The following is a 68,690-nucleotide window of genomic DNA, read 5'->3' as shown; positions in this document are numbered from 1 at the left end:
ATCCTGTAGTCCCATCACACACATTCAGTACCAGGTTGAGAGAGAATACATGTGTTCACACACACATAGCTCCCATAAATACATTTTTCCTCCACAAAACATTGCCTTCTTTTAGCTACGGAAGGTTTCAGATGCTTAGTCCCACAACTTATTCCTCTCTTTTCCCCTGCTAGGCTCAGAGAAATGAAGTTCTTTCGTCCAGGCGATTTTACATCTCCTCCAGCACTGGATGAAAACACGTCTGGACAGTGGCCAAGCTCTGACAGCATTCAAAGGCCTGGGACTTCTCACAGCTGGAGGTTAAGGAGTCGCTCACAAAGCCAGCCTTCCTACTGCCGCTCACACAAGTGCACCAGCGGGCCCCTCTCACGCTGGCAGATGGAGCGCTTTGCACCGCGCTTGAAAATGAGCAGAAAGAGTGACATCCTTCAGATGAAAAGAGAGTGGGAGAATCTAAACATAATTAGAATATGTCCTAAAGTCCTTGAAGAAACATTTGCACTGGCTGTCAGCCCAGAGCCCACGTGATGCACATGGCACTGGAATAGGCTGGAACACGTCGCAGCATTACAAAACAGCAGGTCTTCATTAGTGAGGAATCTTCCCTGTCTCCATAACCGTATACGTTGCACCCAAACATCTTAAATCAAGCAGAATTACACTGATGCATAAAGGGAGTGCCACGGAGGTCATTTACTTGGATATTAGTAATTGATACATCACCTCTCACTATCTTACTCTCAAAATTATTTAAGTTGCCTTGGATACAGACAGAATCTTGGCAACAGAAACCGGGTAAGAGACACTACTGAAATAACAATGTAAAATGAAAACAAGGAGTAGCATGAGAGGAGTTTCTAACAAAGAAAGATGGGAATCATTACTAGGGTTGGTTTGATTCAAAATATTCTTTGATGAAGTGGCAGGAATTAAAAACATGCTCATGAAAATTGCAGCAGGAGAATGATGCTAAAAATCACGAGAGCTACAGAAATACAGCTATGAGACTCTAAAGTGAACTGCAGTTTGTTACCTTTAGTCAATGGTGGACTCTACTCTTGCAGAAGAACTGAAGGCAGAGGCAAACACCAACAAGAGTGAATTCATCTGGGAAAAATGGAGAACAGCATACCTGAGAAAAACAATTCAAACCACAAGAATTCAGTGCACAAGGACACACAGCAAACAGCAGTGTTAGGAGTGTCAAGGAAATAGCATGTTAGGCAGAAATTTATGGCACAACATAGCGGTAGGCTGTATTACACAGAGACACTGCACCATAGGGGTATCAAGTACCTTCAGCTTCTCCCTCCCTCCTTCCACCCCACTGGAGGTGAAATGTAATGTTTCGTTCTGGACATCTTGTTATAAAGAGGCTGAAAAAAAGTTTGAAACTTAGGCAAGCATCCAGAGAAGATGCTGATTTCAAAAAACGCAGACTCTAGGAACCAGGCTTAGGAAGAAGGATTGAAAACTGCATGGCAAGATATTTCTAGGACTGTTTTGCTGTCATGCCTAGGTCCTCTGCACATTCTAGGGAACACAGCTCATCTGGAAGAACACTTCTGTAATTGTTAAGGGCCTGAATGTGCAATCATCATTTTGAAAACAGCAGTGATTTCTATGCACTCAGCCAAATGGTGCCTGCCTGGTCATTTCATAGCCATATTAAATGAGGAAAACTTGGTGTTAAACCTCTCACTACAGTAGGCACTAGACTGACAGGCACCATTGGTAAATCTGTCAGCCTTCTCCTGCATGATCTTCCTCTATTCCACTTTTCCCTCATGCACATGGATTTGAGATACATGAAAGCAGGAAAGGCAGAGCTAATCGAGAACAAAACAGGGGAGCAACCACTGGGAACACCCTCTCCTGCTTTTGGGGATGGCAGGAAAATTCTAGAAAGCAGCACAGGTGGAAGTGAAACTTCTGGTGCTTTCCTGTAAGGAGCCACCACATCTGACTGCAATGCCATTCTCAACTGTGCTGGTTTTAGCACTAGAAGCAAATGACAGGATGAGGCTGCCAAACTGGGGATGGTTCCTGTGAGACATACTTGTGTCTTCTTCACAGGTCTCTGAGCCAAAGAGAACCGACCGTTCCTCTCACCCAGAGGCACACACAAGCCAGAAATGCAGGTTTCCTCTCATGTGCAGGAGGAGTCGCAAAATCATACTCTTTAAGTATCTGTGTGAAAGCAGACCTCAGGCATTCCAGTTTCTAACTTATTTCAAAGGGGTCCTGGGAACATTTGTGGAATAAATCTGTAAGGTACCTCACTCTCTCTCTCTGGGGTTTTCCTAGCAACACAAGAGGGACGATTCACTAGCCTAGGTTTTTAAATGGGAATAAAAAACCCCAACAAGAATGGCTTTTAAGTAACTGCTCAGGCTGAAAAGAAAACCACTTGATATAAACTCTGCGGAATAAGAAGTAAAGATACAAACCACATGCCTCACCTTCTCAGGCACATACTTATATTGCAGTATCTATTTCTAGTTTCATCAGCTACAGACATGAATGCCCAATGCAACGTTCACAGAACGGCAGCGGGAGACAGCACTTCACTGTCTCATAGTAACTCATTTAAGGTTATCACCCCCAGCAAGCAATGGTCACTATTTTAACAATTGATTATTTTTTTTTAATACATACAGTGTGTCACTAACTCCAGCAATAGTCAGAGCTCTCCACACTGTTTTTTCTTGCAGCGATTTCACTTATCCCTGGTTTATCCCCAGCGGCATGTCTAGCAGCCAGAGCGTGCGCAAGCTCTGTGCCTCACCATCTAGGAAGTCCACTTGGGTAAATGCATTACGCAAACGAACTCATTACAAGATTAAGCATAAAGAGCTCTCATCTCTATAATTATAGTAAAACCATCTGAAAAAAAAACCACACTAAAGACCAAGCAGCACCTGGAGACACCGACCATTCCTGTAACACAGAGTGGGAGACATTTGTACCCAGCTGTTCAATTTGCTTCTAATAAAAGAAAAACACCATTACGATGCGTGTCAAAACACTCAGCACTGTGTAAGACATTGACATAATGATGATCTCACCCTGCAGAGCTTAAGAGACTATTGATAAAATCTGCTTTCTTATTAAAACATGAAATTTAATTTTAGCTACTATCATAAATATTAATCATACGTTAGGCAATTTGGCAGAATGTGAGTTGAGCTGGACATAAAACTACACAATTTACAGGTTTTTATCTAAGATACCGCACCAAAAGGATACCCACCCAAAATTACGTTCAAAATCCTTAACAAAAATTAAAATAACGTGCCTCAATATTTTAAGTGGTATTAATTGATACAGAGGGACGTTTTTCCATTCAGCCTCCATCTACTTACCAGTCAGATCAAAATATTTAAGAACTACTGTAGCATAATAGAGATCAATAAAGAAAAATTGATACCTTTAATAGAGTTGTCCCCAAACTGGGTTGATTTCTTGCTAAGACTATATAACTAACTAACTGATTTCTTGCTAAGAAATCAACTGGGTAGCGTAAATAGCAGTGACTGGTTGCTGATATAAACTGGAAAAAAACCCCTCTACTACCATTTTTACCATGGGACAAAGTGTTGAAACCTTCAGAATTAATAAAACAGTGAAAAATCTGAATTACTATTTTTAAATGTTAAGAACGTTTCAAAACAGAAGCTGCTTTAAGACATTAACTTTGTTTTTGTTCAGGGTGTCAAACTGGAAAGTTTCCAAAGCCCATCCAAACACTAACACAAACAGTTCTGCCAGGAAGACATCCTCCATCCCATCTAACCAGTCTTCTGGTAAGGACCCCATGCTGGACACCTCCTAGGGAGCACATGGGACAGGCTGAGGGGATTTCATCACCACACCAAGCTCCTTGGCTTGTGCTCCATCTGGGGGATGTTCACTGCCCCCTCCCCACAGTATCTGAAGCCCACACTGTGAAAAGGAAGGAGAAAGAGGAAGGAACCACCTTCTCCCATCCCTCAGTGCGGGTCGGGGTCAGCCAGCATCTCCAAAGCCTGCAAAGTCAAATGCACAGGACTTAAAACGATGGTCCAGGTAACTCAGCGAGCAAGGCACCCTGATGAAAAGGTTTAGTGGTTGCACCAGGCATCAACTAAAAGTCACCAAAGGGGTAGGTAGTTATTCAAAACTCCTAAAACTGCTACAGCATTTCAGTCAAGACAGTGTTGCAGAATTTTTGCAGTAACTGGCCAGTTTCCTTCTAATACCAAGAACTTATCCACAGACAGAGGAACAGAATAATAATCATGGTTTCTCTAACACATCTTTCCATGCCATGTTGAACTAAGGGCTGCTGGAAAGGAGGGAAAGGAACAAAAAAACAATTACCCCGATCTAAACTTTACAGAGGGGCAATCAAATATATATATTAAAATTTTGCAAATAAATAACTAACCTTGGAAACATTCTTTCATTTACTCTGTTGTGTGATTTGTCCTAAAGACTGAGCGTCCATCTAGCCAAAACACACAGACTTCAGGAAAACAAACAAATAAAAATCCCCAAACTGTTGCTATTATTCAGTACATATGAATCGAAATAGCAGTTCAAAGAAAAGACGCACATTGCTTATTTGCAGGACGTGGGGTTATGTAATCCAGTTCTGTAACTGGACTACACCAAATAAACTGGCAATGGCACAGATGTCAGTAATTACTGAGAAATTTGATCTGGTGAGAAGGAGGGTTTCTTTTAGTTCTAGAATGACTCTCACATCATTTTTGGTTCAGGATGCCAAATTCTATTATAATGATTATTTTGACATGACATTCAAAATTCTCCCTGCCTAGCAAAACTGATCTCCAAAAAAACAGTTGAAGAACCTGACAGTTTTCTGTGGATTTCTCTTGACTACCTATTGTACATTTAAGAAAAAGTCACCCTGCATTATCCAGATACTTCAAGGAATTCTTAATGGCATTAAGTTTTCAGGGACTACAGACTTTACAGCAATATATAAATAGGATTTAAGGCTGTTTGAGAAGCCTCAGAGACTCTTAAGGAATGGAAGCACTGCGGATGAAAGGACCTCCTCACAAAGGATGCTTTTAAACTACAGGAGGTCCATGATAGTGGCAAGTTCTTGCCCAGAACTACCCACAAACAGTTTCATTTAACTACAACGACAAGCTGTCAATGCCAAAACACTGGTATAAATGAAGAGCACCTTCCCTCCCACTAGCTTGTCTGTCTCAGCAAATCCCAATTAAACATTGTCAAAGTAGACAAAAAGCACTAAACTTTCTGGGGGCTACAAGTAGCATCCTTCTCAGTGCTGTATCCCTCGTTCCCTGTCACATAAACAGCCGTGATGATCTTTAAGCAGATTAAGTACACAACAGCTTCATCTCCACAGGAAGTGGGATTAAAAGGTTTATTGCTACTATGACAACAGCCAGGTTCTGCTGTTCTTAAAATAGTTTCAAAACCTTAGCAGTGACTGGAACTGCATACACGCCTCCCCTACAGGATTCATCATGTACTAAATACAGTCCTTCAAAAGGAAATCATATTTTATAACAGTCTACCTTTTTTAAGCGCATATTTTTGTCATGCTCTTTAATCCCTTGTTACGAGCACTAAGAATAGAAAGCAGTAAAAGAGGCACAGTGCTGCCATGTGGCTGCGATTACAGCTTTGAGAAGTGATTATTGCCTGGAGCTGGCTGCAGCCAGCGGGACAGACATTGCTTTTGCTCCTGCTCCGAGGCAGGGCTTGTTTCTTGCCCACAGACAGTAATCAACCCCTCGCTGAAACGGGGCACACCGGGACTAACCAGCCCTGGGGCTGCTCTGCGCTGCCAGACACCAGCCATTTTTGGTCCTACAAACCTCCCCCTTGACACCCACAAGTATTCTGATCCATCTAAGTCTGAATTAATTCCTTCCTCCTAGGTAACAAACAGAAGTAGAATTTGTCACACAGTTCATTACCAATCAGTACCACTTAAATTTGTAGCCAGGGCATAAGTCTGCCAATAAATAAATGGTAGCAGGACATTCTTCATTTGAGTACGCTTTTGTATCAGTGCCTAGCATTTTATTGTTGAGGATGGCTAAATAAACCATTGACTCAATCAAATATGTAGCTACTACATTCGATGAACATCCAGCTGTGCTCTGAGGCATTTTCCAAGTACATTCATGCTGACTTGTACAACAAAACCAGTAAGAAGTACAATGCCTAATTCTGACAGGAGCACTACTCAGATCAAAGTAGATAACCCTCATCTAAAACTACTGAAATCAGAAAATGAATGCGAACACAGAAGTCTATTCGTTACTCCAGTCAGGTTAGATTAAAAGCATATTTCAAAACAAAGAAAAAGCCAATCTAATCCAATTACATTGGCACTATCCATCAGCATCTCTTGATCCCAAGCTGAAATCACCTTCCTGCAGCAAATGGAGCTTTGAAAAGAAGAGAACCAAATTCAGATTGTAAAACTCAGGAAGCAATTGATTGTTTCCTTATTCAAACCCCAGTTCTGTTAGCTCCTGTCAATGAAGGCTGGTTCTTTCCTCTATAGAGTTCACAAATTCCTAACTTTTACAGACCAGAATTTGACTTTAAACATACGTATAGTTGAGATTTCTCAGTAATTTAAAAATCCCTAGCAGTTCCTGCTATAGACCAAGCCGAATTCTCCATGAAAGCTGATGCTGTCAATAAAAGAAACTTATTTACCTATCCCCAAAAGATTACATAAAAACCGGAACGAAGTAAGAAAACAAACAGGCAATTAAATTAGCATATTAGAATGCTATCTCCTAGTCCAGTATTTAACACCAATAAGATAAAATACTACTAAGATGGAAGTCAAATTAGGTCTCAATTACCACTTTTAGAGGAGGTTTCCAAAAACTATTTCTATTCCTAAAACACTCCATCATATCACACCTCAGAACCACATCAGAATTAAGAAATCCACATATTCTGGTACCGTTTTGTGGCCCTGCACTGGACTCGCTCCAGTCATCCCATCTTGCTTATACTGAGCAGCCCAGAATTGGAGACAGCACTCCAGATGTGGCCTCACCAGTGCTAAGCAGAGAGGAAGGATCACCTCCCTTGACCTTCTGGGAACACTCCAGCTGATACAGCCCATGATGCTGCTGACCTTCTTTGCTGTAAGGGTGCACCGCTGGCCCATGGTCAGCTTGCTGTCCCCCAGGATCCAAAAGTCCTTCTCTACAGAGCTACTTTCCAGCTGGTCAGACCCCAACATGTATTGATGCCTGGGGTTACTCCTCCCCAGGTGCAGGGCTTTGTGTTTCCTTTTGTTAAATTTCACAAGTTTCCCTTCTGCTCAGTTCTCCAGCCTGTTGAGGTTCCTCTAAATGGCTGCAGTCATCTGGTCTATCAGCCACTCCTTCCATTTTTGTATCATCTGCAAACTTGCTGAGGGTGCACTCCATTCCATCATCCAGACCATTAAAGAAGTTGTTGAAGAGTACTGACCCCAGTATTGAGCCCTGTGGTACACTACCAGTGACTGGCCTCCAATTGGATTTTGTGCTGCTGGTCACAACCCTCTGGGCCTGAGCATTGTGCCAGTTTTCAGTCCATCTCACTATCCGCTTACTTAACGCATACTTTGTCTGCTTGTCTATGACGATGTTATGGGAGATGATGTGAAAAACTACAGAAGTCAAAGCAAACAACATCAACTGCTCTCTCCTCATCCAGCAACCCAGTCACCTCATTGTAGAAGGCAATAAGGTTGGTCAAGCATGACTTCTCCTTCGTAAATCCATGCTAACTACTCCAAATCACTCTCTTGTCCTTCATGTATTTGGAAGTGCTTTCCCAGATGATTTTCTGTGCCAGCTTCCCAGGGACTGAGGTAAGGCTGACCACCCTGTAGCTCACCACTTCTTCTTTCCTGCTCCTCTTGAGGATAGGAGTGAAATTTGCTCTCTTCCAGTCTTCAGGAACCTCTCTCAGCTGCCATGACCATTCAAAGACAACTGAGAGTGGCCTCACAATGACATCAGCAAGATTCCTCAGCTCTCATGGGTGCAACCTGTCAGGCCTCATAGACCTAAGTACATCCAGCTGGTTTACACGCTCCCTAACCCAGCCTCTTCCACCAAGGTTAAGTCTACCTTGTTCCAGACTTTCCCTCTGGTCTCAGGATTCCTTAAGGCCAGTCTTATCAATAAAGACTGAGGCAAGGACAGTAACATGTACCTCAGCCTTCTACATATCATTTGTCACACTTGCCTGCCTAATTCAGCAGGGCGGGCCTACCTGTTTTCCCTTCGTTCTTGCCCTTCACGTCCCTTGCCAGATTTAACTCCAGAGGGGCCTTACCTTTCCTAACCCTATCCCTACAAGATCAGAAAGCAACTTTATGCTTCTTTTGGATCATCTGCCCCTGCTTCCACCTCTTCTGCACTTCCTGTTTGGGTTCAGTTAGGAGCTCCTTGCTCATCCATGCAGGCCTCCTATCACCTGTGCTTGACTTCCTACTTGTCAGGATGGACCTCTCTTTACGTCTTTCATGCAGGCCTTCCATGCAGAGACCAGACAAATTCCCCAAAGAAACATCTTCAACAGCAGTCAATCAACTCAGACAAAATTTGAACTTTGCAGTGAATACTTCTCCAAAACAACAACAAAAAAATGCTGCCAGGGAAAAGCTCTTTTTCAATTTTTTGATAGGAAATCAACACCAAAATAACAAAACATACCACTGTTCATGATGTGTTCTCTTTCTGAGCAACCTATGTATTTCTTGCGTAAAACTGATCTTCATTGTGCCAGCTGGTGCTTCAGTATGATCTCATACAGTTTTTTCATGCCTTAATTATACCTTATGGGTGCTTTTGCAACTGGCTTTGACTGACTCTTTAACACAAAATGAACACAAAATGTAGCTTTAGGAAGAAAGTACTCTACAGAAATCAGTTTGAAGCTTTTCTACTGGGAAATAAAGCAACTACTGAAGTGTCTTAAGACAAGAACCTTACTCATTAAATGCTGAATAAAATTACAGTGTCTAGCCCTACAACAGCTCTAACTAATCACTTTCAAATAATATAGTAAAGGCAAGATAACACAGGATTCATGCAACTTTTATTTTAATAATTAGACAAATACAGGAAAATTTGCAATAATCTATCAAAAAACGTATCTTATCAAGAACCGGAAAGGTGTTTAAAAAACATTCACATTCAATTCAGATTATGTACAAACCAGTGTTTGTAAAAAAGAAAACAGCAAATGCTTTGAGTGTAAAAGAACTCCATTCTAGTTTATGTTTCAGCGTTCCCAATGACCAAGTTACCACTGAGATGCAATCACAGTGCAGACACGTTCCACAGTCTATTAAACTTGTTTCAACAGCATCATTGCCAAAAGTAATTTTTTTTTTTAAATAAAGCATTTTGAGAAGTTTCATCATACAGTACCGTCCACCCAAAACGTACTTCTGCATATTGAATTCTTGACTGCACTAATGGCAGAACAGTTGTCATCTACAGGCCCAGAGTACATATAATATATATCTACATCTCTACAGGTACAGACATATATCTATATATCCAAGAAGCACCAGTCTCCTATGCCTGAAATAGTCAGGGTCTGCTTTGTACGTTGAGGAGATTAGCCATTTTTAGCAGAGTACAGCCCTTGATTATTTAGCTCAAAGAAGTCATCATCTGCCCACTCAGAACTATTCTCAATGTGTTGTATCACATGTGTACCTTCAAGACTCACCTCACACAGAAGACATTTCGATTTGAGTGCCACCATAACAGCCATACATAGATACAACAGCATCATACACCTCTGCTGTAAGACCAGCTTCCACGGATCTTTCTTTTTTGCTCTGAATTAAATCCCCAACAGATGGAAAAAAAAAAAAAAAAGGAGAAATGAAAGTGGCTTGGTTTTAGGCAAATCTGTAACTCAGTATTACGTTCAGTATTACATTTTCTTATTTATTTAAAACTTAGCCAAAGAAGGAGGCTAATTATTGATGTAAGCTGAAAGGGGAGAGAAAGCTGTCATGATGCCCAGTTTCAAAATATGACTATTGAAACAGTCACACAACAGTTTCCAGTCAGTTTGCTTGGGCACAAAAGAGATGAATCTTGCTACTAGGGTTACAAAATAGCTCTTTCAGAGCTACAGTCTAATGTGCTGTCATTAATATATTATTTTCATATTAACGAAAACTCTCTCAAAAATGCAGTCCTCTTTCAGTTATACCAAGCTGAATGGTTCACAACCTCAAATTAGATTGGTGTTTTAAGACAAAAGAGAGAAGAGTTACACAACCTTCATGCTTATGTAGTAACAACCCAAATGCAAACAAAAACTACTCTCAACTGAACCTTATGTACCCAAGTACTGAGACAATCTTCAGTTGCAAGATCTCATTTGGAACATAAGATACCATGACTTGGCGTAAGAGGGCAATCTAGAAATTTTCACCTGGTTTTTGAAGGTGTACACAAGACTTGGCAATAAGCAGTGTACTTTAACATACCTTGGCCTGGGCCTGAAAAGCAATTTCCCTTCTGAATTTATTTTGAGATTCAAATACATAAACCTGAACAGTCTCTGTGAATATAAATGTTATACTCTCCACCACTGTAACTCCATACCAGCTCAGAAATTACAAGTTCAGGACAGCAGAAGCAGCTCTGGGGAGTGGAAGACCGGCAATGTAGTGTTTGAAGATTCTGAGCTCTTCCTTGGGTTGTACATCTAATACCCGTTCAAGTATGTGGAAAGGCTTTTGTGCATTTCTATAGATTCTAAAGCAACTCTTATGGAGCTAGTGCTCCCATGGTGCATATTTAAGCCAAAAAAACCCCAATAAAGATGACTGCTGCATTTAAGCAACAACTCTTAACTGAGAGTCGGCTCAGATACGCAAACAGATGCTGCTGATGCCAACTCTTAGCAAACCTGTTCTATACAGTGAAACAATAGTTAGGATGCACAATAAAACACACGAGGGAATTTTCTCAGATATAATGCTCAGGAAAGAGACAAGTTACAATAGTATAAAAACAACTCAAAGTCTTGTTAAAAAAACCACAAAACACCAACACAACCAACCTGTTTTAAGTCAGGCTTCATTGCAGCAAAATATGGAACAGTAATTTAAGCCAGAAAACACAAGCACGTTTGACTTGGAAAGTCAGTGTAAGCAATTTTGATATGGTTAGTTTATTAATGCGATCCACGATGAATCAGCACACAAATGAGATGAATAGAAGTACTTTAGAGGAGACAAGACAATATATTTTACGAAAATGTAAATGCTAACACTTCAGTTAGCAAGTTGTACTGGAAAAGAGAAAGATGTTTCCAATGACAATCGAAGTAAGCCTTTCTTGGTTTTAAAGCAGATTTATAACATCACAGCCTTTCTTCCCTTATTTGGGCAATGGTTGGTGAGCATTTGCGATGTCTCATTCTTTTGAATCTATAGGCACTGAAACAAAGCCCCAGAAAAAAGGTAAAAGGAGCTTGCATCAGGATTTTGACAGTTGTTCTACTTGGCAAGGACTCCAACACCAAGATGCAAGTAAAATGGAATGCCCGTCAATAGTACCCACTCCCTATGCTTCCCTCACAAAAAACATCAGACTTGTACAGAGTAAGAGCCTGCGGCAAAAGCAACTTTATCTCACACAAGTCCCATTTCCAAACAATTATTCATAAATGAGTTCTTTCAAATGAAGAAGAAAACAGAGTTTAGCAGTTTTAAGGTTTGAATCAATTCTTTTTCTTGCAAGAAGTTCAAGATCTTGTATCTTCTTTACAGTGATTTTGAGTTGTCTTTCATTTCTCCAGTCTTCGGTTCCTCACAGGAGAGGTAATTAAAGTGAAGAGGGCCACAAGTTTTGCTCCTTGGTAACGCCAAGTAACGTTTCGCCTAACTGAAGTATCCTCACCAATAAACATACTGCATGAAAAAAAAAAAATCCCTGCCCAACCTGAGGTGTTAGATGGTTGAGTGACCAATACTTCAGGTCAACAGAACTGTAAACCACATTTTTGAAGAAGAAAAATTTGAGTGATGCATTAGAAGTGCTACTAAATAGCACTTTGGCCTCTAGATCTGGCAAGCTTTACTCCATTTGGGATTGCTGCAAATGTCTACTTGTTTCATAAGAATTTCAATCGAAGGAACATATACCAACAATGCAGTCTCTGCTGTTAGTGACTATTCTCAAACACAGGGTTTGAAATGGTGTTCTAGCAAAATGATTTGCAAGAGCACGAAGAGTAAGTCCTGAAATTGCTTTTTTAATGTAGTTTATTAACGTTTTAGAATCTAAGATCCAAATTAGGACCTTATGATCCACTAATGCCAAATAATTCGGTCCAAGCGTAAGTAGCTACATCAACTGGAGCAGGTGTACAGAAGGCGCACTCCATGCTTGAGGATACAAAGTTATTAAAATTGAGAAGAGGCTCTAGTTCCAGTGTGGGGAAAAAAAGAAGCTTTTAAATTTACTAAACCAAGCGCACTCAGGCACAGAGGCTATGAAGTGGTGGAGCACTCTTAGAGTGACAGTACTTTCTCCCTTTGTCGAATTGCTACAAAGTCCTGTCTCATTACACAAAGCAGAGTCAGGACTCCACTGTCAAAAAACATCACTTCTGAAGAAGTCTGAATTGGGTTCTCTCTCTTCAAGCAGTTACAGGGGCAAGTTCCATGTGATTTGTCAGCTTCCTTTGTTAACATCAAGGAAGTCCTGAGCACCCTTAACGCTGTGAAAATAATCAACCTGTGGTAAGAGATCACATTGCTGGTGGAAGCATTAGCACTTTTCTCACAGGTGGTCCTTACCAGAGATATGTTTATCAGATCACCTCTGATATAACAGCACCCGGCTTAGACCGGCCATCAGGAAGGAGCCACTTTTCACACAGGAAAATTCATTCGGTGCCCAGTGCAGCAGTTGTTGCAGGAAAAAAACAACCAACAAACCACCATCGGAGGAAGTTGCAATGATTCAGGCTTGGAATCTTGAGTATTAAACTTCAGTCTCACTTGAGAACTGAGGGAAAAACATTTTTCCTCCTCCCAGATTTGCTACAAATATCCGTAGAATACCAGCATCAAGTGTGCTAGATATAAAACTGATGGAATGCTAACTGGTCCATAAAGGGTTGCACCAAGTTATCTGTAGCAAAGTAAAAAACTAGCCCAAAGGTTATGGAGATTGGAAGAGCTGGTAAGGCCTTCTTAAAGATCGCAAGAAGCAGAAGTGTAAGGCACAAACCCTGGGGGGAAGAAAAAAAAAAACAACAAAAAACAGAGGGAGAAATTAGGGAACTCTGGCAAGCAAAAGATTTATATATATAAACATGAATCCCACAGAAATACAAGATACAGTTTGTGCCTTTAAAAGCTAAAGGCTTAAGGTGACAGATGTACAGCCAATGAAGATCACAGCTAGAGCCCTCATCAGTTTTCAGTCTGGCCACCAAATAAATGAATTCCAAAGAAAAAAAAAATGTTATGACTTTGTCCCTGATGAACAATAGAAACTATAGCTATTATATTATTATTTTATACTCACAATTAATATGGCTACAAAACACGCTAAAGTTGTATTCCAGTCCCCGCTTGCTGTTGCAGAGGCTTTGCCAACAAGGACACTGTAGAAAATGAAGTCTCCTAAACCTAGTTTTACTCCTCCTGCAAAAGTGAATATATGGCAACATTAAGTATCAGACAGTCTACTAATATTACATATCAGTTATTGTCAGAGAATAATACAGATTTACATTTAGTATCAACAAGACCTGCTCATAAGAACATTTTATTTTCCTGAATCAAGTGATAAACTCTTGTGAAGTAAGATGGCTTTGGAACATTGAACCACTCAATTAATTCATCCTATAACTAGAATTTTTCTATATTCCTAGTCTCCTGTACACACAAGTGCAATACATACAAACTCAGATATTTGCAATTATATTTGCTGAGGGGATGTCCACTTTTGATTGTCATCTCATATTCAATAGAATACTGAAGTACAGTTCCTTTAAGCTGGGCAAGAGGGGGAAAGCCAGTAAGTCCCTGGTGGACGATGTTTTATTTGACACTGTCCAAACCTATGTTGAGCAAAGTATTTCACTGCCCTCCCAATTTTCTTGCAGAATTCTTACTGAGGTAGTTATAAAAAGCAATTGTGCATAGTTATAGAGCATATCACAGAGACATAAAACCAGCATATATTTAGTCCAAGATGTGAGGTTTAGGAAAACTCATGAATTTATGTCTTATTCTTTTAAATAGTAATTACCACCTTAGCAACAACTCTGGGAGCACAATACACAATTATTTCTGTAAACAAAATAATGAGTATTTCTTGAACACCAGTTCACTTTCTGAGCTTTTAGTCCAAGATATTAAGTCAGAGAGGCCAACATCAGGTCCCCAGCTGTTTTCATTTGGCCTACTGTTTACTTTGTCACCTTATTACAGTCCAGCCTAAAACTCACTTTTGAGTTCTAAGAGGACCTGAGAGCATCAAAATAGAGGTGAATGCCTGGTTGATCACTGGGAAGGAAAAACAAAACAAAACAAAACAAAAACAAAAGAAAAAGGAGAAAAGAAAAAAGAAAAAAAAAGGCAACCCTACTCTCTTTCAGCAGGCCTCCAATATATGGTTTAGAGCAGTGCAGTCATGAAAAGCTTTTAAGCACTAAGACACTCTTTAACTGCTGAAACAAAACTTGGATGCTTGCTTTCAGTGTGACAGAACAATAAGCAAAGGCAAATGCTAGATAACTCCTTCCACACAAGCGAACTCTCCAAATTTCTAATACACTACTCCAAAATTCTAGTAAGCTAATGCTGGCTGACAAGTCTGACTGGATCACTGCACATCTGTCACTACTATTCACTGGAGGAATATAGGAAGGAGAAAATTACTCATCTGTCCAGACAAGAGTTTTAGTTAACCAATTAACTAACTAAAATAGCCCAGTTGCTAAAATTTTTGCATCTTAATGTTATTTTTCTAAGCTCTAGAAATGAAAATGGATTTACAACACCCTGAATTTGGAATTTTTGGGACAAAGTAAATTCTAAAATTGTTCTTAAAGTGGAAGTCTCTGTATGTTTAAATGGAGGAGCACCTGAGAATCAGGGGAAACAGTTGCACCTGCTAAATATGGCAGCATAACTGGGGGAGAGCAGTTTATTAGACAGACAGACCCTAATTTACTTAGAGCTTTGCAAATCTAATAGCAGCTTAAACTCCAACTGGAAATGACGAGTCTGCTAAAACAGATATCTAAGTATTGATGTCACGTGCTCTCCAAAGATAATGCACCTCAGCAAGATGCTGGAGAAAAAATAAGCAAGCCCATGGCATTCTGCATTCATTTCAGCCTCCAATTAAGTTTTAAACAGTGCTTTCTACAGAATGGATTACAGTAGTTTAATCTTGAGGCAAAAATGTTAATGACTGCATTTACAGGGCCTAAAATCCAAAAGAGGTGATATACAGCAGAACACTGCATGAAAAAGACAGAAGAGCTAAGCAACTGACTGTACAACGGTCTGAAAGTAGCTTGTGCTATTCAAGTTCTGAGTCTGTGTATCAAACTGAAGATCAATTTGGTCAATATTATTCACTCCTGCAGCAAAATCAAAAGCTACCAAAAAGCAACTCCATCTATTTCAATGAAGCATGTCAGCATTGATCATCAGCAAAAGCAGCTCTTCAGCTTGCTATTAGCTCACAGCATACTATATCCCCACAGTCAGGATGACTAAGAGGCTTCAGATGTACTAAGTCTTTCAGACACAGTACTCCATACTCACGTTCTTCGGGGTCTTCGCTTGTTTGAGAGTTACTGGGTAGAGCCTGTACAGCAGCACGTGATTCAGGTGTTGATTGGATAGGTCCTATTCTATTGTCCCTTTGTTGCTGCCATTCCTGACTAAAGCCACCATCATCTGCTTCGGCATCTTCATTCCGAGTCTGGTTTGCCGGAGCTCAAAGGAAGAAAGGCATTTAAGACCTCCTTCAAAAACGTGCCTTCTAAAACATGACAATCTCTCCATGTGTAAGATCATAAAAACAACGAGGAAAAAAAGAAAAAAAGGTATTCCATAATACCATAATATTTAGCAACATCTAACATGGGCACATACCATTACAAGACATTCTCACTTAGGATTTTAATACTTATTTAAACAATCAGGAGTCAATGTGCACTCTGCAGGCACAGCATCTACATGTTGCAGTCGAGTCCTAGTATTCAGGAGTAATTCGACATAACAGAGTGGAAGTTCTGTGATGACCTAATTTAAAGATCACAGTTTAAGGAAAAATCTCTTATCTAATATTTCATTAGCTTCTTTAGTCAACATTGATAGCTTAATTTTGCGGTAAAATAGAAAATCTACTGAAAGTTACATATACATACACCCCTTCAAGCATGTTTTACTAATACATGTAAACAAACAAACCGCGTTTTTAAACACTAGCTGCATAGCCAAGAGGGCTAGACACACTTCTATTTAATACAAATATAAATGAGTTAGTATTACGCTATATGATCCCATTTTGACAAGTAATTGAGCTCAGTCAATAGTTGTCTGTTGAGTTATTTCACCACCAACATCCTGGATGCCAGGAAAATGAATGCAAGAACATTAACTGCATAACAAGAGCAGTTTTGAAGTCCTGACAGATTCATCATTTCTAATAAGGCCTACATGCTTTCACTTTTCTACAGCAACCAGGACACTTAAAAAGCTAAAAAACAACTATCCATAAACATCTATTCCAATACAATGACAACTATAAAGGTTTGTCAAAGAAAAACTCACCTTGTTTATCGTAAGTGGAATTTTTGGATGCTTTCCGTTGGGCTTCTGGATCTTCCTCAGCCATGTTCACTAGCCATATCATTGTTGCTATTTAAAACAAAAAACAACAATCAAAACAGCATAGCTAATGATATCCTCAGATGTATGCATTTCTGAGATAGTTGCATCAAAAAAAAAGAAAAAAGAATGGATCGATGCCAACACTATCTGTAGCAACAGACAATTTTGCTCTCATAAAAGCACAGTAATATCTGGAACACAGCCAATACCAGATACAATGTGCATTTACAGAATTTGGTTTTATTCTTACTAGATGTTGGAGGAAAAAAAAAAGACAACAGCTGTTGCCAGATAAATTACTTCTTTATATGAGGCCCGCTCTGAAAATCTGAAACAATGATTTCTTTACTTTTTTCCATTAATCAGTTCTTTTATCTGCAAGTAAAAAGGTCTATTAAGACTATTTGATATTAAGACTATAACCTAAAAAGGTCTATTAAGACTAATCAATAGAGCACAATTCAGAGGCAGTATCTGCATCAAAGTTCATAGCATCATAGAATGGTTTGAGTTGGGAGGGACCTTAAGGACCATCGAGTTCCAACGCCCCTGCCATGGGCAGGGACACCTCCCACTAGACCAGGTTGCTCAAAGCCCCATCCAGCCTGGCCTTCAAGTGAGGCCCAACTGAACAGACTAAGAATTCCAGCCAAAAAGCACCATGTTGAAACACAGAAAAATGAGAAAAATCACTTCAGCTGGGCTGGTGATTGTAAGTTTAAAGTATTCAAAAAACCATGTACTTACAGGAATAAATAAGTGCTGGGAAGAGAGTTTCATTTCTCTCTTGAGCTGTTTCAACCAGCATACGAAGAGGACCTTTAGGACATAGGACAGCAACCAGATCTGAAAGGAAGTGGGAACAGATCTTACATCACGGCAGACATACAAGAAGGTTTTTCTATAACACTTGCAGAGACTTGGCAGGAAGACAAAATGCTTCCCTGAACACAGACTTCTGAGAAAGCCACTGGTCAGAAGTCAGTATCCTACAGGAATACTTTTTAATATTCTCAGTTATATGACCTATTTTACATATTGCTGTGATATGTATACAAATTTTTAAAATGTGATGTTCCTCACTTAACACACCGTGCAACTGCTAATGTATCTGTGTCTGTAGACTCACAAGTTGAAAGCACACAATTCACAAAAACTACTATTCAACTGACATCTTGGAAATACCCCAGCTTGCTTTCTATTATCAAAGCTTTTCTTAACCCAAGTTTAATGCTTAAAAAAATTTTAAGACAACATGCAAGTGAGGCTTAGATAACTTCTATGAAGTAGACATGACTACATTGCGTTGTGGAAAAATGCCGTGTTTGCATAGATTTGAGAGGTGTTCAAAACATATTTAGCATAAGAACAGAACAGCAGCTTTTTCTTGCTTCCCTCAATTCTTGTTCATGGGACAGTATAGGAAACTGGGTGAACAAGTAAAAAATAACCGAAAAGCAATAACTTACAAAATAGGATGACTGTACAAGTTACTCATACAAATCAAAGCACAGCATTAAGAAAAAACTGATCAGATGCTCCATTTGCTTTCTCACCCAAATATTGACGGTTTGTTAATGAAATTTGCAACTCCACAAACAACCTCAGCTACTTTTCCCTTGTTTTGCATATTAGGACAGAAAGCTGTAACATCTACATATTAACCTTGCAGTTGTTCACTCACTGTATGTCTTTAAATTCATTTGACACAAGATCTGACACGGAAATGAACAGCTCACTTGTCAGGAGCTGGATGTTGCACAGAGCAGGCTTCCTGCACCTGAGCTAAATGCGCTGTTGCTGGTGCCACTCGAGTAAAGAATTCTTAGCGTGGGGTCAGAGACTTTGAAACTTACCTCCCCTTCACTCAGAATAGCCAGGTTATGGTCTTGGAATATGACCTGAAGAGTAAATTCCTTTTGCAGTCACTGAATGAAGGCTGAATGCTTGGAATACTCGGATTTGATCCTGTCATATGAAGGGTGGAAGTGGGGAGGGGGGATGGGAAGGTTTTCTTAATGTACCTTATGATCCATAAGCATACATACAAGGGACATTTTTCCTCCCTCTGAAGGAAGAGGACCCCTAAGGAGTGCACTGACCTACCAGAGCTAATCAGATCTTATTAACTCTGCACTTCTACAGCTAGACAGATTCTCAGTCTTTATCATTATCAGTGAATTTCAGACTACTTTCATGCTTTGAAAAAAAATTCAAATTATGAGCACATCTTCATAGATACACTTAGCTGTAATGTTTTAACTATCTAATTAACTGGATTTTAGTCTTGCCTGGAAAGTAAATCAGCATCTGGGATACGGAGTAATCTTCTTACCAAAAGTGCCCAGTGCCCTCTAAAGCTTCATGAAAAGACTACAACTAGGCATCTCTCAGTCATCATTCTGAAAAAGTGTAATATGCAATAATTCAAATGAATTTTATTTTCATTTTAGAAAATCGAGGAATCCTCCTAAATGTAAAATGACTTTGAGCAATGAAAACTGCCTTTAATCCTTCCTTGCTTCCTTCTCATTGTATTATCAGGCATGGATCAGGGTGCCGTTTCTGTATTTGTCCACAAATTTGAGCAGTTTGTAGGTTGGGGACCTGTATGGGACCACACCCAAACAAGCAGCTCCTAAATTCTGAACATACAATAGTTTCCAAGGATTCTTGGGCAAAATGAGAAACCAAAAGCTCTCCATCGTCACAGAAGTGACCAAAATGGCAACATAGACCTCTTATCTCCTCCTCTCTTGAACTACTTCAATTCTTGTCCCCAAAGCATCTAGAAAGTAATCACCTTATCCACTACTTTGGATGATACACAACCCCCCAACACTTCTTTTTTTAAGGTCTTGTCAGGCAAATGGGAAAGTCAGGGAATAGAAGAAATTCCCACTGTGTTTCTGTGCATTGTCCCAAACCTTACCATACACTGAAATGACAGCCAGGATAAGCCACGCAGTCCACTCAGGAAGGTACTTAATGAACACCAAGGCCATGAGAGCGCTTATCATGATGAGATACGCCTGCTGGAGCCGGAGCGGACCCTTCCAATGAATACAAATCATTCCCACAACACCAAAGTTCCAGATCATGAGTGCCACCGTAATGTAGTCCATGGCAACGTTATATGTCTTAAAAACCTCACTAAAAAACAAAAAAATATGGAAAAGAATACTGCTTTGACACAATGGAAATAAGTTACAGATGCCAGCTTAAGAATATTTCATATTCAATGTAGTGTGCACAAACATCAAATTCTATTTCCAACTAGTACTTAACTATACTTCACAAAGGGGGAAGTTCTACTGGTGTTTGTTTCGCATCCCAGCTCTTCCACTTCTCTGTAATTTTTCGTTAAGTTTTATTCCCTTCAAAGTCAAAGCAGACATTGATGGGAAAAGACATTACTGCAAAACCTGTCATTTTGATTATGCTTATGATTTTTAATAATCAGAAGACTAAGAACTTGTGAAGTTACAATGGATTTGCCTTTAAAGGCAAGCAAACAGATCTCTCTCTACTTACCTGCCACATGTGGAATGGAAACACTTTGCTAACTTCAAAGTAAGATATACGTGGTTATTCTATTTTATTCTTTGCCACAAACACTAAATGAAAAAGCTTTCTTTTTGGATGCACCATGTCACTGTCATACCAAATACTATAAACCAATTAAGACCCTCAATAAGTAAAACCAAAATAAAACAAATATGTTGTCAACAAGTCACAGATGGTACTATAAACCCATAAATACCTCTCTCTTCTATGTGTACTCTATGAACCTATGTAAAACTAAAAATTTTATTGCAATAGCTTACTATCATTCTTCTTAAGATTCAAGGGCTAGTTCTAAAATAAATACATACAGAACTGATATGTGGAAAATTAATGCTTTAGTTCACTTACCCCAGGTAGATGAATGAGAAAAAGAAAAGCAGCAAAAGAGAAGAAATGATAAGCCAGCCATGAATCACCTGGAAAAAAAAAAAAAGATATCAATATCAATATTTTTTTACATTTGTTATTTTTAAGTTAATATCTACTTAAAAATGCTTTAAAGTTTATTTTCCCTTTTGATTAAAGCAAGAAAATGATATTCAGATATCTCTATCTCTCACTTCGGTTGTTGCTAAATTCATATTTAGTCTATACACCTTATTGTATTTCAATTTACACTTGTGAATTTTAAGTGCTTTGTGGTATTTCAATAGAGGTTCTATACAATGAAAACTACTGTTTGTATGTTTTTAGGGCATTTTGATAACAGTGGCAGTATAAGATAGCAAAAGTATCCAGCATTAACATAGATAGAAAAGATGATTGATTTCTGCGTATTAAATAGCCTGCTCTGATTCCAAATAATTTTCAAAATACAGTTATCAAATTGAAGTTGGAATACAGGAAAATCTTCAGTGCTTATTTGTTGGAATTCAGAATTAGCAAGTCATTGATGAATGACTATATAACGATTTCTATATTCTCTACCAATCATCTGTAGGCATAATCCTTAATTTTGATATGAGAGCCCAACAATTTAATAAAAACCAGTTCAGGGTTGTACTCAGTGCGGGCACACTTAGATTTAAACCTGGAAATGACAGGTGTTCACACTTTGCACTGCTGAAACCGTGTACCACTCTTGTATATTACTACACAAAATTAAAAATTAAGATCAAGAGCCCTGTAGCTCTGGTAATCTCTGAACTGAGAATGAAAAATATTTTTGTCAAATTCCCAGCACAGAATCCTACATATAAAACCAGACCAAACGTTCCAAGTAGATAACCAGTCAGAAGCAATAATCTAGAAATTCAAGCTGCATAAGAAATATTGCTTTGAATAGACACGCTTAGTGGAAAATTAACTGGTTAAATTAGCTATATGTGTACACCAGATCAAAGTATTCAGCAACTGCTTAAAAATCACGTTACATATTTCTCTTAAAGTGACCAAAATGGCAACATAGACCTCTTATCTCCTCCTCTCTTGAACTACTTCAATTCTTGTCCCCAAAGCATCTAGAAAGTAATCACCTTATCCACTACTTTGGATGATACACAACCCCCCAACACTTCTTTTTTTGAGGTCTTGTCAGGCAAATGGGAAAGTCAGGGAATAGAAGAAATTCCCACTGTGTTTCTGTGCATTGTCCCAAACCTTACCATACACTGAAATGACAGCCAGGATAAGCCACGCAGTCCACTCAGGAAGGTACTTAATGAACACCAAGGCCATGAGAGCGCTTATCATGATGAGATACGCCTGCTGGAGCCGGAGCGGACCCTTCCAATGAATACAAATCATTCCCACAACACCAAAGTTCCAGATCATGAGTGCCACCGTAATGTAGTCCATGGCAACGTTATACGTCTTAAAAACCTCACTAAAAAACAAAAAAATATGGAAAAGAATACTGCTTTGACACAATGGAAATAAGTTACAGATGCCAGCTTAAGAATATTTCATATTCAATGTAGTGTGCACAAACATCAAATTCTATTTCCAACTAGTACTTAACTATACTTCACAAAGGGGCAAGTTCTACTGGTGTTTGTTTCGCATACCAACTCTTCCACTTCTCTGTAATTTTTTGTTAAGTTTTATTCCCTTCACAGTCAAAGCAGACATTGATGGGAAAAGACATTACTGCAAAACCTGTCATTTTGATTATGCTTATGATTTTTAAAAATCAGAAGACTAAGAACTTGTGAAGTTACAATGGATTTGCCTTTAAAGGCAAGCAAACAGATCTCTCTCTACTTACCTGCCACATGTGGAATGGAAACACTTTGCTAACTTCAAAGTAAGATATACATGGTTATTCTATTTTATTCTTTGCCACAAACACTAAATGAAAAAGCTTTCTTTTTGGATGCACCATGTCACTGTCATACCAAATACTATAAACCAATTAAGACCCTCAATAAGTAAAACCAAAATAAAACAAATATGTTGTCAACAAGTCACAGATGGTACTATAAACCCATAAATACCTCTCTCTTCTATGTGTACTCTGTGAACCTATGTAAAACTAAAAATTTTATTGCAATAGCTTACTATCATTCTTCTTAAGATTCAAGGGCTAGTTCTAAAATAAATACATACAGAACTGATATGTGGAAAATTAATGCTTTAGTTCACTTACCCCAGGTAGATGAATGAGAAAAAGAAAAGCAGCAAAAGAGAAGAAATGATAAGCCAGCCATGAATCACCTGGGGAAAAAAAAAAAGAAGATATCAATACTTGATATTTTTTTACATTTGTTATTTTAAAGTTAATATCTACTTTAAAATGCTTTAAAGTTTCAGAAATGATAAGCCAGCCATGAATCACCTGGAAAAAAAAAAAAAGATATCAATATCAATATTTTTTTACATTTGTTATTTTTAAGTTAATATCTACTTAAAAATGCTTTAAAGTTTATTTTCCCTTTTGATTAAAGCAAGAAAATGATATTCAGATATCTCTATCTCTCACTTCGGTTGTTGCTAAATTCATATTTAGTCTATACACCTTACTGTATTTCAATTTACACTTGTGAATTTTAAGTGCTTTGTGGTATTTCAATAGAGGTTCTATACAATGAAAACTATTGTTTGTATGTTTTTAGGGCATTTTGATAACAGTGGCAGTATAAGATAGCAAAAGTATCCAGCATTAACATAGATAGAAAAGATGATTGATTTCTGCTTTTCCCTTTTGATTAAAGCAAGAAAATGAATTCAGATCTCTCTATCTCTCACTTTGGTTGTTACTAAATTCATATTTAGTCTATACACCTTATTTTTTCCCTTTTGATTAAAGCAAGAAAATGATATTCAGATATCTCTATCTCTCACTTCGGTTGTTGCTAAATTCATATTTAGTCTATACACCTTACTGTATTTCAATTTACACTTGTGAATTTTAAGTGCTTTGTGGTATTTCAATAGAGGTTCTATACAATGAAAACTATTGTTTGTATGTTTTTAGGGCATTTTGATAACAGTGGCAGTATAAGATAGCAAAAGTATCCAGCATTAACATAGATAGAAAAGATGATTGATTTCTGCGTATTAAATAGCCTGCTCTGATTCCAAACAATTTTCAAAATACAGTTATCTAATTAAAGTTGGAATACAGGAAAACCTTCAGTGCTTATTTGTTGGAATTCAGAATTAGCAAGTCATTGATGAATGACTATATAACGATTTCTATATTCTCTACCAATCATCTGTAGGCATAATCCTTAATTTTGATATGAGAGCCCAACAATTTAATAAAAACCAGTTCAGGGTTGTACTCAGTGCGGGCACAATAGATTTAAACCTGGAAATGACAGGTGTTCACACTTTGCACCGCTGAAAGTGTGTACCACTCTTGTATATTACTACACAAAATTAAGATTGAAGAGCCCTGTAGCTCTGGTAATCTCTGAACTGAGAATGAAACAACCGTGTACCACTCTTGTATATTACTACACAAAATTAAAAATTAAGATCAAGAGCCCTGTAGCTCTGGTAATCTCTGAACTGAGAATGAAACATATTTTTGTCAAATTCCCAGCACAGAATCTTACCTATAAAACCAGACCAATCGTTCCAAGTAGATAACCAGTCAAAAGCAATAATCTAGAAATTCAAGCTGCATAAGAAATATTGCTTTGAATAGACACGCTTAGTGGAAAATTAACTGGTTAAATTAGCTATATATGTACACCAGATCAAAGTATTCAGCAACTGCTTAAAAATCACGTTACATATTTCTCTTCTTCTGAAAGATGTGTAGTAGAATACATATTATGGTATAGTTTTAAAAATATTTTGCAAAAGGTAAAGCCCATATGCACACAGATTAAAGGAATTATGCTTATATGAGGCAACAAGGACTTCCTAACAAAATAGGAATCTAGCTATTAGTTAGTAATTTGGTACATTTAGTCTAATGCTAAATTTTTCATAAGCATTTTTTAAATTCTCAGCAGTTTTTGAAACATTCATTCTCCTCCTCCACACTGTCTTTCAAAACAGATTCAAATTTAACTTTCAACCTAATAAAACCTGTCATTTTAACTTGCTAATCTAACAGATTGGCTTTCCATATTTGCTGATGTTCTCTCAAAAAGACTTAAGAATTTCCCACATGTAATAAGCATGGGGCCTGTAAAGATGCTGCAGGAAAAGTGCCAAAGTTATCTGTCTCAGTCCATCAAACTGTCACCACTCATAGTAAGTGGGGGGGTGAGAGGGAAGAAACATACCAAAGCTGAAGACTGATAGGTACCTGAAACAGAATCCAACTTTCAAACAACTTGTAAAGCTACCTATATATCTAAGTGGTGAGCTAACAAGAGCAATTTTATTTCCCTGTAAAACTAGTTGAAACCATTTGAAGAAAATGGCAAAGAAAGATGTGTCATTTCATTTAATAACATGACTTCTATCTGTAGTTCTTCTATTGGTAATACAAGCTCTTAAGCTGACCACTTTAGAAAATAATGTGAATACTGATGTTTTATTCTAGTAAAGAGCAAAATGCGAACAATGTAAAACGCCAAGGCCTTAATCCAGCAAATGTTTACACTTTGTATAACTGCTGTCAGCAGCACTAAAGGAGGCAGCTTCAAGAGCTAACATTAAATTGGTATTTTACACACAGATGTTTGTTTTATTCTCAGTGTGTATCTCGTTTGCTAGAGCATTTTCCACATCACCAGCCTCTTTTCACACAAGTCATTTTTCCAAAATATTTTTTATAAGCTTTGACCAGTGTTTTCCTAGCAGGATACCATAACAGGTTTGTTGCCTTCTAATTAAAGAATTTTCATTTTTCATTTGACAACAGCTTCAACACTAATTCATTGCTGGTGCAGAGTTGGCTTTGCCTCTACAACTTGAATGAAAACTAAGGATTGCAGAATGCAGAGAATTAAAATGAGCTACAGCAGCCAGATTTTGGTTAGGCAGATTGAAACAATGAAGAATGCAGAGAATAATAAAATACATTAACAAGAAAAGCTAGTCAAATACAATCACCTTGGAAGATGCTGTTTCTGGTAAGATTTAGGAGCTAGAATTGGGACCAGGCTTAACTTACCACGTACAGGAGAAACACAGCAAACTAACAGCAGTAAAGCTAAAATAGCATTCCCCTTCTTCAAAGGAGTTTTCAGATAAAAATCTTGTGAATATAAGCAAATTATCACTACCAGCTGGAGGCCTACCATTCTTTCATTATAAGTTCCATTCCCCATAATCTAGACTACATTCTACATATAGAACTGCAAGTAAAATAGAGTTCAATGGACAGGTAACTACATTTTACAGCATTCTGGTATAGCAGCATAGAAATACTCTGTTAGCAATTCTAAAAATAAGTTAATTATTTCTTTTAATTAGCATAAATATAACTACAGGAAATGTCTGTTGTCTAATCATTCTAATTTTTTAGTACAACAATTGTTTTTGTAAGGTGTAAGTGCAATGCTTTGAAAGCTCAAGAAGGAAGCCAGGAAGGTGAAAAGCTTAATGAAAACCAGTTGATGCCTTCAGCACCAGAGGGGAACCAACTGGCTGCCAAGGAACCTAGATGAAGTACATCAGTTGTTTGACTTCATTAGAATAAACAGAATTGAAAGTTGAAAAAGAAAACTTTGTTGGTTCAGATTTAACACCACATTGAGATAAAAGAGAAGGTCCGTACTTTAAAAAACACTATTCCAAAGCTGTATACAGATTCAGGCAAAAATAATTTCCCCAGTCACTCCACAGATGCTTTGTAAAGCATCTTCCCACAGCCATGAAGACCAAAATAATTTTTCTCTCTTGAAAACAAAATAAAGTGGAGCAAAGCTTTGGACCAGTGCACGGATCCCTCTGCCTGTTTTACAACTATGAAAAAGATTCAACAGGAATTTCCATGAGTAACTCCTCCCAGGCAGGTGACATTGCAATTACTTATGCTAAACTTGGACTTGCCTAGATTAAATCATTACATGTCTGAAGTCCTTCACAAAAGAGCCTTAAAGTCTCTGTGTTTGCTGTAAGGATATCCCCTGGCACATGCAGTCATGCAAACATCACACTGTTGGGAGACCTCAGTCCTGGGACAGGGTGGGAAGCGGAGAGCCCTTGCAAAGCCCCTGAAATCCTGAATAGATTTCAAATTGTAGAACTACGTCAGTACTTTGTAGTTTTTGACCGACCGCAGGAAGATTTCAGTACCTGGTACATTTCAGAAGAATAGGAAGCAATGCCACCCTAATTCAAACTGACAAAACAGCTAGCAGTGTGAGCACCGGGCCTCTCCCTCCCTGTTGTGTCAAAGCCACAAAATTGAAACAATGAACTGAATCACCAATTCTGCTACTTTTACTCGCTCATCTTCGGTGACCCTTCATTTTGTTCCATTATCAATAATCTGTATTAATAAATAAAGCTAGCACAATTACACAAGTCAATTATATTCATACTCACCTTGTAGCACCTGTATTTGTAAAGCACAACCAGGAGTATGGTCATGACAATGATAACGCTGATCATGATAGCCGCGTTGAGAATGGAATTCAGGGCTCTCTGTCCTACTGTCTCTGTCTCTTCTGTGAAAGGAGTGTAGATGCTACAACAACAAAGAGTCAACTGAAATACCACTGAATGCACAGATGTTTCTGATATGCAAGGCCAACATCAAATGAAATTGCAGTAATCTTTCAATTCAGAGCTGCAAAAGCAACTGCTATTTTCTACTTTGGCAAAATTTAAAAGGCAGTATTTTAGTATCATATTAGGCATACTTTAATAATAAAAAAAATCTTAGAAAACTTGCCTTTCCTATATTCTTAGATTACTACTGTTTTCTATTTTGTTCAACAAACAAAAAACCAGAACTCCACCTCATTTGCTACAATTACTCACAGGCTATGAATCATTTGACTGTTCCTGCAGCTAGCCCTGTATAAGCACACCATCTAGCGGAGTTACTGTGAAAGGTTCCCCAGTGACTTCGACAAAAGAACGTATGGGCTCAATTCTCTTTTTCTTAAAGAAATACAACAACGTGGGGAGGGAGAAAACTCCATAAATAAAATCTCAAGAAAAAGAATTCCTTGATCAACAACTTTGATAGTGAAAAAGGACTTTGCATTTTATTGAAACATTTTATGACATGCTTACATTATGCAAATATTTCAAAGCCAAATGCACTTTGAATAATTTTGTCCAAATGTTTTTACAGTGGAACGTTTAGACTGATTTGCTGCAGGTTCTGACAGGCTCAGTGTTCTTCCTTTGTCTCCTTTCTCTCAAATCACCTTTCATTGAAATTGGTTTTTTTTTTGCAACATTAATATTTTGGCAAAAAAAATAATTCTATACAGGAAACCTGCCAGGAAAGTTTCTGTAACTGCAACAGAAGTGAATCACATAAAGCTATCTTTCTCTTGCATTTGAATTTCTTTATCAAACAGGATACACAAACCAGAACTTGGCATATATGTTACTTCATTTAAATGAATAGGGGTTGTTTTGTTTTTTTTCCAAAATATTTGTATGCTAGCAGAGTACAAATGAAATGGCTTTGGCTCAGGATTGAGTTTATTTTATAAATAGCAAAGGGCACAACAAAGTATTAAAATGAGGACTAGGATTTGAATGAAGTAGTAACAACCAAGATACTATCCCAACTGGTCAACAGACAGACAACAAATGTCACTAGTACCACGGATATAGGAGTCTGGTTTCTGGAAGGAATAAAACAAAACTATCTTCAGGCTGCTAGAGGCAAAAAAGAAAGGCAAGGAGGAGTTCACTGCTTGAATTAGGCTCTTGAAGAGATAAAGATTAAATAAAATTATCTAAGTGAGTCCATTTAAAAGATAAAGGCAAAAAAATTGATACATACAGCTGTCCATCCTTGCGTGTATAGAAGCTGACAGACTTGATAGTTGCAACAACGACCACCATGCAAAGTGTGACAGGTACAAACAACATAATCACATGTTTGGCCCCATATTTCAGTGTCAGCTCCTCATCTTCTTCTTCATCTTGTTCCACCACTTGCTGAATGTTGTTTTGTGGCTGCCCATTGGTCTCAGACTCAGGATTGTCATTTCTTCTGCGCTCACTATTGTCATGGCGACGTCTTTCACTGTTGTCATTCTGCAACACATTAAAAAAAAAGTTTCCTCAGCAACTATCCACAATCATCTTCTTGTACACTAAGCTAAGGATTATCCTGAGGGGGAAACTTGTAAGGTAATATTTACTGTCAAAAACACTTGCCACAGCAAGGTCTTAACAGAAGCGATTAATTGCATCACATAATTATCAAAAGAATGGGAGCACAGGCTTGTGTTAGAAGCATTTCTATTAAAAACAGCAGTAGCTGAAAGTGGGGCTGATTGCATCTAACAGTCTACGTCACCTTTCCTTTAAACAGAATTTACAAGGCCGGATAAAGACAGACAGCTTTTTCCCTTGGTCCAAACTACAGTTGACACAAGGGTGCATGACAGTAGATTACTGACAGCTTGACGAGAATTAACTATATCTGTTCCTGGAAATAATGCCAAACAGACATTTATGAACCTAACTCCATGAAAGTCTCAAGAAAATTTCTACGTCCCCTGCCACATTACTCCCACTACAGCGCACTAGCTAGAATATATATTAAAATGGAGTTTGTTTCATGAGGTATTGTGTTCCCACATTTTTAGCGAGAGGAATGACACTGAAATGGTGATCACACTCAGGTAATTCTCACTCCTTACACTGAGATTTGATCCCAGAGTTTTAGCATGATGAGCAGAGCCTGCAGATTCTGTCTCTCCTTTCCCAGGGATGGTACTGCCAGATCCTGCCACTGACACTGAAGAAATTCCACCACGCTAGTTGACAAATCCAAAAGAGCCTTCTACGCTTCCTGATACTGTTACAGGAAACATCAAGGGTATACTCCAAAGGCAAGGACAGAGGTATACTTTCAATGGAATGAAGATAAACCACAAGCAAAAACACAAGCTGGGAACACCACCTACAAATAAATGATGAGGCCTGCACTCCTCCTGCTGTCACAAACCTTTTGCCCCCTCTCCAAGAAGCCCAATCAGCAGGGGGGCATTCAACCTTTTATATATTGTAGGCACATGCAGAGAACACGACAGCAGAGTGAGCTGCCTTTCACCTGTTCTGGACTACAAAGAAATGTAACCATTTTATGTTCACCAGTCGTGCTAAACAAGCCCTAAAATGCAACATTTTCTATAGTCTACTCTTTCTTTCTTTTTTTTTTAAAACGGTATTACCATGTTCAAAGTCAATGCTGTACTGTTCCCAAACCCTCCACTCAAGAGGTTTAACATAAAAGAGTTTTGATTCCTTACAAAATGTACCTCGTTTCTTCAGAATTGCTTCATTTACAAACAGCTCAGTTTAGGTGGACTAAAGCAGCTTTAGATTAAAATGGACAATAAAACGAAGGAAGATACCTTTTGCAATACCTTTAAAATATCACTCAGTTTTAGTAAAATTGCTCTAGACACAAGATAGAGCACTGAAAATAACCTAATGTATTTCCGCCTAAGTACTCTTACACAGGTAATTTTTCCCTGAGATATGCAATGTTAAAGTCTCATTACCGGTTCTTAATAGCATTTCCAAACATAACTGCTGACTTCGATCTCATCAGTTCACTGCAGTTTTTTGATAAATCAATAGTAATTTAGTAGATTCTTTATAGAGAATTTTCCCAGCCCCACCCTCGGAAAAGATAAGGCGTGAAGTACACACTCAAGAACTCATAGTGGGGTTTTCAAAAGCACTTAAGTGATTAAAGAGTACCAGTTCCTGGACTTTGAACTGCAAACACTGACACTGCTAAAACTTTGGTTGAAGCTTTACAACTTCCCCAACTCATGAAAAGTTTGCTTTTACAAAACATTTCAAAGTAACAATATAAAAAAGTAGCAAATGCTTTGCCTGTACACTCTTCTTTGTGGTATCCTCAGGACCAAGTTCAGCACGACTTCAAGAACTGTCTAAGAAAATTCCCTTTATTTTTCAAAAACGAAACTGAATATAAGGGGAGGGAAAAAAATAATCTAAAGTTGTCTTAATTAAGCAATTAAAACTAGTAGGCAACCAGATTTGTAGAACTAAGATTTAAACCTTAAATTGAATTTAGTATCATTAACTTAAAGCATGTCCTGAAAAAGAATTTGGGTTCAATAGAATTTCTTACTAAATGAAAGATTTATTATAAACCACATGGCATTTTGTGTAAAGTCCACACATACAATTATGGAAAGTCAGAAATGTGGGAGAATGCAAATAAAGATACTATGCTTAATTGTTCTGAAATGCTGGCTGCAACTGAACCTCTTTCTGTACACATTGTAACTCAAATGTCGCATTTTTCACTCTGATAGTGATAGTGAAAATACTCTGTTTCACTCAGTCTACAGCAAGACAACAATAACCTTACCTGTCTAAATAAACCACCTAAGATGATCAGAGGGTCGGAACACTTCACAAGTAAAGCAGACCTAGTACTTAAGTTTCTGCCACCTACAGAACAAGTTACTCCGTCTCTGCAGTAACAGCAGTCCTGCATGAGGGAGAGTTTACCCCTACCTTAGGCACAGAAACATAAAAAGTAAAATAAAAATCTACAGCTTCGCGAAGCAAACACAAAACAGCCAAAGGAAAAGCCTGATTAACTAGCACACCACTACAAAAATTGCAAAACCAAACAGAAAGAGAAAAAATTCAAGAAATTAGACCAATATACACTATTTTATTCCCTCCGCTAGTTAGGAACAAAGACACAATCACAAAATGCCTTTACATATTAAAACACAGTGCACAAAAACCAGGTAAGAATCAAAAGAGTCATTCTCTCATTTGCTGTTAAAACTAGAAAAAAAGTTGTCCTTTCAGGCTACTGAAGTGTAGCTAAACGTGACATGCGCGTTCCCCACTGTTGTTAAAAGAACAAAGTGCACTCATATCCTACCTGATCAGTATTAAACAGAGCAGAGGCCATGGACTCTTGCTGAAGTGGAAGCAAAGGAACAGACTCTTCACTTTCCTCAGACATAGTTAAAAGTGAAAATTCTGAAGCTAAAAAGTCAGTAACACCTGTTGTAACACCGTAAGCAAACGTAAGTTACGAACTACGCGCTTTCAGCTGAATAAACAATATCAAAAGCAAATGATAGGTTTTTTTTCCCCTATCGGGAAAATAGTTAATAGCAAACCCAGAGCAATGCCCCTGAATCAAGAGATAAAGAACCAGCGTATTTGATATAACGTTTTTATTTATGAAATCCAGATTTATATATCAGGAGCAGACCCCCTTGCCTGACAGTGGGCACAGACTGCGTTAGTTGTCACATAAATCACTGATGTTTAAAGGTCGTTATTCAGGGACAGATACTGAAAACTGGGCTGAACTCTTGGTGTGTGACTGGAAGAAGAGACGGCAAATTCTAGCATTCAGTGATGTCCCATGCTGACTGTTAGCCACAGAAGCCAGATACGCTTATGCAGGAAAGGATTTTTGTACATATGTACAAAAAACAAAGCAGACGTGTGCAAGAGAGAAAAATCACTACAACTAAGTATTGAAACTACACGTAGAGTTACACTTTAACATGACAAGAAAAAGCACAGGTACTAGTTATTCGTCAGTACAGTCTGTCAGCGGGAAATCCATCCCCCATTGCTGGGAAGGAGCATCACCAAGTAATCTGTAAAGATGGTGAGCCCTTTATCATTGGGCTCTGCCTTTTTAATCTGGCACAAGTGTTTAATAGAAGTTAATCTCACACCTGCCCAAGATGAAAAGAAACCTTTTTCATTCCTTCTGAAGTAAAAGCACAAAGGATGTAGTAGGAAAGTGGAAACTTTCCACTTTTCCATTTTTATTAACAGTTTCTTTAATGAGTAAGTCTTAAGTCAGACTGACTTCTTAATTTAAAAATGAATTTTCAAATGTTTTGATTTTTTACTGATATAGCAGGATGCTGATCTGAGATAAAAACAAGGATTTTTCAAAATTCTACTTAAAATGTTGAATTGTATGGAAGAGTCAGAGTGTAGATCAAAACATTCTCTTGAATCTCTGCCATAAACATGGCTACAAGTGGCCCAACCTCACAAGAGCGTTTCTGTGTCACAAGGAAACCAGATATTCCAGAGCTACAGCAGGAACAAAGAACTGAGCATGACAAATCCAAGAGCCTGAGCACCACACCCAAGCAGATCATCTAAACTTAGTTTTACCAAAACACGCACAGTACAGCCAGTGCAGTTTTAGCAACAACTATAAGCTTAGGTCTTGCAAAGCAATCACATAAAACTTTATGGTTTGAGTTCTCCCTCCCCTCCAAAACCTGAAGAACTCTGAGAACCCCTTGACAATTATTCACAAGTCAGACAGCATTGCTCTTCCTGCATAGGAGTAGCCCTCCTGCAACCCCTGCTGCAATTGCAACAACAAACCCGAAACTTCAAGCTCTACCTCGACTAAAATTAACTCTGTGACTGAGAGACCTGTGAACCAAGCAGACAACAGCCAGGGTAGATCAAGAGAGGTCACTAAACCCTCTAAAGGTCAACATTTGATGTGGGAGTGTCCCACCCCATTTTTTTTATTTTTCTTGACGGCTTCCGTCACTCCAACAGCACTTTAAACTGGGAGAAGTTATCTGTATATAAAAATGAGTTTAGAGCATCAGATATTTTACAGAATGTTTCTTTCAACACAGCTTATTACCACAACAGTCCAGACAGAGAAAACTACTCCCAACAAACAGATTTCTAGGGTTCTGAACTGTCTTTTCATCCACACTCATCATTCATCCTGATTTAACTGCTACCAGGTAATAAATTGTTTGTTACATACGGTGTTGCTGAGGTGGTTATCAGGGAAGTTTTCTGTCAGCTGCCCATGCTGAAACTGGGGCAAATGCGCAGATAGTTCTGTCATTGGGGCTGTCCTCTGGAAATCGCTTATTTCTACACAAAACGGATCTTTCCTCTTGAGATGCTGAAAGGAAAAAGACGTGTAAAAAGCCTTTGTTCTTATATGACCAAGTTCTCCATCCCCTCCCTACCCCAATTTTCAGAGTTCACGCAGACCAAAGATAATATTTTCTATCTACACCATAATACTGAGCTGTATCATAATAGGGATTTTCCAGCATAAAAATAAGAGTGTCTAGGCGTTATATCAAATTAGTTCATCAGCCACGGAAGTAAGCCAGCAACAAACTAATCATTCAAAACAGTTCTTCATTCCCTCATGTGCAATAAATAAGAAGCGCTGCACACTTGCTCAGAGCACAACTTACATGTTTTTATCTCAGCAGAGTACAATTGCTCCAAGTTGTTCAGTTTTGGATTGCTGATAAACTCAAGGAGAATCTTCAAGCAAAAACAACTGAATTACACTTGATTGGATATATCTGGATATATCTTTAATACTGTAATGCCCTAAGACCTAGAGCTACACAAAAGACTATTTCAGCTGAGCCTCAAGAACTAATGTGCATTCATTTCCCCTTGTAGTAAGTTTTATGTATCAGCTAAACATAGATAAACATGCCATATGCTTGTAACAGCTTTACATATTCTTCCATAGAAAGTCACATGCTAACATCTTCCTACGCAAACACGAATAAACCATGTGCTCCATAAAAAAAGGAGGATAAAGCAATACAGGGGAAAGAGGAAGGAGGGTGACGTAACTATGTAAGTTTCTGAAAAAACATAATTTCAAGAAACAATGAGTAGGTCTAAATAAATCACTGGCTTGGTTACACAAAACATAGGGAAGTGAACAAACCACCACCTGAAGGGTGGAGCGCCAGTCCTCACTTCCATCCCAAGTGCCTCCTACCTTGTACCAGCTCCAGCACTCATCAGTCCTCTAAAGAGTATATTTTACTTACTAAAATGGAAAAAAAAAACCATCCAGGAGAAGAAAACAAGAAATTTTTTTTTACTGCTTTAGTACACTCAACTGATGTAAGGAGGGATCTGGAAAAACCTGTACAAGGGAGGACATCACAAAGCAAAGCCTCTCACTGCTGGTAGCACTGCAAGTACTGCAAGACAGCATCTTGCTTAAAGGGGGAATTAAGCCTATTTTCATACATGCTAAAATGCAGAAGCTGTTTCTCTACTTACAAATAAATATGTATCTTACAAGACTAGTGCACAGTGCTTACTAGCTTTAGTGAGGATGTAGTTAACACTAAAGAGCCATGAGGAAGCAACACCAATTTAACAAGTCTAGTGGGAGCATGCAAACTGTTTGGGAGAAAAAAGACAATGTAGCATTCACCAGAATGGCTCTCTTCCACGTTTGTAATTAAAAATAAAGCACATCTCATTCAAAACATAATGAAAAGTAACATCAGATTAAAATAAATAGGCATTACATTGCTTTTACTTTTGAAGCTTTTGCTTCAGTTGGGCTACAGAATATAAGCAATGTTGTTTTAAGGCTGCTATTGGTAAAAATTTCCAGCGACAGGGCCGCCACAGAGGAAAAAGGTGAATATTTTTATCCAGATGTAGAGAATCAGAATGAGACCTTTCACATTGCGGTATGTCAAAATTCTAACTAAACTAGAGAAAGGAAAAAAAAAACCCCAACAACAAACCCCACCCCAAAACACCAACCCACAAAATCCTATTTAAAGAATCCTATTTAAAGGCTAGTAAAGAAAAACCACCACAAACTCACCAAACAAAAATACCAGCTAATGAGAAGTAAAGAGAACCTGAAGATGGTGAGGAGTAACTGACAGCAGAGATGCACCAAAGCTTGAATGACAGAGTCTAACAGGCCTCAAAACTCACAGTTTGCTAAAACAATCCCTTTTGAAAACTCAAGAGCTCATAAAATGGATTCAGGGCATCTTCCCAAACAACTTTATTTTCTATTTTTAAGTAAACGCACACTCCCAAGTTTGAAATTTAACTATGAATGAATGAAATCTAGAAGTGAGCTGCACATAAACAGCCACACGTTAAATTGTTACTCGCTTTACCTGAAAAGCGACTCACCAGAACATTTTTTTCTAGTGAAGCTGTTAATGCTAAAATAGCCTGTCTAAAAGAGTTCTTCCTTGCTTCCTCTGGCTGTCATTAGTGTGAACAACAGGAGTTACAACTGTACTTTTCACGCATTTACATTTAGCCTAATAAGCGGAGGCAAGGCACAAGCCAGCTTTGTAATGTTTTCTCAACTTGGAAGGGAAAGAGAAGCGAGTATCCACCAGCCGCAGCAATCACGGCGCGGCCCGGCCTTTCTCCCTCCGAGGAGCAGCACCCACCGCTTTCCTGAGGGACCACCAGAGGCCCCGCGGCGCTCGCCCCCAGCCCTGTCCCGGGCCGCAGCCAGGCGGCCGGCGAGCCCCCACGGGGTCCCAGGCCCCACGGAAAGGCCGCGGCCCTGGGGGCGAGGGTCGGGCCACCAGCTCCCCGCGCCCGCCGCAGCCCAACTCGCCGCTACCCCGCCCACCTCAGCCCCGCTCCTCCCGGTCGGAGGAGCGGACGGGGGCGGCGCAGGGCTGGCACAGACACCGGACAAGGCAGCCCCCAAGGCCGCCCGCCCCGCCGGCTCCCCCCAGTCCGGCCTGCGGGGCGCCCCCGGCCCAGCTCCGGGTGGCGAAGCCCGCCCTCCCCGCGCCCCACACGCTGCCCGGCCCGGCCGGAGGAGCCTCGCGACACGCGCTCGTGCCCCCCTCACGCGCGGCCGCTGACAGACCCACCTGCCCGGCGCCCCCTCCGCGGGCTCCGCCAACGGCTCCTCGCCGCCCCGCAGCCCGGCCCCGCTCGCTTCCGGCTCGCGCCCCGCCCCTCCCCGCGACATCACTTCCGCCCGTGGCGGCTGAGGAGAGGGCCCGCCGGCCCGCGGGTTTAATCCGAATTGAAAACAAAGAAACGTTGGCACAGGGGAAAGGGGGCTCCTCCGGTTTAACCCCGGGACAGACGTTCCGAGAAAACGCACTTCTGGTTTTGTTTTGAATTCAGACCGTATATAAGCATATATATAAGACCCTGTTTTTAAGTGGTCCCACAAAAAGGCGTTACTAACATCACTTGAAGGGATCTTTGCATTTCACAATAAAAACAATGGTAAAAATTAATTTAAAGTCAACGTGGCGTCTTTTCAAGCTCTAGTAGAGTCACGACTCGGCTGTGGAAGGAAGGAAGGAACTTACCTTGCTCTCTGTGATAGATTTGAGGAGTAATCCACAATTCCCTTTCAAAAATGGGAATATTTTAAATTTTAAAATTACCTAATCAGGTTACTTGCATATAGGAAATGCCATGATTCTTTTATATTTAGAATTAGAACATGTAAGTAAAAATCTATCATAGACACTATGTAATTCTGCATATTTAAGCAATGTTGTATATAGAATCAATCATAGAATGATTCAGGTTGGAAGGGACCTTAAAAATCATCCAGTTCCAACCCCCTGCCATGGGCAGGGACACCTCCCACCAGACCAGGTTGCTCAATGCCCCATCCAGCCTGACCTTGAACACTTCCAGGGATGGGGCATCCACAGCTTCTCTGGGCAACCCCTTCCAGAGTCTCACCACCCTCACAGTAAAGAATTTCTTTTTGGTATCTAACCTAAATCTCCCCTCTTCCAATTTAAAACCGTTACCCCTTGTCCTGTTGCTATACTTCCTGACAAAGAGTCCCTCCCCATCTCTCCTGTAGCCCCTTCAGATATTGGAAGGCTGCTATGAGGTCTCCCCAGAGCCTGCTCTTCTCAACAACCCCAAGCTTCCTCAGCCTGTCGGCTCCTATTTCACTACTCGACTACACTACAGGAAGATCTATGGGAAAACGAAGCAGCACAGAAGTATTGCACACAAAAGTTCCGTTTTACACGAGCATTTTGATACAAATACTGAGTGCTGGCAAGTCATATGCATACAAAGCGCATTTAAAAGTAGCTGTTTTTCACCAAAAGTGATGGCTAACCATTAATAAAACATTTTTTGTCATTTTAAGGAGAAAAAACCCAAACATGGACATAGAGCTGTACCAGCCTATTCTCTATTTATATTATTGGTACGGGTTTGATCTATGATGAAAGGCCTGTTAACAATACCTTACACTGCCCACGCTGCACGGCTGTGCACGTACCACATCCCATGCTCCTACACAGGAAAACGGATAGAGTACAACAAAGTGTGACCCTATTGTGGGGAATTCAGTAAGAAACTAAACTTACTGTTTACTTTACTGTTCCCCCTGCCCAGATTTAGAGCCACCATCATCTAATTAGATGGCTGTTTTCTGTTCAGGCTCCTGTTTAAAGGAAGGGAGGAAGGAAATGTCCAAAATGACAGAATCATAGAATCATTTATGTTTGAAAAGACCTTTAAGATAATCAAGTCCAAGCATTTTATTAAATTAGAAAGACCAAATAAATCAGTATGTGAACAAGTTAAATATTCAAAGTCCAAAAAAACCCTCTCCTATAAAATTAATGGTAATATAAAAATACATAATTCTTGGTAATGGATCTCACCCATTCATGGTTTCCCATTTTTTTTCAGTGCACGCTAATGAAAAAAACCGACTCTTTATATTTTGTACTCACATATTCCAAATAACAGTAAACAGCAGTCATGCAGAATGATTATCAGGAAACTAAAGGGCATGTGTTAGGTTAAGGTGTAAAACCTTGACCCACGGTAAAATCCAGATCAACAACTAGTATTTCCAGTTCTGTTGCATAGATACTGATATTTTTTCCCCTTCTATGCACAATGTGTAAGTACCTTTCCATTCCAGAAGGGATCATACTGTGGCACGTTGTACTTAACACCCAGTGGCAACACACACGTGTCGCTAATGGATCTCATTCTCAGTATACTCTTAATCTGTGCATTCATTAACATAACACACACAGAGTTTATTAAATTGTATATTCAGGGAGTAAAATGTTGTAATGTTGGCCAAAAAGGCTTTCTCTACCCCAAAATTTTCCAAGTTTATCGTGAAATAATTCTGTTGCTGTGTGTTGAAAGAAAAAGTTAAAGGAAAGTAACTTTCCTTTGTTAAAAACCCCTCCTCAGTACCTAATTTGTGTTCTACCTCCCAGCATCAGACACAAAATATATTGTTGGCACTGAGAAGTAGTAACACTAATTTGAATAAGAGGTAAACACTGGAAGGGACTTTATAAAGCAACATTTTGTATTCTGAAAGGGGAAAATTTGTTTAAGTACTTGCATAAGCCAGAAATGCTCTAGCGAACATTCCTTCCTCCTTCCACTACTGAAGAAAACCTCCACTTCCCCAAAATTATTATTTTTTTTTTAATATGTCACAACTGCTTCTAATACTTCTTTACCTGGATATTTAACACTCCAGCTTAAATTTTAGATGTCTTCCTCACCCAGATGCCTTCATTCTTCTTAGGAAAGGAAGAGAGCAAAGCTTACATCCAATGCATAAATAACAGCTCTACTTCAGGGCAAAGAAAATAAGCTGAAGTTTCACAACTCGAGCTTTCACTGAAGAATCTCAACAAGGAGGCCAGGCAACCTGTCACATAGTGCCATTACAATGCATTTGTTGCATTTGACTTGTTTAACTACTACTACTGACAGTCAGAATGCTGTATCAGCAGGACAAAAGAGCACTCATGAAGTTCACTCTTCCTCTTCTTTGTGCTTACTACAAACAGAGCAAGTTTTGAATTTATTTAGAATTTGGAGAATTTTTGGTAAATGCTGATGCAAAACTGTATAGGGAGAATGGGGAAGTATTTTTAGGGTAACATCAAGTTGCAGGAAAAAAAAAGAGGAAGATTGCAGCATGTAAGTATGTAAAACAAAATATTCTCACACAAACTCAACTGCAACATAAAAGTAACACCTTCAAGTTAAAAAAGAACATTTTGTGGTGTGTATTACAGGGATGCGAAAGAACATATTGGGATCACATCTGTGTTTGCAGGCTTCTGCTCACCTGACAGAGCAGGAGGTAGTTTAAAAAAAAAAAAACCAAAACCCCACCCCTGATTTGTGAAAACTTGCTGATTCAGAAATCAGTGTTAAATATAATTGCATGCTGCACAAGACTCCAAAAGAATGTCAGCCCTTAAATCAAATATATACATTTTTAATATCTGAAATATTTACATGGTGGAACCTTTACACGATCCCGTTTGTTAAGAACAGTGTTTTCAAGTGTCCTCTCCAGATACAAAGAACTAGTAACTCAAGGTCACAGTTATGTTTTCTGAACAGGTCAACCTGTATCCTTCAGTTAAATACAATATAGAGATACTGGAACACCTTTAATTAATTTGTTTGCTATTAAGAATTGTGTTTAAAAATTAAAAATGTTTTTGAGACAGTTTGCTCCCTGGAACACAGTCCTCCTGCAATCAAAACAGCTCATAGCACATTATCGATTTGTCATCTTACCCAGGTATGAGATAAAAAATGCAGTTTACAGTACATCTCATCATTTATACCATATCAGCCTATTTATAAAAACCCATACAAATATGGCAGGAAAATATCACCCTCTTTTTGTGGACAACAGACTGCTTACAGTAGAAAACAAAAGTCAGGGCTTGTTTAACAGTATGGATAAAAATAAGACTTCAGCTTTGTTTGAAAACTTATGATATAGTTTTTGTTAACTGCTATGGTTGGTTACATCCAAACAGGTATTTTTTTCCCTAAATACTAAAAAAAAAAATAATTTAAAAAATAATTTCTTTTTAAAAAAAATCCATCTGATTATTTTGAAGACAGAAGGAATAACGGGGAAGGGCTAAAACGAAATTGAGCAGAAGATATCCCACATTTAAAAAAAAAAAAAATCATTAATAGCACTTACTGAATTGAGGTCCTGTTCTTGTTTTAACTGAGCAAAGAATAAAAAAAATCCTGCAATTTGCACTTTCGAGGAAAGCAGCAGAGATTAAGTTCCCAGCTTCATTAACAACTCTAAACGGGCAACAAAGTACCAAGACTACTGCCCACTCACATCAGAATGAAAAGTCTGGGGGAACTCGTTTCCAGAGTCAGATGAGGGGACCAAATGAACACACAAGGCTGTTCTGTGAAAGCAGCTCAAGCCACCTATTCCTTAAATAAAAAGAGGGAGAGTATGCAAAAAAAAAAGCGCTCATAAATTTGCAGTAAAATCATGTCTTCATCTGTAACTGATATAGTTCCATATTAAGTGCAAATGTTTTGCAAAACAGGGGCTTTTTTTCTTAATATTTACAAGAATCAGAGTAACATAACAAAATTACCAGAGAGCGTGTACAGTAGCTGCAGCTTATAAAACATACCGGTAATTGTACCTTGTGAATTATAAAGAGAACCAATGCAGGATTCAGATAACTAACTGATAAAGGTAAACGGGGCCTCAGAGCAGAGGACAAAAAAATTCACATTTTTCTACATAAAAAAATACAGGTCTCAAATCTCTGAGAACAGAGAAAATTCAGTCTTTGAATGATGGAGGAAAAAAAATAGCCCAAAATTGAAATGGAACCCTAGAAGCAAGGAGAGTGCTTTATTTCACTAGACCAATCTTCTTCGCTTCTGTCTCGTATATCAACAACCTCCACATTTTGACTATGAAAACTTCAGCTTCTTCATCTAGTACCTGTAGGAAATACAGAGGTTATTTTCAGGTTAGGTGTTTCAGTTATAAAGACAAATTCTAGACACGTCAGAGCTGCAAAGTGGATGCTGTAAAATCAAAGCGTAAAACTTCAGTGATTTTGTCTGTCCTGTATTTACCACCTGGCTTGACTGGGCTCTAGTTATATACTTATATAATGCAGCTCTTGAGCACTAAGAGATAAAAGTACCACTATCCCAGTCTCCAAAAGTGGCTTGGGAAGAGGCAGAGAAATAGCAAGCTTGGGAAAAATGTCAGAACAGGACATACACATGTAGTATTTTCTCTTAATTTTGTCATACTCTCTGCTCATTTTCAGCTTGGAACTTCCTTGGATATTAAGGAATTCCTTGATGGATTTCTCTTCCTTGAGCTTATTATTCAGGCTTTTCTCGAATCCATGCAAGCTTTTAAATGCACGACATGTCTCAGGAAGTTCCCCAGGTCACCCACGAGTCACACCAAGAACAACTTACTAACTTCTCCTATGAAACTGGCTCCTACCAACTTTGCCTCCAAGTTTCCTTATTGGAAGAGAGTGAACAATTACTTTTTATTCACCTTTGAGTATATGAAAATATGGTGACACAGTAGCATTACTTCAGAAAGTTTCTCTCTTCCAACACCAGGAAAAAGATCACCTTTTGCTCATTAATTAGGAATAGACCCACTAAACCACTAGTTATAAAAATCTAGTTACAAGACTGAGAAGGAATAAATGTTTATATTTCTGATCCAGTTCTGTTCTTGTTGATTCTTACCTCTCTACTGTTAGGAACAGAACCTTTGTTCCACATTCCTGAATACTGAGAAATTCTGAGCAGGCATCAGTTATTTCTAACTAGAGGTTAGTAACTGCACAATCACATCTGTGCTGGAACGATCTGTTTAATAAAAACAGCTTTCAGATCTAAGAATGTTTTCTACGCATGTCCTATGAACTCCAAATATTTCTGTTATGGACTCCTATTATTTCGCGCAATTAACTATTAGTTCAGTATAATGTAGAAGGTTTATCAGTTACACAAGTTCTGCTTACCATGGCAACGTCATCCAGTATGCTCTGTGGTGAGCTGTGAGCCATAACCTGAAAGAAACAAATGTTTTTAGACTGAGAACTCAGAGTAAACCATACAAACATCTTTGGACAAAAAACAGTTACTTCTCAAGGATTCCGAATGCTTTGCACATGCAAAAAGTATTTCCAGTTCATTAGTTCCCAGTATCAGGCAGGGCAAAAATTAGTATTAAACTACATCAGATTCCATCATAGTGAGTGCTAGTTTATGGCTAGTTACTGAGCAACAAGTTCCAGGAAGTTCCAGAGATTCGACAGGTCTTGTATTTGCTGGCTATTCTTGCATGTCCAATTAAGCTCTCCTAATTTAAGGAATAAGCTCCCCTTTCTTCAACAGTGAATTCCTAATAGAAGGAAGACAAAGGCAAAATTCTCCCTGTATCACCCTTCATAACTGAATTTTCCATCTGCCTGTTAAGTATTTCACTTTTTTTTTTTGAGAACCAAGCAAGTTATCTTTCAATACTAGAAAATTTTATATATATATATAAATTTAAGCTTAGCAAATATTCAACTTTTGTTTTTCACTTTCTACTAACCACTTGTGCCACAAAACTGTCACTTGCTTTGCCCCTCATACAGTAGCCCTAAAAGATAAACCAAGACAAGCCATTATGGATGCGAGCACCATGACAGCTGAAAAGACTTTTTGAAATTCCTACTGGTGAAAAGCCAGAGTTGTCATGACAGATTTTAAAAGACAAGTCATTAGAACTTAGTTTGCAATTTGATGGAAGAAGCTATGCAGAGTTTGCTTTAAACAAGTCACTCAACGGCCAAAAGCTTTGGCAGAATGACTTTTAACGCTAACCCCTAAACCGTAGTGTTTGCTTACCACTAAAGCACAGCATCTAAAGAGCTTTTTAGGAAGTTAATCTAGTTAATCCAAAAATGTATGTAAAGTCAAGCTTTTGTCTTCTTTTCTCCCTGAATTCACACAAATCCAATTTTTGAGTTACAAGCGTTAATGGCCAGTGAGATGCTAATTGTGAAATCTAATGGTAAAACTATCAATTAAAACAGCTGCTCTTGTCAACTGCTCATTTCTTCAATCCAGTTCTATACGTGTATGTAACAGATAACAGAGAGCACAGGGCATAAGCACAAGCATTAAAGGAGTAACTTGTAAAGCATTAGGGTATGTATTGATTCCAGGTACACCAGCCGCCTCTGTTGACCAGTATTATATCAGTATTATATCATAGGTTGCAGAGAAGCTAAGAACAGACCACTTTCAAATACAGATACTGCAGTCATTGCTGCAGCTTAAATAGGGAGCAAACCCCAGATTTCACCAAGGAAGATAATAACCTTAGAACAAACAAAGTCAACTAGCGTGGCTTCTTCTTCACCAATATATTCTATTATTTTCTTGTTGATCCACGGTCTAATTCGACGTTCCATTAGTGTCTGGAAAAAAACCAAAACAATACCTTTAAGTGCCATAAACTCTATTGTCTTGAAACAATTCTGCCAGATTGGCAGCTACAAGACCCAAAACTTATTTAGCAAAAGATGCATGTTTTTACAGGACCTTTTTTCTCCCTTCCATGAACTGCTAAATAATTTGTAGCAACAATTCAGGAGAGACCAAACAAAAATAAGCAGGCATACTTCAGAATGAGTATTATACATAGAAAAGAAATACAGTATTCAAGTGTCATTCCATTTGGTGATCATGCTCCACTCCAGTGGTCCCAGGAACATTGTTTTTCTATTCAATTCCAAGGTTTGTTTGAAAAAAAAAAAAGTTTGGTTTTTTTTTTTAATGGTTAAAATAAAACAACTTACTGAATCTACAATGGACCAGTCAAGAGGATAAGCAAAGAGCTCTGGTTTTGCTGTTGGAATCTTCTCAATGAGACTCTTAATATGTTTGCGTTTTTCTTCTGTGTTGACACTGCCTTTGATACTACTTTTATCTTCTTCTCCATAATCCAGGGGGACAAGTTTCCTTTTCCGGGGTACATCATCGCTGTCTTCATCATCAAATTTATTGAAAACACTATCCACAGCGAGCTTCTTCCTTTTTACAGCATTGGGCTGATTAGGGCTATTGCAGGCACCTACAACCCAAAACACAGAACAACATATTCATAAACTGCAACTGAAGCTAGTTTGCTCTTCACACATTTCTTGAGGAGTATCTGTTTGTATGTGATATAAATGTCTGTGAATGCCTAGCATCAGCATTTTAAACTCCCAAACCCTGTTACAGAAATGGAAAAAGAGGCAAAGATCTCAAACTAACTTTGTTCAAGATCTTTGAAAAAAGGGGTCTTCTTTCTTTGCCCTGAAACCAATTAGCACCCTCACCGAGGGAGGGCTACAACATGAGTTCAAACCTTAGCAGAGGAACTCTACACTCATGTTTCATTCACAATTTTCAACAAATCACTGTGCTACTCCAAGAGGAAGAAAAAAAAATAAATCTAATTTTCAGTTTTCTTCTTTAAAAGGGTCTTTGTGAATAAGTAGTATTTAGAGTTTAGATCTAACATATACTTACATCAATGAAATGTAGCAATGAGTTTTAACAGAGTTAGAGATCTATTTACTTGAAAAAGCAAGTGGAAATAACTAATCCCAGCCCAGAGCATTCCTATAAAAATTAAGCCTTGAGGACACCAAAACTTCCCTCCCCCTTTCTCCTCCAGATTTTGGAAGAGAGATTTGTAAAAGGTATCTTCTGGACAGAAATAATCAAGCATAGCATCTGAATGAAAAGGACTTGACATAAATATGTCAAACATACACCACAGTTGGAAAACTGGCATTTTTTTTCCATTCTGATACCACATGGAACATTAAAATAAAATGTAAACTTGCCCAATTTGAGGCTAAGTCCTATTTTGGGCCGATGCTCCTCCGGCTGTTGCTGATCAGGTGAATTTTCATGAGGGATAATAATGCCACAGGGAGATTCATCACCAGGTGTGTTAGGGGTTGCGTTTCCACTAGCAGAAGAAACAGATGGGGCAGAACTGATGGGTCGTAAAGTTGGTTTAAGGCAGGGCTTTTGTTCAGGCTCCTCCTCCTCTTCCTCCGGCTCTTCTCTTTTTTCCTCTTTCTCTGCCTTTTCTTCCTCTTCCTCCTCAGACTCTGGCTCTTGTTTTATTTGGGGCTGCCTACGCCGCTCAGCCTCCTGCTCCATCTGCAATGAAACAGACAATTAGCAAGAAAAGAAGTTCTCAGAACCAGCACTGTTTGGAAAGAATCTAAAGATCCTCTGTTTCCTAAATTAATCTCTCTCAGTCAAGAATAAGTACATGCAACTACTGCCATCACAATCAGAAATACTGATTAATCCAAATATTCCATCCAACAATAGATCTGCAAAGTTATTTTTTGTTTCCAGTGTTCTTACTACTTATCTGGACTTCTTTTTAAGAAAAAGTGAACAGAGCGAATAGTAACTATCAGATCTCTTACACAATTTTGCTCAGTACCACCAGGATAACAAGAGCTCTTTTTGCTCCTGTGAGACCAACAGCTACTTACCCTCTGGAGTTCTGCATCTGGATCTGGGTGTCCTTCTGCAAGAAGGCGCTGCCTAATTTCTTCTAATTCTTCCTTTTCCCTTTTCCTATCCCGTTCATCTGCTTCCATCTCCTTCTCCCTGTCTCGTAGCCTCTTCTGAAGAGCACTACCCCTACAAGATATACAGATTTTGTACTTCAAAGAACATTCCAATGACAACCTTGTACAATACAAGAAATACTCGATACAGATGTATATTCCACTAAATGAAAATAAAATTTATGACAGCATCTGGTGTCCTCTATTTTTGTAACAAAAGAATCTAAGACACCAGTTCCCTACACTACTATACAAAATTTACCCTATCACATTAAACAGAAGTAGAAAATGTGACTGCTGATCTTCTTAGAAAAATAATCAAATTATTTTATAGGTTTTTACTTGACAAGAACCAGTTCTGCTAAATGGCTTTGATGTAAATTTTAGTTAGTCCCATGCTAAAGGATCTTCCCCATCCTTTACAAAGTTAACAAGCTGCTGCTTTGTACAACTTACAACTTCCTTGAAGTGAAATTTTTAGAGGCATGCTTCATCCCTTCCCTCTGCCCCATCACCTTATTTTGGCATTACACTGACCTCTCCTCTGCCTCACCCACAAGTTAAATGATAGGAAGGAGAAGCTACTCCCAAGCATTAACAAGTAGCAGTAGGGAGTTTCCCTCTTCCTTCTGGCACTTATCAAATGAAACTGAAATAATTTAGATAATTACACAACCCTTACATCACCCATAATCACTCAACTATAAACTCTGTAAGTCTTTGCCAACAAACCCCAGAACTGCGTTAAAACTAACAATGAAGATTTTGTTGTTAGGAAAGACATACCTGTAGTATTTTGGATCATCTCTGTCATCATCATAATCTTCTAAGAATTCTTTTAACCGTTTGGCTTCTTTTGCCTACAAGAAATTGAAACACAAGTAACATTATAAAAGGATTTCTGGTTTTCTTTCCAAGAATTTAAAATGCAGTAATATTATTAGTAAGGTAACATCTGCTATGCTTCAAAATAAAAGATACAGTTTTCCAAATAGAAAATGGAAATGTTTTGGAATTGCATCATCTTCCAGGGATCTGTCAACTTGCTATGACCTATTCAATAGCAGATAGTACATCCTTTTGGTCCACTGGGATCACATCCCTGATTTGCAGACTACTGTTCTGTTATTAGCATTTCAAAGGGTTTTAAAATATGTATCCCCTGTTATTTTTTTAGCGTCACAGAAGAAGAGAATCAAAGTTCTTGTTCTTTACATCCCTAAGTCTGATATTGGATATTTTAACATGGCAGCTTAAACGTGTTTTATTAGTGTATTTTATTAGAGTAGTGCTTTTTAAAAAATTAGTTATGCACAGAAACAAATCTAATGGGCACTTGTAGGATAAGCACTCTCCTGCTGTGCTACTAATCCAAACCATGTGGCACTGTATTAATGCACAGGTCTAAAAATGAAGGGGGTAAGGGGGACAAAGAGAAGATATTTATTTTTTGCTCCTTTTTTCTTTTTCATTTTATGAGAGGGGGAAAAAAAACCTAGTTCTTTAAGGGGAATATAAATTAGAACATTCTAAACTGTACTCACACAATATCTTTAAACCAACAGTGAGATATTTCTGCACTAATGACTTTAAGAAACAAATTATGATTATGGCTGTAAATTCAGCACTACTCTCTACAACTGCCATCTATAGCCAGCATCCAGGAGAATCATGAATAAAATACATCCTTGAGTCATTCTCAAACATTGTTTTCCCCTCTCAGGGATTTAGGAAGGAAAATTAGATTCCATGTAAAACAATGCATTTTCAAATTTTCTATTTTTTTTCTTTCCTTTGTCTCTCTGCTTATCTAGCTTTGAAGCAATTCCCAATCCATTTCCTAGTTAGAACTCTCTCATATATTCTCTCCTACTCTGACAGAATTATGAAGTGAAATAACACCATCATAATTTACAGTAACTTCTTTATGCTTTAGCACAAAATTAGAGGATTACAGAAATATCAGTCTTCCAAAGGTGTTTTATTTGGACAAAATTTCCAAGCGTTACTGTGATAACTGATAATTTCACAACTAATGAACTAAAGATAGAAATTTACAAAGTGCTTAGATATACTATAGAATATTATATTAGATATTATAGAAGGTTCAGGCATGAGCAGGTTGGAAGTAAAAAGACTGGTCTATTTCCACCTGCATGGCACAGAACATACAGTAGGTTTTGCTACAAATCTGACACAAATAGAGGTTACAGATGTAACAGTGCATGACAATCAAACCACAGAATTTTGCAACTGTCTACTTCTCATTCTTTTGCTTTCACAAGACCAAGCCACTAGGTTTTTTTTTTTTTACAGAATCCTAATAGTACTCCCACTTATTAGATATCTTCTGTTTCAAGTCTATTAACTTTTTTTTTATATAAAACATACATGGTGTTTATACAAAATGAGAGCTCTATCACTAGTCACAAAGAACGCAGTAGAATGCTCCATTCTACATGGGACATGAAGATAGGGGGAAAATTACAAATAAAACTAGAAGCCTTACCATTTCCCTTCTTCTTTCTTCTTCCCTTTCAGCCTCTTTCTCATATTCTCGACTTTTTTTCCGTTCTCTGATTTCCCAGTTTTTAAGACGCTACAACACAAGAAAAAACACGTGCTCTAATTTCAAGAATATTAAGAACAGTGGTACTACTTTGAAGATAGTTTGGATTATTGCTTAAAATCAACTGCATTAAAATTAAGCAAAATATTTATTTACAATTTAAAAATGCCAGAATAAGAAGTCCTAGATTGTACAAAATGAGAGCTCTATCACTAGTCACAAAGAACGCAGTAGAATGCTCCATTCTACATGGGACATGAAGATAGGGGGAAAATTACAAATAAAACTAGAAGCCTTACCATTTCCCTTCTTCTTTCTTCTTCCCTTTCAGCCTCTTTCTCATATTCTCGACTTTTTTTCCGTTCTCTGATTTCCCAGTTTTTAAGACGCTACAACACAAGAAAAAACACGTGCTCTAATTTCAAGAATATTAAGAACAGTGGTACTACTTTGAAGATAGTTTGGATTATTGCTTAAAATCAACTGCATTAAAATTAAGCAAAATATTTATTTACAATTTAAAAATGCCAGAATAAGAAGTCCTAGATTGTTTTGACACTGACTTACGTATTCTGCCCCAAAATTCATAGTCAAAGGATTGAAAACGTATTTAGGAAAATAAGAGGGAGGAGGATTGATGTATTTTATACTGGAAGACTTATTATCACCCCTCAGGAACGATTTTTTTCCCTTAAGGAACATTAAAAGTCCCAACCTACCTCTTGATATGCCGCTTCTTTTTCGCGCAGTTTCCTCTCCAGTTTTCGGCGTTCGTAGGCATCTTCTTCATCTTCTTCTCGGTCTCTCTTCTTATCTTTCTCCCGTTCTCGTTCCCGCTCCCGTTCTCTCTCCCGTTCCCTCTCTCGTTCTCTTTCCCTCTCTCGTTCTCGTTCTCTTTCCCGTTCCCGTTCTCGTTCCCTGTCTCTGCTTTTTTCTCTGAAGGAATGAAAAAAAATCCAAATTTAAGTCCGAAGCCTTCCTCTCAATCAAATGATTTAACTTCAAATGCACAATTTATAGCATCTTGCGAGTTATTTTTCTTCTGCAATTGTACAAGACGATTAGCTAATATAGCAATGGGCATAAATCTATACTTCTAATATATTCAAAAACCCATTTACCTAAAAGTAGCTGTTTGAGCACTAACCATTAGATAGCGATATCTACAGATACTAAGCGGGAGAACATGACAATTCTTATCAGATCCTGTTAGCAGTTCTTTGTAAATAAGCAATAGCTAAAAACCCCACAAATAAAGAGCATGCTTAATAAATCCTTCATGTTTACATGGCTTACAGACAACTTGAACCCTACTGACCAGAAAATTTAAAGTGAAAAAGCTATTTTTTCCTATCACGAAGAGGAAAAAAAGCAGCATATGGAGCCTGACATGATTATTTGCAGTTAAGGACTGAAAGAGAAACCCCCTTGCTTTTATTAAAACTAAAAAACAAACAAAAAAACCACAAACACACACACACACATCCCCCCAGAGGAAAAGGTAAAACCTACTGAAGCTACAAGATACCGCAGACATAAGAGAACAAGTAGGAATAAAGCTATCCATGAAAACAGAAGAGAAAGTTGAGATAAAATCATTATGCTTAAGTCACGGTTGGGTGATTGCTTACTGTGTATTGCAGTCCTTGTATTACTAAACTGTGGAGGGAATAAAATATTTTTTCAATTTCTTTAAATACAGGATCTAAAGTTTTGATTCCCTGTTTTTACTCGTGATCTTCCAAAAGGACCACTCTCTCTTGAATGGCAGCTGATCTGCTGAACTATAGTAAGTTCAGTAAACTAGTGAATAGTATAGTAAGCTTAGTAAGCAGCACTAGGAGAAACTTAAATAAATAGCAACTCGAGTGCACTTACCTTGATCTGCTGCGATCCTTGTTGCGATCTGAGCTCCTTTCACGATCTCTGTCACGATCTCGGTCTCGTTCGCGGTCTCTGTCTCGGTCCTTAGTTCGGTCCCGATCCCTATCTCGCTCCCGTTCACGCTCCCGTTCCTTCTCCTTCTCTCGTTCACGTTCCCTCTCTCTTTCACGCTCCCTCCTTTCTCGTTCACGTTCCCGTTCCCTTTCTCTTTCTCTGCGTTCTTTTTCAATTTCCTGTCTTTCTTTCTCCTTTTTGCCTTTTTCCTCCTCCAGTTTCTAAAAACCAACAAGAGAACTTTCATAGTTAATTTTGTAGTTACAGGAACTGGATATTCCCGGCGCAACACACAAGGCTGGTAATGGAAATACCAAAACCGCCACTGATTTTAAAATATTAAATAGGGTTTGGTGGGTATTTTTTTGGAACTCATAAGTATGAAATCAAAATGCAGCAATCACAAGACTAAGTTTCGTGCAAAAGCATAGATCTACACAGACCAGCAATCTCCAACCTTAGCAGAGTAGGGCTGGCCTCGTATTGTAAGATGACTAAACTGCACAAACACAGTGCACTGCCAGTCATGATTCAGGTGGGCCACAAATTCCATTGGCCCTACAAGCCACTTGGGTACAAGCAAAGTGAACTTCTGGCTGATAAAAATTAATTCTGTTCAACTAGGAAAATATATTTCAGTGGAATGCTTACTGGGATAGTGAGTTGTTTCCCAAAAAGTCTTGGCAGACCAAAACCGTCCTATATGAAAACTTGGGTAAAGAAATTTATCCACTTACACGTGGTGCATGTGGTTAAACAGTGAAGAGAACTGCAACCTTTCCCCTTTTCCCTCCCTAAAAAAGTTCTAACAGTTCATTGGTAAGAACTGGGCTCTGCAGAATGGAATCCTTAATTTCCACCACTGCAAGATGGAGAGAGTTAAAAAAAAAGGTTGGAAATAGCTCTTTTGAAACACAGAAACTAAAGGGTTACCTGCTACAGTTTTACTAAAAATTGTACAAAATTGCCACTTTTTTTTTTTCAATTAGAAACAGTTCATATGACCAGAATTCCTATAAGACAATAGAAAATACATCAACAGAATGATAGATAAATCCATCCTTGGAAGCAATTGTTATGTGTTAACTTACAGATGCTGTGCTAGGACATGGACCGCCAACACTGGATTAACCTTGCCTATAAGCTATGTTTCTGGGAGGAAGAGCAAGTACACGGTTCACAAATATACCAAATAACAACCAAATATACCAAATTTCAACCTGATGGATGCCAGAATACCACTTTTTTTGAACAAATATTGAGCAGAATAAACAGGTTTATCCCCTTTGGCTCCACGTTTACCATCACTGAAATGAAATTAAAAACTGGAATAATGAAACAGCATTTTCTCTGATTTTTTTTTTCTTTTCTTTCAAACAAAGCATTTAAGACAACTTTAAAAAGCAATCTTACCTGATAAGTATTCTTCTGCCACAGGCACAGGGACCAGAGAACCAACAAAGGATTACAGAAATAAAGCTAATTCACTAGTGATTAATGTATCCAGTGAAACTACACTGCATTGATAGTACAATACAGGCAAACCGATGTTGGATACATTGAAATCACAAAAGGAAAAAGGGACTAAAAATGGTAGGAATTGGTAGAAAACTGATATGAAAAAAAACAAAACTTAGATTCTACAATATACACTGGGCTGAAAAACAATTTCTAAAGGATTGTATTTTATAGGGGTTTTACAGTGTTAAACCTCAGTACGGTCAGATCTTAAACTAGGTTGTCAACTTTTAAAAATCCAACTTACCTCAAATTTCAACTACTTTTAAAGAAAACTTTACATACTGAAGTGGTTGATACTTACAGCTTATCTTAGATGTTCCAATACAAATTTCTTTGGTTGAACTCCTGCTTTTTTGCCACTCTCAAAAACTTTGTTCATGGTGAGAAAATGATTTCTCAAGAGAGTGGGTTTCTTTTTGTTTGGTTGGGTTTTTTAAAAATATATTCACACGTATGTAAATACACACATCTTGGTGTGTTAAAATCCATTTTGTAGCTCCGCTTTCTCAAAAAACAATTGAAAAAATAAATTGGTCTATTTTGTAATCAAAATCTGACCTCATCAACTTCTATATGTCTAAATAAGAGGATCTGAAAGGGTAATGGGATGGAAACGGTATCAGATATATTGAAGTAATGAACAGAAATGAACAGGTAGAAGAATTATAAATCTTACCTTGAGCTCTCTTCAGACTCGTCCGTGCTGTAAATGGACGCCCCCTGCAATGCTGATACCCTCACAGTCTGTGGTTATTTTTTTTATAAACTCATACCAAAAACATGCAAAGGTTCACTGTGCTCACTAGCCAGCTGCTAAAGATTCAACAGCCCCTTTTAAACATATCCAATATATACAATGACTACTTTCAGTTGATTTTTAATGTTAAGGAACCCAAAATAGCCCCCCCCAATAAAACAGATTAAAGGCAGATAAAATGCCCAACAGCTTCTGAAACAACGAAGCATGTTTTTTGTTTGTTTTGTTGGTTTTTTGTTTGGTTTTGGTTTTGTTTTTTTTACAAGTTATTACTTGTTTGCATCTTAGTACCAGTGACGACTTGGGGCTCGGAATCGAACACAATTCTACTAAAGATTCACCACTGACCGGTTTCACATTCAATGGCTGAGCTTCTCCAGATGATTTCTTCTAGAATTTTTCCCCAGGTTTTTTAGCTCCAACAACCTCCGTCAAGAGAAAAACTGAATACGTGTACATACAACAACGTGTAGTCACTTGTGTTTACATTGACACGGTCGCGTGAAAACATGGTACCACCCCCAGTGACTGCATGTGGTAAAGCTGAGTAACACGGGCATACTTCACCTTGCTGTACCTTCAACATTTTCTTTAGCATTGGTTTGGGGGTATTTTGAAATAAAAGCGTGTGCTCAAAAGAGGAGCCTGCTGAGACATCTCTAGGCCAAGGACCATTCCAGTCTTGTTGGGGAAAAAATAATACCAACTTTAAGCTAAACATTAAAATAAGAACATGACATGCATAGTTGTGCTTTACTACCCACAAGTATCATTTTCCAAAGCAGAAACATTCACAGATGCACTAGCATTAACGGAAACTTCTGTAAGTGGGAACCCTGAGGTGGGACTTGATGTGCACAAACATTTCCAAGCCAGTTACCCCTTTGCATATTTTTCTGAGGGGGCATCCATAAGTATAATAAAAAACAGAAGCTCATACTTACATCCTATTCCATGTTACTTTCCAAGCTGTGAGTTTCATCTTGCATTAGTCACCATATGATCTCTATCATAATGGTGGGGGTCAATGAATAGATTAGCTTTATGGGAATTTACAGTTCTTCCATGCATCTAAAGTTTGGTAAGTCTGGTAACCACTGACCTAGTTTTAATCTTCCCCCACTCTTAACTTAGAACCATTAAAATAAAAGACTTAAATTTAATTCAAGTTTCAACTCTTCATAATATCTTGGATTATGTTACAAATCTACCTACAGAAACACACTCAAGTGTATGTCTTACACTGCAGCCCCGTTTAGCCTTTAGTTATAAATATCTTGACTTAATGTATGTGTAGAAACTTAAGTTGCCTTTATTCATGTTAAAGTGAGACGACTGCAAAATACTCAGTAGCAATCAAAGTCTTAGCATAAAGATGTCAAGGGCCACTTTAACGTGGTAGTTGTCTTTTTTATGACTTGTAAAGAACTATATGTATATAAAACCTAATATAAACATCATTTTAAGTGATATCGCAATGTAATGCTAAATTTTATAATAGTGGTTTTTTGGATTTTGAAAAAGCCTAATTTGTATGAAGTGCAAAAACAAGAATACTACCTTGTGTGTGTCTCTGAATTTACTGATCTCTCTTGATATCAGGTCTCTTTTGTCTTCCTCCATTTCTATAGCATTTATATCCTCCTAAAAAACAAGGGGGACAGGAGGAAAAGCATTAAAAGCCATCTGTACAGACACAGGAGAACAAGAGAAAAGCCGAAGGTTAGAAGTTTTCAACCAGTCTTGCAAGAGATAAACAAAGTCCTTCTGCAGTACCAAACCTGACAGTCTGATGTTAATGAGTGAAAAAAAATAATAATAAAAAAAAAATCAGATGGACAAGAGTCACAAATCTGGCAACTAGTAGTAAACATAGTCATTGTCAAAGCCTACAATGTAAACGAACCTTGGTGATGAGTGGATAAGGTATCAGTGGGGCCACTGGAAATCTGCGGAAAATCTGCGGAAAAATCCACGGAGATTTTTTTTTTTAAAAATAGATTGCACACTACTCTGGAAAACAATGTTTCGTATGTTTGTACTATAAAGCAATATTGTATTGCTGTGATCTCATTTCTTTGATTTAACAAAATTACAGAAGAACCTCGCTAATTCTCCCTTCTCTGAACTACTTAAAATACATAGTGAGGTCTCGTATTAGTAAGACTTCACTGAATTAGAAGTATACTATAGGATATTAGTACGCTATGGTAGCATCATAAACAAGACTAAGCTACACTTGCCAATATAAATGATCAGTATATTTGTGGTGGGTATGTCTTGATTTTTATTTACTCGCTAATTCGCAAAATTTGGTAGATTGCACCTACTAACTAATAGTTAGTGCGAATTAGCGAGGTTCCCCCATGCTTGAAATTGAAAACCAGGTTCCACTCACTCTCAGTTCCCCACACACATTTTCAATTCCCCCACATCAGTCATGCCTTCATCCAGAAGAACTAATGACAGACTCTGCTGCTAACACGAGCAGGAGTCTTCTTCACACCAAGCCCTTCAGGGGACACCAGCCCCAAAGCTGGCAAGTTGCCCCGCCACCTCCCCCCCATATATATCTGCATCCATCTTCCCTTTCCCCCCCACCCTCCACAGTCCTTCTCTCCCCTCTCCCTTAAGGACAAGATAGCAACAAGATAGCTAGGACCATCTCTTCACTCCCACCTCTATCCACATAGGCCAAAAATGGCAACTTTCAAGTTTCTTTTACTCCTTCCCAGGATGGAAGGGATGATAGGGTGTAATTTCACCCCAGAAATACTATGTATTTAAAAAGAGCTTGTTTGTTTACTTGACTAGCTCAGATTGGTCAAATTCTCTGTCACACAGAGCTAGTAGAATATCCCTCTGTTCCAGGGACATACTCAGCACCCAGCTCTCCCATGACTGCTGTGGCATCTTACAATGTTTATCTGCCTGGCATTATTCATGGCCATATATACATATAAAGAATGTACCCACAGGACAATACACATTGTAACAATGCTTGAACAAAAAAAATTACAGCTGATAGCATTAGACAGTGACTCATTTGTAAAATCTCATCCAATAAAGCGTCTTCTCCCCAAGGGAGGGAGAGGAAAGAAAAACAAATTCTCAGCTCAGCTCTTATACCTCAGGTCAGCCACGGCTAGCAATGGTGTGGGGAAGATACACTCGCTCCCTGAGGGAGATGCTGCTCGCACCACACTTAAACCCCACAAGCATTTGAAACTGCATTAATGCCTTGGAATGGTTACTTTGCAGAAGACATAAGTGGGTAAAAATCTTGGTCAAATAATTTTCCAATCTCTTTCACATTAGGTCCAGAATAGTAGGTGTGAAAGCCCGCTTTCCTGTGGTTAGAAACTTGGCTGGAAAAGCTAAGTCTGAGTTTGCTCATTCTTATTCCCTCTTCTCCAGTTTCTTTTATTCCATAAAAAGGTCGTCCATAAAAGCAGGTCTAAACCAGAACATTCATTCCTGCTTAACAGGGTTGTTTTGTTGGTTTTTTTTTTTTACACAATATATGAAAACCAGCTGATCAATCCAGCCAAATTGACACGTGCATGTAAAAGTGATTTTGTAAGGCAGGAAGATTAAAATATGCCTTTCAACCCTGAAGGATCCTTCCAAGGTTTGTGAGGTATACATATAAACAACTAATGAAGCACTTCCGCATCTGGAGAGACAGCTGCAACCAGTTGGATCAAGGAACACTACAAGAATGCATACGGTAAGTAGAGAGAAGAAGAATTTTGTCAAAAACTACCAGAGCAAATTCCTGCCATTGTAAAAGCGCCCTGGCATCTTTCAATGAAGTAAGACGGTATGCAGGAACTCTTTACAGTTGTTTTTTTAAGTTCTCATCTGAAAAAAACCTACATGCACATACAGATTAAACTGCACTAAATTCAGTTCAATCCTGCCCAGATTCAAACCTGTTGTTCCAAGAAGTCTAAGTACTTAGATGCCTAAACCACCCTGAAGGGATGGTGTCTATAACTGACTAGCTTTCAGCTTAAAAAAGTGAAAACTGCAGCTGCCATCAATGCTTGTTGATTTGTTTTCTCATCAGAAGTTTAGGTTTAAAGTATTTGCACAAGGTTTGGCCATTATATAAAGGTGAGTTGAAGAAAAAAATCTGTTTTGTCCAAAATCAAAACACATACGTCCTCCTTCTTTTCCTTTTTCTTCTTCCTGGGGTGAGAGTCAGATTCCTGGGAGGGGGCATTGAGCTCGCTGGAATATTCTCGAATTAAGACTTCAATGGCCCCTTTAATTATCTGATCTCTTCTCTTCGTTTCCTCATCCAGTGCTTCATCGTCATCGTTTGTCGTCTCTGGTCGGGAGTTCTAAGGAAAAATGGCAAAGTAACAGGAATCAACAACTTGAGAATAATATTAGTTTTATTTCAGAATTTCACCTTTGATCATCTCATTCATGCTCCTATAGCATTTACTAAAAAAAAAAAACAACCTCAAAAAAACCCACAAAAACCAAACCACCTACAAGTAGTTATCAATTGCATTATTGTAGTGAGATCTCGTCACACTGGCAATACTGTAGAGACCATATAGTTTTACAAGTGAATGGCTGCAGAGAGCAAGTGTAGGACTGTGTAATAGAACAGATAAATGGTGATTAAGGTGGCAGACAGGAAAAGAGCGCACGCAAAGAGAAAGGCAATCACTATAATCCAGCTCTTGCTCAAAAGTTTCTGCCTTGTATCCTCCAGAAATTCAAGTCACTTCAACAGCAGTTCCTCAAAGCCTTCTACGTAAGTGCCATGCAATAAAAATGTCTACCTACAACTTTCAAGCTGCAACTTATTATAAGAGAACTATATTAAAGAAACATTGTTAGGGAAAACATTCCTTGCACAGCAAACATTTTCTTATTATTGTTCATCAACTGCTTTGTAGTTCCTCATCTTTTTTTGCCCTTTTTCACCTTGTGGGGAGGAAAGGGAACACACAAAGAAGTGTATTTCACTAGATGTTACACAAAAGGGTAGAGCAATGATCTCCGCACCGAGCAAGGCAGCCCACCTCTCCATCCCCTCTATCTTTTAGAAAAATGGAATCTCACCTGAGAATCCAGCTGGGTATCCCGTCAAGCGATAGGTGGTGGGTGGAGTGAGGGGGAGGGAAGGGTCTGATGGAGCAGCAGCTAAGAATGAGGGGGAAGGGAGGATTCAGTTGGAGCTGAAGAGGCTGCCAGGCCAAGGAGGAACAGGCTGCAAAGAGCTAGAAGGCAGTGACAGGGAGTGGAATCGAAGAGGCCCAGGGAGAAGTAGTGATCAGGGAGAGGAGCTAATCAGATAAAAGTTTGCTTGGTCTCTATAAGGAATTGTGCTGTACTGTACACATTTCATTTCTTAATAAAAAAGATTAATGAAAAAAGTTGCAACTTTTGGATCTGAGTGGCACCAGCACACTAATGATGGCATGAAAGGAATTGCAAGCAGTAAGATTACATTACGCTTCATCAATATTCCCGGGCAATTCACAGACTTTCTTTGCACCACCACAACCAAAAAAGCCCACACATTTGGAACTAATCTCACTCTACAGTTCAATAGAACCAGCACATGCTGTTGTCTTCACCAAAGCCACTAATAGTACCCTCTGCTTTATTACAATCAATCCCCCCCAGGACTGATTGTAACCAACAGGAGCTCACAGAAAACAAAATTCATGAGAGAGACGTACAAGAACTCTATGGGTACTTGAAGCTTGTTTACAGTATCAGCTGTGAAGCACAGTATTATTGGTGATGCCAACAGGAAACCAGGAAGTATGGAATGGAAGGGACAGTCAAATCAAAGGTTTACCCAGGTTAACAGCTAGTACATTAGTCCATTCAAAACCCATGAAGGTAGCACTCTGCTTTACTGAGCCATCGCATTTAATCCTGCACACAGCCTAAAATGTGTCAAGTACTTCAAGTCACCACTGTGCCTCTAGTTCTGGTGAAATAAAATGAAAGTATCTGTGTTCTCACTGTATTTTACATACCTTTACAAACAATTCCAAATTAGAATTTTAAAAATATATCTGCTACAGTGGGATTAGTATTTTCAGTTTTCTGAACAAGAGCCTGTTCTCACTTCCATTTTACAGAAAACAAGTACTATCTTAAGGTCTATGCAGAACTTTAAAACAGTTAGAGACCAAGACCAAGCCCAACAACTTGATTCTGATGTGAAATATGTTATTTTAGCTAAGAAATAGATAAAATTCATTTTAGCACAAATTTGTCAGTTAAGTATCTTTGTATCTCACAAGAATTTAGCATATCAAATATCTGCAATTATTCCAAAACAGATCCTTAGCTCTAGAAAGGAATGGTACAAAACCAACTTCCCCATCTACTAAATTTCTGTAAACTGCCCATGGCCTGATAATAGATCATTCAATAGATGATACAGTTTATTTTCTTTTCATTAATTTGTTCTAGACCATCATCTGTGAAGGGAAAAAACCTCCAATTCTCCTCAGACAGCTGATTTGCAGACTCTGACAAAGTAAGAATTACTTCTATAGTTTATATACTTTCAAGAGTTTCCAGACAAAAATGAAGCAACAGAATTGTAAGGTGTAGCACGTATTACTACACTTTAGAATGATTTCCAGAATTAATTCTAGACATTCAGTAGTAGCTCACAGGTAAGTTTGAATCCTTGTGAATTAAGAGCTTACACTTCGCTGCCTTTCAACACATCTTCAGACTTGTTAATGTGACTCTAGCAAAATTCTAAAACAAATTAAGGACAAAGAGAAGAACAGAAACTAAGAGACACACTCACAGTCTGATCTAGCAAGTATGTTACATTGCCCTCCTGCCAGAGTAACACAAGTAACATATATACATACCCCATTAGAAGCCTTTTTCTTTGCTTTCCATTCATCTAGCTGAGCCTTTGTCTTTGCATCAACTTTGACTAGCAGCTTCTTCTCTCCAATCTGGAGGTCATGGAGTAGCCTCAGTGCTCGTAGTGTGGATTCTGGTTCTTTGTACTCACAAAATCCAAAGGCTGAAATGGATGATTGAAATGAAAAGTCAAAGTGTTAAAACGTTTCATGTAGTTTACTTTGTGTAAGAAAATGTTAGCAGGGGAGTTGGACTAGATGATCCCTAGAGGTTCCTTCCAACTCTGACAATTCTGTGAATCAATAAACTTGGAACAAAGGCACCCCTTTTTTCAAAGCCAGAAGCACCGTAAAAAGTTAGAAAGATCATTGACTGCATTAGTCTTTGTTATAACTGAAAGTCCAGTGAGTAAGGTGAAGGCAATACATACATTGTAGATGCCCCATCCCTGAAAACATTCAAGGCCAAGTTGGACAGGGCTCTGAGCAACGTCATCTAGAGGAAGATGTCCCTGCTCATTGCAGGCACATTGGACTAGATGACCTTTAAAGGTCCCTTCCAACCCAAACTATTCTATGATTCCGTGATTGGGTTTGTAAAGCTTTTGACTTGTCTGTCTTAACTAAGGGATGCAATCTATATGAAGATGTGTCTCAGGTGGATTTGCAATTAATTGTCTGAAGACCAAGGACATCAGTCAACAGCTCATTGTTAACCTAGAGGGAAGGGTATTTCAAATTAGATTCTTCACAACAGTTACAGAAAATTGTAAATGAGAAAACCACTTTATGAAAGCAAAATAAATGAAGTATGATATATAAGAAAGCTGAAGAAACTGAATTACATCTTAAAAAATGTAAAAAAAAAACCCACCACAACAAAACAAAAAAACCCACCACCCCAACCTAGAGAAAATATGAAACCACTAACAGCAAAAAATAGTAACCAAAATTATTTCCTGTGTCCACTGAAGAAAGGTCACAGGAAAAAACAAATCAGTTCAATTTGACAATAGGGAAGGAAGATAAATTTTACATCAGGAGAACTTCCTTAACACACAAGAATCATACCTAGTGATGGAAGAGACTGCTAACAGTGTTGCAAATGTGCCCCTTTGGAGGTAAACTTTTCTCAGTTATAGTCTATAAACTTCTGATTCAGTCTCAGAACAAAAAGGTGAGCAAAATTAGGCCCCCAAGATATTGTCCCATTTAAACTTTCTCAATGTTATTCTTCTCATTCTGTCTTGATTCCAAGGATAGAAAATACTAGCCTTTTAAAAGGAAGTATTTAGCAATTAACTATTGTATACAATACCTTAAAATGTATTAGCAACACATTTTAATAGAAAAACAATGTGTCAGACATTTGACAAGCTGCCAGGTAATAAAAACAAGAGTCTGACTAGAGATTTTAGAAGTATGAACAATTACCTTGAAGTTTTCCAGATGCCCCTTGTACTCTCTTCCAACTCAAAACCAAGCCACATTTCTGCATTGAAGATAAATATTATTAATTAAATGTTATTATGTTCAAAACATTACAAAAACTTAACCACTTTTGGCAAAAGATGACATGTAAAAAGGATAAAGACTACTAAAAATAAAATGTCTGTGTTCACTACATAGCTTAAATCTACACCTACAGCTTAAAAAAAACTGTACTCTTCACTCACTGACTTTAAACTCCAGTGTAATGGACTGCTCTTCCAGTGAGTGGGACTAAACTCTGGTTTTAGTTTCAATCCACTGCTCGTGGGACATTACTTCATTCAGCAGCCAGGGATAAAATTTAACAAGCCATGCAATGTACTTACTGCTAGAAGCTGCCGTATGAGCATGTCCGAGGCCTTCTCAGAAATGTTGCCTACAAAAACAGTGGTAGTGGGACCACTGTTTTCATCATTTTCTTTATTCTTTAAGCCAGGATGATCTTTTCTGGCTCCCAAATGTTTTCCAACCATAGACACTGTGGTAGGAACTAACACCTAGAAAGAGGAGGAAAGGGTGTAAAATAAAATGTTGGCTTGTGGGGTTTTTTATTTAAATCTGCAAGATGAAGGAGTTGGGGATACACATGTATTTTTAAATTAAATTTTCATATGAACCTTAGTTGGGCTTATGAAGTGAGACACTATTAAGTGGTTCAGGCTTTAAAGTTTTATACAACACAAAAGAGACTGCTATTTTCTGGCAAAGACAGACAGAAAAAAAAAACGTGTACCTGAACACGTCTACTGGAAAGTCTCAAGGTGACCATACAGTAACATTAGGTATTATTTCTTCTACAAATAATTAATTTGCAGCATTTGAGTCACTGGAAATTGAAGTACTTAACAGTGCAAAAAAGCAAGCTACAAATAGAAAAGTAACTGACTCAAAAGACTTCAATGGATACATGACAGGTCTTAAAGCTTTCAGAGAGTGAATAAACGCTACTGTTGTATTTAATCAATACACAACTCGAAGCCTCTTTGGGCTAAAGAGCAAACATTTGTAAAATAAACTATAGAGAGACAGGCACGATCACCTGTTCCATTTTGCTGCACCTCTCTCCTTCCACCTGAGACTTAATAGTACATTTGCACTGAATCCCGCTTCTTGAACACCCTTCTAGAAGTGTCACTTAATAAAAAAATCAATCTAAAAATGAAATAATGCGTTTGTTCCAGTATCTTTGTCTTAAATACATCAGTTACTATGAGCATATCCTCCACTAACAGATAATAACAGTATTTTAGGGAGATTTCATTTATGCAAAATCATAGACATGGTAATTCACCTTGAAGCCAAGTAGTAATCTTCGTATTTTAAAGAGCGCCTTTTTCCACCCCATAAATCATAAACCTCCCTTCCAACTAGAAATGAGTAAGACAAACAACGAGACCCTTCTTCTCATATTCTCTTCCATAGATGAATATTACATGCAACTATTCCTTCCCCTGCAACATGGGGAAAGAGAGCTTGTTTGTAACCTTGTCAACACACATCTTCTGGCCAACTCAGCAGTGCTGCTTGATGGCCTTATAAACATGGAAGAGGCAATGTCCCCAGAGCACTCTGTTAGGCCAACAAGCTCAAAAGCAAAAGACCTGGAATCTAACTCTACTGTATAGGAAGACCATGCACGACCAGAAGGCAAAGCAAAAATCATTGTATTTAACAGAAGTACGTCTTCTTGCAAGAACAGTAACTGCTTCACCTTTGCAGCTAGCAGCCCCAGACATTACTTCAAACTTTGTCTAGGTCAGAAATTAGCATAGTATTTGCATAATAGTTGCATTTAAAGTGAAACATTTCCTTACATAGTATGAATTCTGATGGAATAGAGCAAAACAAAAATACTGTTGACATCTATTAGGTATTACTCTCTGTTTTATTTCGTTACCCCCTCATCCCCACTCTAGTACTTACAGTCGGAGCAGGAGCCATAATGCCCATTGGTACAGGAATCATAGGGGTCCCTGAGAAAGACAAGACATTAATATTCATCTGCCCTGTTGAGATTACTGATGAATACAAACAAACTGATCACAGACATGATTGATAAACCAGACAGCAATTTTGGCCAAATAAGAATTTCACAGAACTGAATACCAGGAATTCCTTAAACATTCAAGCACAGCCTGAGTACAGTAACATACCACGTGCATCCTGGTTGCTTTTATCATATTATCATCTATATTCAAAGCACATTCAAACCACAGTATTGTTCTAGAAGATAACCAAGTGATGAATGAAGCAGGGAATTTCATAAATGAAGACCAAAAGCAGCTGAAGTTTGACTTGCTCAATTTCACAGCACAATTGATTCTGCATTCAGTTTCGGGATGAGGTCCCATTGAGAATGCTACCAGGCTTCATGGTACTAGTTATGGAATAGCCTGATAAAGGTGGCATAGAAAACCTTGATCCAGAAGCTCCCTACCTGCTGAATACTTGACTTGGCAGTCTCTAAAACTTAATTTAAAACAATATTTTATCAGGTGAAACCATGCAATACCCTCTTTCCCACTACTAAATTCACTAGTAGCTTTAAGTATATGAGGCAATATCTGACCATAACAAAGGCTGTTTATCTTTCCACGCCAGCTGCTAGAGGAGATTAAAGACATTAAGTGAATGGATTTCAAAACTATTTGCTGGTCAGTAAAGACCTTGAGAGTAAAGAACAATGAAGTTAATCTCATTTTCTTCAGAGAAACACCCTCTAGGGATCCTAGATCTCTTTTTTCATTCTTGTCTTTCACTCTCAATCAACCCTTCCCTTTTGATCCTTCCCTTCTCCATCTCTCTTACTGCTGTATTCATAAAATCCTAACCAAACTTCAGCAACCTACTGTTCCTAGACTTGTTCCCCCGCTTTCTCCAGCACTTGTTCCTGAAACAGCACTCCTTCTCAGACACCCCCTCCAGCTTTCTCCTCATCCACTCCGGTTTTGCTTTGATTCCATCATTTACCTTCTCCATCACTCAGTGCTCTTCCTCAGTACCTTCATAATAAAGTCATACTGCCTCCTATCCCTCCAAATGGTTCAGAGAATCAAAAGGTGGATTGATCTCAGTTTTAATGCACCGTGGCATCTCATAGACTGGAGGAACTACTCCAAGACAAGACTCTGGTTGTGCAGCCCTCTAACTATTATAACTACAATTATCATGATGCTGACCTTGGGATGCTAAAGGTACCACTCAGTAGAGATACTTATGTTATCACTGACAGTTCTCTGAAACTGTCAGCCCAATGCTCAGCAGAACCAAAAAAAAAAAAAAAAATCCACTAAAATGTTGGGCATCATCAGCAAATATAGGCCTCATTTTGCTCCTACACAAAAACCTGGTGTACCTATACCTTGACTACTGCCCACACACCTGGTCTCTGCAACCCAAGTACAAGACTCAGCCTTAGAGGAGCAACTATATGACTTACATGTTGAAGCAGGTGCTTTACTAGGAAAGACTACATTCTGAGACTCCTGAAGTGTGGGGGTTTGCAAGGCATGGAACACGACTGAGGGGTGCAAAACTACAAAAGGCAACTCACTCAACTCTCACATCAGAGCTGGGGCAGGAGGGGGACACTAAATAGTCAATGAGCTTAAAGACAGACATAAGAAAGCAGCACTTTATACCGTGGTTAATGAACTTCTTAAATTTGGTGCAAGAGGAGTCAGTGGAGATGGACAGTACCAGCAGGTTCAAAAACTATCAAAATGTTCATGAATGACAGATCCAGAAAAAGATAAAGGAATAATGAAATATCATTTTCTGTAACATCCCTGATACTATAGTTTTATGAGGTAACAGACTCAGAAAGGAGAAAGGTATACACACCTACCCTAAACACACCACCTTGTATGCCACTGCCCAGACAATGCATCAGGCTATATGGACTGCAGGTCTTACCCACTACAGCATTTCTTATAAATGAACAGTAATTATCAGAATCACCTCCCTATCAAATTTTCCACCCTTAGAGATGGAAACACTAGAACTTCTTTTAACAGCCTTATTTTTAAGCAAAGCAAAATATTTTTCCTAACTTTATTCTGACACGAGCAAACTGCTCTAGCTAAAACTTTAAAAAAAATTATAAGCTGAGTAAGATAACTAGAATATGAAGTTTTGGGCAAATAGCTAAAGATAATATTATAAGCCACTAAAATTGTGATCTTACATATGGAATAATTTCAGAGTAGACTTTCATAAAATCACTGTGCCATTTTCAGCATTTTCAACTCTACTGATATGTTTTTGTAAGAAATGAGATTCATGTCCTCTACATGTCAAAATATGTTATCTACACAGGTAAGGAAATCATGCTTCTAGTGTGCAGAGAATAATTTAATTATTGCTTAATACCAGGCACCTCCACTCTACATACTGTTTGGATTACTAATACTGAAACATCATTTATATAAAAAGTCAAACACAGTAAGAGAACAAAAAGATCTTTGTCGCACATATTAAGAAGCAAGTGTTCAGAGCAGAAACAAGCATTTAAAAATATTATTCAGAAAGTTACTTTTAAAAGTATCTGTTCTTCACACTAGTATACATAAACTGGAGCTAGTAAAGATAAGACGTATGGTTTTAAAATTTAACCTGAAATTTTGATGTTAGAGTGCTACCTGATCAAGCGCTCTGCCTTGATGAGATAACATCTCATGGATCTCAGGGAAAAAAAGGTTAGAAAAATTAATGCAAGTAAAGGATTAGCCTGATGAATGGACGTGTACAAACTAGTCCTGAGTTCAGCCATCTGGTTTTTGAATGCTTTTATTGTCTACAAAACACTTGTGCTCAACGCAGCCCCAGACCATATAGACAGGAGTTATTTTCTGCAGCCCTTGTGATGAATTTTCAAGAGATAATTCTCTGAAGTATTCCACTCTCCCACTAGCTCTGTGGTCTCCTGCCTCTAGTCATTGTTATCTAATTGTTATCTATACTGGCAACATACAGAAAGAAGGTCATTCCAGACCAAAGAATTAAAAGTCTCAAGACAAAAAACAGAGGCTGCTTTTACAGATGAAGATGGGATTAATTTCGGGAAGATTAGAGTGAATGGGGAACATAATAGTAAGTTTGCAAGATGTGTGGAGGGAAGTATGTAAGAAGCACAATAAAATAAAACAGGACTTATAAAAAATTGGAGAAAAACAACACAAGAAGTTGGACATTCTCTGAAAGCTACTCCTATATTTTCACACCACAACAGCTTATTTAAGAGGAATTGAAAAATCACAGTCAACTGTCAAAACAGTGGCTCTTAGAATACCTCACATTAACAAAAATCACCACCTAGCTTCTGTCTTGAAAAAAAGGTCCAAGACAAAGTCTGGTATTATCTCTAATGGTTTGATTTCTGGTCAGAAGTAAGCAGCTTTTGGTAAACCAAAAGAAGCTTGCTCATATGACATGATCTAGAAACTCAGCTGCAATGTACACAAATCAGAATTATTGAAATAGGTTAAGAGCCAGTAACTTTTGTAAATAATACAGTTAAGAATAATAAAAAGTAATTTATTTCTACAACATTTCCATATACTAACATAACTTACCAGGAGGTACAGGTGGAGGAAAGCCAGGAAACTGTGGAGGTGGGATCCCGGGGGGAAGTGTTGGGATTCCCATAGGAGGGCGATTCAAATGAGGTGGAAAAGACATTCTTCCAGTCACAATCTGTCAAAAAGATAGAAAGGAAAACTTATACCAGTCAGTTCCCGAATATGAATTACAAAAGCAGTGCAAATAATGTGTCCATAATGATTTTAAATCTTCATGTGGACATTCAATACAAACTTTTTTCATTAAGTTACAAATGCAGTAGAAGTCTTCCTTCACAATGAAAAGCAGCACTTCCAGGAAAGCTGTTCAGAACAAAGTGAAAAACGAAACTATATCCAACTCCTCATACCAATGGTTTACAAGGACTATGAATAAACAGCTTATTATAGTTTATACAGTTTCTTTAAAATAAAGCTATCTTTTGCCATATCTGAAAACAAAAGTAATCTTGCAATATACTTTTCAATAAGGCAAGTAGTTCTCTTGTACAAAAAATGATCGCACACATGATCACACAAAATACAACTGTGGAAGAAGAGGAGAGAAAGAACTGGGACATCCCCATGTTCAGCACTGACAGATATTGTATTTAAGACAATACTGGGGAGATCCCCAAATTCAGCACTTAGTTAAAAACTTGGAAGAGGGTTCTCCGATCTATTTTTAACTTCCCAGTTCACCCATTTTCAAGAGCTCAACTTGGACGATAGCCCATGAGCTGAGAGTCAATATGCTACCGTGAAAAGATTGTTTTAACATTATTTGCTATTCAGATGTTAATTGTTACGTGCATATTACTGACACTGTAATGAACATCACCAAATAATAAATAAAATCTCAAGATTGCTCTTAACACAACTGATGAGACATGTATTCTTGCTTCCAGTATTATCTCAGCAACTTTACACGATCAAGTCTTCAAAGAAAGGTTGGCCCTCAGTTCTGAAAAAACCAATAAGAGAATCATGCAGCAAAACTTTATTCCCAGTCTGGAAACAACTATGAGAGATAAATGTATATAGTGGGCTAGAGAGTATGAAAGGGAACCCCAAATGTATTTGGTGATATCTTTGAACATCAGAACTTACTTATTCTAGTACAAGAAACACATATTCAACCCTATAGCATAATTCACCCAAAGACACATTTACAACTACATCAATTACAAGAGGTTTGTGATGATGGCATTCATTAATTGGCCCCAAAGGGCATTCATCAGCATCTCACCAGGGAAAAAGATAAACACTCTTGATAGAAGAAACAAGACAGTAAATGCAAGCATTCCTCCAACAGTTCAATCAATATTACTTTATACAATATAATAAACGTAACCCCCCTTAAAATCCCTATCCCTAAAATCACACTTCCTTTCTGCCACTCTTGAATTTTTAAAACTGAATGGGCAAAAAACAAAAAGCAGCAAAGGTGTACTGATAAAATATTTTATTTGGAAGAATATTGTTTATTGTCTCTTCAGACTATGTGCACATCAGCTAACATTCCTCTAGAATCTGAAACTTGGGTGCTATGGAAGGGAACAGAACTCCCTTATCCACCTTGATATCACTATTTGAAACTTTTTCACCAAAACCCCAAGGGTACCAGGAAAGGCAGAAAATTAAAGATCTTTAAGGCTCTCAAGTATTTACCTATATTGCAAGCTGATAAGCAATTGGACAAAATTCACAGCTGTTTTGAGGCAGGA

General features: G+C 38.2%; 2 protein-coding genes across 8 annotated transcripts in view; both read right to left on the bottom strand.

Annotated features, from left to right (window-relative positions):
* Nucleotides 1-9,097: 9,097 nt before the first annotated feature.
* PSEN1 (presenilin 1) lies at nt 9,098-36,752 on the bottom strand. Of its 6 annotated transcripts, none has more exons than XR_001412025.1 (13): nt 36,691-36,748; nt 33,813-33,956; nt 28,809-29,065; nt 27,386-27,527; nt 23,243-23,264; nt 23,076-23,121; nt 22,093-22,313; nt 17,669-17,767; nt 16,862-16,948; nt 15,848-16,021; nt 13,590-13,708; nt 12,854-13,290; nt 9,098-9,868 (listed from the first exon to the last, which is right to left on the bottom strand). XR_001412025.1 is itself a non-coding variant. In XM_014941935.1 (13 exons), the coding sequence occupies exons 3-13, from the start codon at nt 32,001-32,003 to the stop codon at nt 13,135-13,137; spliced, it is 1,407 nt and encodes a 468-aa protein (XP_014797421.1). In that variant the 5' UTR covers nt 32,004-32,044; nt 33,813-33,956; nt 36,691-36,752; the 3' UTR covers nt 9,098-13,134. The 6 variants fall into 6 exon arrangements, 5 of the variants coding, with proteins under 5 accessions (XP_014797421.1, XP_014797422.1, XP_014797418.1 ...); XM_014941935.1 differs by adding an exon at nt 31,920-32,044 and having other exon boundaries at nt 9,098-13,290; nt 36,691-36,752; XM_014941936.1 differs by adding an exon at nt 31,920-31,958 and having other exon boundaries at nt 9,098-13,290.
* A 3,303-nt stretch (nt 36,753-40,055) lies between these two features.
* The window catches only part of RBM25 (RNA binding motif protein 25), a 33,569-nt gene continuing 4,934 nt past the window's right edge, over nt 40,056-68,690 (bottom strand). Inside the window, exons 2-19 of one of the 2 annotated variants that reach the window (XM_014941708.1) lie at nt 66,979-67,099; nt 63,329-63,378; nt 61,732-61,902; nt 61,349-61,406; nt 59,918-60,078; nt 57,212-57,394; nt 54,952-55,005; nt 54,606-54,689; nt 50,708-50,988; nt 49,549-49,765; nt 49,129-49,218; nt 47,047-47,120; nt 46,183-46,333; nt 45,511-45,835; nt 44,473-44,747; nt 43,993-44,091; nt 42,643-42,690; nt 40,056-41,585 (exon numbers count right to left, since the gene is read on the bottom strand). In XM_014941708.1, the coding sequence (XP_014797194.1) occupies nt 41,493-41,585; nt 42,643-42,690; nt 43,993-44,091; nt 44,473-44,747; nt 45,511-45,835; nt 46,183-46,333; nt 47,047-47,120; nt 49,129-49,218; nt 49,549-49,765; nt 50,708-50,988; nt 54,606-54,689; nt 54,952-55,005; nt 57,212-57,394; nt 59,918-60,078; nt 61,349-61,406; nt 61,732-61,902; nt 63,329-63,378; nt 66,979-67,084 (2,520 nt within the window). In that variant the 5' untranslated portion in view covers nt 67,085-67,099 and the 3' untranslated portion in view covers nt 40,056-41,492. The remainder of the gene's footprint in view (nt 41,586-42,642; nt 42,691-43,992; nt 44,092-44,472; nt 44,748-45,510; nt 45,836-46,182; nt 46,334-47,046; nt 47,121-49,128; nt 49,219-49,548; nt 49,766-50,707; nt 50,989-54,605; nt 54,690-54,951; nt 55,006-57,211; nt 57,395-59,917; nt 60,079-61,348; nt 61,407-61,731; nt 61,903-63,328; nt 63,379-66,978; nt 67,100-68,690) is intronic. The other variant, XM_014941709.1, reaches the window with a different exon arrangement.

This window comes from Calidris pugnax, unplaced genomic scaffold, assembly GCF_001431845.1.
Source record: "Calidris pugnax isolate Ruff unplaced genomic scaffold, ASM143184v1 scaffold56, whole genome shotgun sequence".
Classification (NCBI taxonomy): Eukaryota; Metazoa; Chordata; class Aves; order Charadriiformes; family Scolopacidae; genus Calidris; species Calidris pugnax.
This window is presented reverse-complemented; position numbering and strand designations above follow the sequence as displayed.

Excerpts from the sequence above, each read along its gene's own strand:
- PSEN1 (XM_014941936.1), bottom strand. The coding sequence starts at position 33,896 with ATGACAGAACTATCTGCGCATTTGCCCCAGTTTCAGCATGGGCAGCTG. Across the intron at positions 23,265-27,385 it reads ACAAATACAGGTGCTACAAG|GTGATTCATGGCTGGCTTAT; the intron begins GTGAGTATGAAT and ends TTTTTTTTCCAG. Across the intron at positions 23,122-23,242 it reads GATTCATGGCTGGCTTATCA|TTTCTTCTCTTTTGCTGCTT; the intron begins TTTCTGAAACTT and ends GCTGGCTTATCA.